This window comes from Macaca thibetana, chromosome 2, assembly GCF_024542745.1.
Source record: "Macaca thibetana thibetana isolate TM-01 chromosome 2, ASM2454274v1, whole genome shotgun sequence".
NCBI lineage: Eukaryota > Metazoa > Chordata > Mammalia > Primates > Cercopithecidae > Macaca > Macaca thibetana.
The window spans coordinates 53,054,192-53,125,372 of NC_065579.1; the positions used below are offsets into that span (position 1 = coordinate 53,054,192).

General features: G+C 39.3%; 2 protein-coding genes across 4 annotated transcripts; one reads left to right on the top strand and one right to left on the bottom strand.

The window, feature by feature from the left end:
* Nucleotides 1-18,634: 18,634 nt before the first annotated feature.
* SERP1 (stress associated endoplasmic reticulum protein 1) lies at nucleotides 18,635-22,611 on the bottom strand. Its single transcript, XM_050779808.1, has 3 exons — nucleotides 22,189-22,611; nucleotides 21,847-21,922; nucleotides 18,635-20,633 (listed from the first exon to the last, which is right to left on the bottom strand). Exons 1-3 carry the CDS (start codon nucleotides 22,270-22,272, stop codon nucleotides 20,593-20,595), a joined length of 201 nt encoding a protein of 66 aa, XP_050635765.1. The 5' UTR covers nucleotides 22,273-22,611; the 3' UTR covers nucleotides 18,635-20,592.
* A 279-nt stretch (nucleotides 22,612-22,890) lies between these two features.
* EIF2A (eukaryotic translation initiation factor 2A) lies at nucleotides 22,891-56,900 on the top strand. Of its 3 annotated transcripts, XM_050779775.1 has the most exons (14): nucleotides 22,891-22,982; nucleotides 28,865-28,934; nucleotides 32,119-32,193; nucleotides 35,953-36,071; nucleotides 36,918-37,017; nucleotides 37,708-37,790; nucleotides 41,085-41,158; nucleotides 41,291-41,435; nucleotides 41,567-41,683; nucleotides 45,672-46,243; nucleotides 49,704-49,817; nucleotides 54,319-54,447; nucleotides 55,860-55,925; nucleotides 56,507-56,900. In XM_050779775.1, exons 1-14 carry the CDS (start codon nucleotides 22,955-22,957, stop codon nucleotides 56,570-56,572), a joined length of 1,758 nt encoding a protein of 585 aa, XP_050635732.1. In that variant the 5' UTR covers nucleotides 22,891-22,954; the 3' UTR covers nucleotides 56,573-56,900. The 3 variants fall into 3 exon arrangements, with proteins under 3 accessions (XP_050635732.1, XP_050635733.1, XP_050635734.1); XM_050779776.1 differs by lacking the exon at nucleotides 35,953-36,071 and having other exon boundaries at nucleotides 22,947-22,982; XM_050779777.1 differs by lacking the exons at nucleotides 22,891-22,982; nucleotides 28,865-28,934 and adding an exon at nucleotides 29,957-30,032.
* Nucleotides 56,901-71,181: the final 14,281 nt, after the last annotated feature.

A 71,181-nucleotide genomic window follows, 5' to 3' on the forward strand; every position in this document is an offset into this window, starting at 1 on the left:
ATATTATTTGAATATATAAATATATATTTGAGTATGTATTGTTCAGTATGTTTGAATGTATACAGTTGCCCTAGGTATCCATAGATTGGTTCCAGGACCCTGGCAAATACAAAAATCTGTGGGCTCAAGTCCTTTATATAAAATGGCACAATATTTGAATATAACCTACTTGCATTCTCTCACATACTTTAAATCATCTTTAGACAACTAATAACATCTAAGACAATGCCTACATATCATTTCATTCGTGTAAATTCAACACAGTACTAGGCATGGCAAGTTCAAGTTTTGCCTTTTGAAACTTTATGGAATTTTGTTCTGAATATTTTCAGTCTTTGGAGGGTTGAATTCACAGATGCACACAGATATGGAAGGCTGACTATGTATTTGAGTATATATATATATGTATATATGTGTGTATACATATACTAGTGTGTGTGTGTATATCTATATACTAAAGATTATATGTAACCATAATATCAAATATAATAGACTGTAAGTGAAAAAGCACTATTAGAGACTTGGATGGATGTTACATAATGAAAAAGAAATCATCTATCAGAGAGATATCTCTAAATTTGAATATACCTAACAGAGCCTCAAAATATTTAAAGAAAAATTTACAGAAATATTGGAAGAAATGTACAAGTCCATAAACCTGTATCAAAAAGTAAAAAACTGGTAAGAATCTAGACGTAAACAATATAATTAACAACTTGAACAAAGGAACAAACATAGAACTGGCACCAAAAACTAGAGAATACACTTTTAAAATTATTATTATTATTATTATTATTTTGAGATGGAGTCTTGCTGTGTCGCCAGGCTGGAGTGCAGTGGCGCGATCTTAGCTCACTGCAATCTCTGCCTCCCGGGTTCAGGCGATTCTCCTGCCTCAGCCTCCCCAGTAGCTGGGGATTACAGGCGCGTGCCAACACACCCGGCTAATTTTTGTATTTTTAGTAGAGACGGGGTTTCACCATGTTGGCCAGGCTGGTCTCGATCTCCTGATCTCGTGATCTGCCCGTCTCGGCCTCCTAAAGTGCTAGGAGTACAGGTGTGAGCCACCGCGCCCGGCCTATTATTTTTAATAATATATAGTACATTTTAAAAAGTAACCATATAGGGAAACCATCACTCTGATACATTGCTGATAGGAACATAGAACAGAATAACCTCAATGGAAGGGAATTTGATAATACCGAACTGCATTTATCCTTTGGCTCAGAAATCTTACTCCAAGAATTTATCCTTAAAACACACTTGCACATATATGAAAAGATATAATACATAAGGTAATTTATTCCAGTTCTATTTGTAATGGCAAGAGACAGTAAAACTAATGTCTATGAATAGTGACTGGTTGAATAAATCATGGCACATCCTGATCATGGAGCTATAAAAAGAAGTGAGGAATATCTCTATACACTTACATGGGCTGATGCCCAGGATATATATTTTTTGCTTTTGGTTTCCAGGATATATTTTAAGTGGAAAAAGTAAGATAAAGAAAAGGGCATCTGTGCAATCCTACCATTTATCTAAGAAAGTGAATATTTATATATCCCTATCTCTATTATCTATCTCTTAATAAAAGCATAAAAGAAAGCCTTTTTTAAAAAGGTTATCTAAAACCCAAGAATTGCTCTCCTAGGTATATACCCAAGAGAAAAAAGAAATCACATATGTCGAACACAAAAACTTGTACGTGAATGTTCATGGCAACATTATTCATAAGAGCCCCCAAATGGAAACAATCCACATGTCCATCAACTGATGAATGGGGAAACAAATCAAAAAGAATGAAGTACTGTTTCATGCTCTAAAATGAATGAGCCTTGAAAACATTATGTTAAGTAAAAGAAGTCAATCACAAAAGGTCGCATACTGTATTATTCCATTTATATGAAAAGTCCAGAGTAGGCAAATCTAGAGAGAAAGTAGACTCTGGTTGCTAGAGGTTAGAGGAAAGGGGAGGGGCAATGAACATCAATAGGTATGGGGAAGGGAGTGACAGATACAAAGTTTATTTCTGGGGAAATGAAGTATTCTGAAATTTGGTAGTAATGATGGTTGCATAGCTTTGTAAAATATACTAAAAACCACTGAAATGTACACTTTAAAAGGGTGAATGTTATGCTATATTAATCTCACAAAATATTGTAGCCTTATCAATAGGAAGAGACAAGAAAGTAGAAAGAACAAAAATAGGAACGGAAGGCAGGCACGGTAGTTCACACCTGTAATCCCAGCAATTTGGGAGGCTGAGGTGGACAGGTTGCTTGAGCCCAGGCGTTCAAGACCAGCCTGGCAATATGGTGAACTCCCCCCATCTCAACACACACACACACACACACACACACACACACACACAATTACAAAAAAATTAGCCAGACATGGTGGCACACATCTATAATCCCAGCTACCCAAGAGACTGAGCTGGGAGAATCACCTGAACCCAAGAGGTAGAAGCTGCCTGCAGTGAGCTGTGATCACACCACTGCACTCCAGCCTGGGCGACAGAGCGAGACTCCGTCTCAAAAAACAAAAACAAAAACAAAAAAAATGTAAAAGCAACCACTGAGATTATCTTTCTGGCATGGCAACCTGAGGACCTCTATGGATCCATTCCACAACGAAACTGGTGAAGATCATTAAAAAACAAAATTTAAGTTCTTTAGAAATTGTCTTAAGGCCATATAGCAAATGAAGAAACATTTATTCAAGAAAACCTACTAAAACTGGTCGGGCATGGTGGCTCATGACTGTAATCCCAGCCCTTTGGGAGGCCGAGGCAGGCAGATCACCTGAGAGGTCAGATGTTCAAGATCAGTCTGGCTAACATGGTGGAAACCCGTTTCTACTAAAAAATACAAAAATTAGCTGGGTGTTGTGATGCATTCCTGTAGTCCCAGCTACTCGGGAGGCTGAGGCAGGAGAATCACTTGAACCCGGGAGGAGGAGGTTGCAGTGAACCAAGATCATGCCACTGCACTCCAGCCTGGGTGACTCCGTGAGACTCCATCTCAAAAAAGAAAAGAAAAGAAAAGAAAACCTAACCTACTAAAACTAGTTAGGAATAGTAAGAGTCTATGGCATTTGAGTCATGACCAATTTCCTTACCATTCCATATTCGGAATGCTGGGAACCCTACTCCAGGTAGACACAGCCAAGAACACAGGGCTCCCTCTGCCCTCACCTCCCAACTAGAGGGCTGCAGTATCTTCCCATCAGGGCAGCATGTCTCCATTTCTCCTCCTTCCCCATCTACCTGTTGCAAATGCTAAGTTCTGGGTAGTGTAGCTGAAAGGTGGGAGCCCCGTTCTTCTACCCAGCCCCCACTCATGGGATACAGAATCTACTGAGAATACTGGGTCCAATCCCCCTCACTCCAGCCCATTCATACAGCAAAGGTTCCATGCCAGCACAGGCAAGCCTAGAATACCAAGGGCTATAGAACAGAAATTAAAGAAATTGAGTACAGAAAAACAATAGAGAGAATTAATAAACCTGAAAGTTGGTTCTTTTAAAAGAACAACAAAGTTGACAAACCTTTAGCTAGATTGACCAAGAAAAAGAGAGAAGGCTCAAATGAAAGAGGAAATATTACTATTAATGTTACAAAATAACAATGATTATAAAGGAATATTGTGAACAACTGTACACCAACCAGATAACAGACAAAACGAACAAATTTCTAAAAAGACATAAACTACTAACACTGAATCAAGAAGAAACAAAAAATCTGAACAGACCTCTAACAAGTAAAGAAATTGGATTTGTGGTGGGCACAGTGGTTCACACCTGTAACCCCAGCACTTTGGGAGTCTGAGGTGGGAGGATCACTTGAGCCCAAGAGTTTGAGACCAGTCCAGGCAACACAGCGAGGCCCCATCTCTACAAAACAAAAAATACATAATTAGCTGGGCATGGTGACATACACTTGTAGTCCCAGGTACTCGGGAGGCTGAGACAGGAGGATTGCTTGAGCCTAGGAGGTCAAGGCTGCAGTGAGTCATGATCGTGCCACTGCACTCCAGCCTAGGTGACAGAGGAAGACCCTGTTTAAAGGGGGGAAGAAAAGAAATTGAATTTGTAACAAAACAATATCCACAAAGAAAAGCCTAGGCCCACATGGCTTTATTGGTGAATTCTACAAAACGTTTAAAGAATTAATGCCAATTCTTCACAAACTCTTCCAGGAAACAGAAGAGAATAACTCCTGATTTATTCTACGAGGCCAGTATTACCCTGATAACAAAACCTACACAACAAGAAATGAAAACTACACCAAGATCTCTTATGAACATAAATGTAAAAATTCTACAGAGATACTAGCAAACCAAAACCTCTATCTGAAAAAGCACATCTGGCCAGGCACGGTGGCTCATGCCTGTAATCCCAGCACTTTGGGAGGCCGAGGTGGGTGGATCACGAGGTCAGGGGTTCGAGACCAGCCTGACCAACATGGTGAAACCCCATCTCTACTAAAAATACAAAAATTAGCTTGGCATGGTAGCGGGCGCCTGTAATCCCAGCTACTCAGGAGGTTGAGGGAGAACAATTGCTTGAACCCGGGAGGCAGAGGTTGCAGTGAGCCGAGATCATGCCACTGCACTCCAGCCTGGGCAAAAGAGTGAGACTCCATCTAAAAAAAAAGAAAAAGAAAAAGAAAAAGACATCTACAAAAAACCCACAACTAACATCATAATTAACAGTAAATGACTGAATGTTTTCTTGTTAAGATCCAGAACAAAACAAAGATGTCCACTGTTGCCTTTTTTTGTTTTTTTTTTTCCTCCCAGGCTGGAGTGCAATGGCTCAATCTTGGGTCACTGCAACCTCTGCCTCCCAGGTACAAGCAATTCTCCCATCGCAGCCTCCCAAATAGCTGGGATTACAGGTGTGCACCACCACGCCCGGCTAATTTTTGTATGTTTAGTGGAGACGGGGTTCACCATGTTGGCCAGGCTGGCCTCGAACTCATGACCTCAGGTGATCCACCCACCTCAACTTCCCAAAGTGCTGGGATTACAGACATGAGCTACCGTGCCCAGCCCACTGTTGCCACTTCTATTCAATATCATACTGGAGGTTAATTCTAACCAGGGTAATTAGACAAGTAAATGAAAAGGCATTCAGACCGGAAAGGAAAGAAGTAAAACTCTCTATTTGCAGATCACATAATCTTGTGTGTGGAAAATCATAAGGAATTCACTAAACAACTATTAGCACTAGTAAATGAGCTCTACAAGGTTGCAGGGTACAAGATCAATATACAAAAGCAACTGAACGTCTACACAGTAGCAGTGAGCAAAAAGAAAATAAAATTAAGGGGAAAATTCCACTTACAATGGAATCAAAAAGAAAAATGTACTTAGAAATAAATTTAACAAGAACAAAATTTATATTCTGAAAACTGCAAAACATTGTTGAAAGACATGAAGGAAAGCTGGGCAAAGTGGCTCTCTCTAATCTCAGCACTTTGGGAGGCCAAGGTGGGAAGATCACTTGAGCCCAGGAGTTTGAGACCAGCCTGGTCAATATAGTGAGACCTTGTCTCTACAACACACTACAAACAATTAGCCAGCCATGGTGGTGAGTACCTGTTATATAGCTATTCAGGAGGCTTATGCGGAAGGATCACTTGAGCCCAGTAGTTTGAGGCTTCAATGAGCTACTCCACTAAACCTGCCTGAGTGACAAAGCAAGACTCTGTCTCTTAAACAAAATTTTTTTAAGGGATACAAACATAAAATTAAAGACATAAGTGAAAACTATAGTCTTACATTTGAATTGGAAATATCAGTATAAATTATACCAGTATAAATAACAGTATAAGTTTCCTCTTAAAAATACATATTTTATAAGCTATGTTCACTAAAAGTCTTAGAAGCAGTGACAACACAGCTGTAATGAGCTCCCCTAGAGTCCAGGTTGCAATCTCTAAATACCATATCCTGATAAAAAGAACCAGAACTCCTGGGGATAAAGGCTGATTCCAAGTTTAGAGAAGGAAATATCTCAGATGAATCCAGGGCATCTTGTTACACCAGTCTCATTTCTATGTGTTTCACATATATAAGCTCATTTAATCTTTATTTTATAGTTGAGAAAACTGAGGCTTAGATTGCCTAAGGTCATATAGATACAAAGTGACAAAAAATAGATACAAATCCAGGCTTCAGAGCCAGCACTTGAAAAGTCACTCAACCTTACTAGTAATCAGAGAATGCATATTAAAACAGGGAGGCAACTTTACCTTCTTATTAGATGGGCAAAAGTTAGTATCTGATAAAACGAAATTTTAGTGAGCACTTGAGGATAGAGGAACTCTTGCACATTGCTAGTGGAAACAATGTTTTGTATACCCTCTTTTGGATAGCAATTTCACCATACCTCATACATTTGAAGATGTACATACCGCATGCCCAGACATTCCAAATTCTAGACTAGAGAAATTCTGTATACAGCTAAACAAGGAGAAAATATATTAATATAAACACCCATATTCATTACAACCCAGATTTCAAACAAGTGGGAACAAGTGGAAGCAACTTCAGTATCCCTCATAAGGAAGTTAGATAAACAAATGTGGCTTATTTATAAATTCTATAAAGCAATTCAAATGAATGAAACAGATCCACTGAAGAAACCTCAAAATGACATTGAGTGTAAAGTTTCATATGACAATGTACAGTTTGATACCACTTATTAAAATCTTAAAAGTATACAAGGGTATGTTTCATTTATAAATGTATGCAAGTATTCTAAAAGTACCAGAAAAATATGTAAATAGCCTACATTGACTTTAGGGGGCAAATAAGGGGTATTTTCATCCTAACTGTAACATTTTGTTTATATTTTTAAAAAGAGATTTGAAGCAAATATGACAAAATTTTAACAACTGTGGTATATTGATAATGACATGTAGACATGTCATGTTATTTTATGTATATTTGAACTTTTTATAATTAAAATATTAAAAAATCTAGTGTACTGAATTTTTATCTGGTATCTGATATGAGGCACAATTTCCTCGTTACTAAAAAACAAACAAACAAAAAAGAGGGCCAGGTGCAGTGGCTCATGCCTGTAATCCCAGCACTTTGGGACACCGAGGCAGGAGGATCACTTGAGGCCAGGAGTTCTAGGCTGCAGTGAGCAATGATCGCACCACTGTACTCCAGCCTAGGTGACAGAAAGAGACACTCTCAAAAAAAATGAAACAAACAAACAAACAAAAAGACTGAAGGCTACATTGAAGTGTGGTAACTTTCACGAGAGCCAGAAACAGAAAAGGGACATTAGTGGAATATTGGTGAAATCCAAATATAGTCCTAAGTTAGTTTAAGTATTCCTGTACTGTTAGTTTCTTGGTTTTGAAAAACGTACCATGGATATAAGATGTTAACGTTAGTGGAAGTGGAGTAAAGGATATACAGGAACTCTCTATGCTATCTTTGCAACCTTTCTGTAAATCTAAGTTTATTTGAAAATGAGGAAGGTATAAAATCAAATTCCATATTGTTTGTTTATTTTGAGACAGAGTCTCACTTTGTGACCCAGGCTGGAGTGCAGTTGTGTGATCTCAGCTCACTGCAGCCTTGACCTCCCAAGCGATCCTTCCACTTCAGCCTCCCAAGTAGCTGGGACTACAAGCATGAGCCACCACATTTGGCTACGTTTTTTATTTTTTGTAGAGATGGGGTCTCACTACATTGCCCAGACTGGTCTCAAACTCCTGGGCTTGAGCAATCCTCCCACCTCAGCTCCCAAAGTGCTGGGATCAAAGGCATAAGCCACCACATCCAGTCCAAATCCATATATTTTCTCTAAACATTTTTCTGTTTTCTTTTAATGGGAATTCAACTTTTCAAGGACAAGTTTTAAGAGCCTATATATTTGCCAAGTGCCTTTTTCATGTCCAGGGTGGCATTACCTGTAGGTACAATCACCGCACTTCCTAGTTATGGCAATTTTGGTGTAAGGTAGTAAAAGGGGTGTCATGGGAGCATCTGAAGCAGAGCTAACTAGTGTGGAAGAGTAATCTTTGAGACCAATATGTTCTCAACCTGCTACGTGCAAAACGTTTTTTAGCGGAAGCTAAATAGCAAAATATGATGCACAGTCGTATAAATTTTGAGAAGCCATTTGGAAGGCAAAACTTTGGAAAGGTAAAAGTATAATTTGAGATCTAAAACTAGCTAGTGATCCTAGGATGGTAGGTGACTTTCAGCCAAGCCAAATATCAATATGAAGGCTATGATTTCTTTTTGTTTTCAGTGAGGAAGGTCCTTCAACCTATCAAAGCTCTATTGGTTTTGCAGCTCACAAAGTCAGTGGTATCTTATTTGCATAGAGTATTTCTAATTTTTCAAAGTGATTTTACCATCATTGGACTTCACTGTATGAGGCAGGTGGGTGTTTTGTTTTCCTCAAGTGAAATGAATGAAGCTCAAGGAGGTTTTGGGATGCAAGACTATGGAACTAGTTAGTGCCAGAGCTGGAACCAGAACTCAGGGCCCTTTTCAATACTTCTCAAAGTTTTGTTTGCAGATAGATCACCTGAGAATCCTTTGAAAATGCAGATTCTGATTCAGTGGGCCTTTGGTGGGGTGTCTGAGACACTGCATTTCTATCAGGCTTCCAGGTTACTGCTGGTCCCCAAACTACACTCTGAGTAATAGATTAGATCAGGCTGAGTTTTTGTTTTTGTTTGAGTTTTGTTGTTGTTGTTGTTGTTTTGTTTTTGACAGGTTCTGGCTCCATTGCCCAGGCTGGAGTGTAGTGGTGTGATCTCAGCTCATTGCAATCTCTGCCTCCAGGGCTCAAGCAATCCTCCCATCTCAGCCTCCTGAGTAGCTGGGACCACAGCACACGCTACCAAGCCCAGCTAATTTTTGTATTTTTTGTAGAGACAGGGTTTCACCATATTGCCCAGGCTAGTCTTGAACGCAATCCTCCCATCTCAGCCTCCTGAGTAGCTGGGACCACAGGCACACGCTACCAAGCCCAGCTAATTTTTGTATTTTTTGTAGAGACAGGGTTTCACCATATTGCCCAGGCTAGTCTTGAACTCCTGAGCTCAAGCAACCCGCCTGCCTTGGCCTCCCCAAGTGCTGGGAGTATAGGCTTGAGCCACCGCGCTTGGACAAAACCAGGCTGAGTATTAAACTCTGCTGGGTCAGCTTTCCCTGTGTATGTTTGGCAACATAGATGAATTTTATTGGGATGTTTACAAAAAGAAAGGAATCTGGCCTCGAAAAACATCTTTATACTATTCTCAAGCAAGAACAAACGACTTTCCGGGTGTTGTTCACTGTCTGTGGTACCTTTCTTCTCCACTTCATCCATGAGTAATTGACAGGCAGATTGTGCACTAGTAACTAGGGCTGGAGCTAGGCAGAAACATGCTTGGACACTCCCACTGTAAAATCGACTTTATGATTTAGGCTTTATCTGCAATTACAATCTATCTCAATCCCAGATGCATTTGTGCTTTGGGATCTGCAGTTGTGCGTTTATTGGTGCTGCACATGTCAAACAGAAAACAAAGTCGCAGCGTCTTGGTGGTTTACCCTGGTCTCATGGGTGCCAGAAGCTAAATGTGCTGTGACTAGGGTGCTTTGTGTGGCTCCATGGATGACTTTGCCCAATGTGAGACTTGGTTTGGCAAACACACCACATCCTAAATGATAGTCAAAATGGTGTGGACTTACTGTGGGGAATTCCTTTGTGAGGAGAACAAGCTGTCTCTACTCAGGGGCTGGATTTGGTTTGGAGTATACTCGCCTGGTTTGCATGGGTCTGGCACAGAGAAGGGTGCACTGGTGTGGTGTCCTTGTACCATCCTATACCCTACGATGGGGCTGGGACAGAGGGCAGCTGACAGCCCACAAGCACCTGCTCTAACAGCAACCATGGCTGTTTGACCCTTTCCTTCTAACTGGACTGACCAGTGTGGTAAAGTGTCAACTTTCTTTGATAAAGTGCTTTTTTGTTTTCTCAATGACACATTATGAACCGTTCTCAAATATGACTGTTTAAGTACTTCCAAATATCAAGCCTATCCTGGAGGAGTTTGTTTAAAGAGTAAAGAAACTGAATTCTGGTGTTGAGCCTAGTCATCAACCAGAAGTGACCAGGCTTGGAAGTAGTTGGGATGACTGTTATACCAGGGTTAGAGGATTTTACAAAAAGACCTGCTTCTTAAAGATTATCCTGATATAAGGCATTCATCCATCTTTTTCACTCTATCACTCAACTAATATGTTGAACTCCCACTATATGTGTAAAGCTCTGTACTAGCCAAGGGAGTGATGGCAGTAGATGAAGAAATAAAGATATGGCCTTTGTCCTTGAGTATTCCATGTCTGAGAAACTAAGAAACACATAATAAACATGTAAACATAATAAATGCTAACTGGTCCAGAGCTGTACGTCCCAAAGAGAGTCATCCTGAATCCCATGGCAAGAGAAAGTTTTACAGGAGAGGTGAAATTAAAGCTGGAAAGGGTAGGTAGTATTTTAATGTAGGAAAAGTGGGCAAAACCACCTAAAGTACAAGGTATCTGCAAAATCAGGGCTAGAACAGTTCTATGGAGGGAAGCTGTGGAGGACAAGGCTGAAATGCAGGTTGTGAAGCCTCCTGAAAACCAAGGCAAAAAGAGTTATTTCTTCCCAATGGCAGTGGGAAGCCATCTGAGGTTAACAAATCTTCAGATTTTATCACCATGGAGAACTCAGATTTTCGTTAGATTAATATATAATCTTCAAAGGTAAAATGAGACATTACATTCTTAATATAAAAGTGTTTTAAATTGCTAAAAATAAAAAAAAAGAGGAGACATGCTTAAAGCATAATTCCTTGGCATTCAACATACTAAGTGCCAATTTCATCATTACAAACCCAGTTTTCTAATCCTTGCTCTGTCATTGCTTTATTGGTGTTAGGAAGGACAGTATCTCTAGGCCATATTGTCCGGAGCTGCACGCCCCGGCCATAGCGAATAATAACGGACGATTAAAAACGCCTGAGCTATATTCATTTCCACCCCACACCTTCTCCCTATCTTTGCCTTTTTTCCCTGTATTAATACCTCATAAAAGATGGTGCTCTTCCTGCTTCTTCTTCACCCATTTTTCCCGTGCCCGCAAAAATTACTACCTGACAGCGCAGGTGCAACATGACGTTCGACCAGAGAAACCAATACCTACTTGGTCACGCCCTTTGCGATGAGATCATCTCCGCCTCTGGCCCAACCCCTTTCCCTCCAAGTGTATATAAGGCACTGCATTACCGCCATTAAACGAGACTTGATCAGAGCACTGTCTTGTCTCCATTTCTCGTATCTCTTGTTCCCCAAATTCCCACCCCCTCCTCCAGGGCCTGCTTCGACTATCCCGCGGGCCGGGATACGTGGCGCCCGAACAGGGACCTGGAAACGAGGGACTCTGTGAGGAAGAGGACGCCAAAGGATGGTCGACCGCTAACAAAGACAAAAGGAATTAAACTGATCACCGCGGGAACCTGCCGCGTCAGGATTGAAGGTAAATGACGCGTCCGAAATGGGACAAGAATTAAGCCAACATCAAATATATGTAGGACAATTAAAAGAGGCTTTAAAGATACGAGGAGTAAAGGTTAAAGGTAATGACTTGTTTAAATTTTTTGATTTTGTAAAAGATACTTGCCCTTGGTTCCCACAGGAAGGAACTATTGATATCAAAATATGGCGTAGAGTAGGGGATTGTCTTCAGGACTATTATAATACTTTTGGGCCAGAAAAAATTCCTGTGACCGTTTTCTCTTATTGGAACCTCATTAGAGATTTAATAGATAGGAAGGAGGTCGATCCGCAAGTCATGGCTGCGGTCGCTCAGACAGAGCATATTTTAAAGGTGAGCTCCCGTTCTAACCTTGCAAAGCCTCCGCAAGATACGGAGGAGGGTCTCATTTCCCTCGAGGGTGATAGTGGGAGTGGATCCCAGTGGATGTGCGGATGGCTGGGCGGGTCTTGCATGTTTGCAGTTTTTGTAAATTTGTCGAGTACCATCTGAAAATAATTATTACTATTCAGTGATTCTCAAGCTTTCTCAATTTTGGCAGTGTATATGAACCACCTGAAGATTGTATTTTAATTGGTTAAAACAATGGTTCTCTTTGAGTTTCAGCCTTCAGTGTGCATGAAACTCACCTGGGAGGCTTGTTCAATCACAGCTTGCAGAGCTCTGCCCTCCAAGTTTCTGATTTGCTGCGTCTGGGGTGCAGACCATTATTTACTTATCTACCATGTACCCAGGTGATGAGGTTTTTGGTCTTGTAGGCATGCTTTGCGTTTACAAGATTTAAGAGCAGTAAATATCACTATGATCCTTATGGGTGCCTTACAACCAGGATTACCTTCACCGGTTGCGATTCCTCAAAAATATTTTAAAATCATTATTGACCTTAAAGATTGCTTTTTTACAATTCCCCTTCATCCTGCTGACCAGAAAAGATTTGCCTTTAGTCTTCCATCTACAAATTTTAAGCAACCAATGAAGCGCTATCAATGGAAAGTCTTACCTCAGGGTATGGCTAATAGTCCTACCTTGTGTCAAAAATATGTAGCTGCTGCTATAGAGCCAGTCAGAAAAACATGGGCACAAATGTATATTATACATTATATGGATGATATTTTAATAGCAGGAGAAATTGGCGAACAAGTCTTACAGTGCTTTGCTCAACTCAAACAAGAGTTAGCAGCAGCTGGACTACAAATAGCCCCAGAAAAAGTACAATTACAAGATCCATACACCTATCTTGGTTTTCAAATTAATGGACCCAAAATCATTAAACAAAAGGCCGTTATACGTCGTGATCATTTAAAAACTTTAAATGATTTCCAAAAATTACTGGGAGACATAAATTGGCTTCGACCGTACTTAAAACTCACTACAGGAGAGTTAAAACCTCTTTTTGATATATTAAAAGGAGACTCTAATCCAAAATCTCCCAGGTCCATTACTAAAGAAGCATTAATGGCACTCCAACAGGTAGAACATGCCATTGCAACACAATTTGTTACCAGTATTGACTATTCTCAGCCATTAATATTCCTTATTTTAAACACAACAATAACCCCTACTGGCCTATTTTGGCAGAACAATCCCATTATGTGGGTACACCTGCCCTCCTCCCCTAAAAAGGTTTTATTGCCTTATTATGATGCCATAGCTGATCTAATTATCTTGGGAAGAGAAAACAGTAGAAAATACTTTGGAATAGAACCCTCTACCATTATACAGCCCTACACTCAATCACACATTCATTGGCTATTACAAAATACGGAAGCCTGGCCAATTGCTTGCGCTTCTTACACTGGCTCAATTGACAACCATTACCCACCTAACAAACTTATTCAATTTTGCAAACTTCATGCGTTTGTGTTTCCCCATATTACCAGCAAAGAACCTCTCAATGACGCATTATTAATTTTCACTGATGGATCTTCCACAGGACTTGCCCTTACACTTACAATAATGTAGTCGTTAAATTCCAGACCACTTATACATCAGCTCAGCTGGTCGAATTGCAAGCTATAATTGCAGCACTATCAGCTTTTCCTTGTCAGCCACTTAACATTTACACAGACAGCACCTACCTGGCTCATTCAATACCCCTCTTAGAGACCGTGTCTCAAATTAAACGTATTTCAGACACAGCTGCCCTATTTTTACAATGTCAACAACTTATTCGAAAAAGGACTACTCCCTTTTTTCTTGGGCATATTAGAGCACATTCAGGATTACCAGGACCTCTAACACAAGGTAACGCAACAGCTGACACGGCAACAAAAATCATAGCCACAGTCACTACAGACAATTTGCAACAAGCGCAAAAAGCACATGCCTTGCATCATTTAAACGCCCAAACCTTAAGACTCATGTTTAAACTTACCAGAGAACAAGCTCGACAAATAGTTAAACAATGCGCCAACTGCATAACGTATTTGCCTGTTCCCTATCTAGGAGTTAACCCCCGAGGACTCATCCCCAACGAAATTTGGCAAATGGACGTTACTCACCACTTAGAATTCGGTCAGCTAAAATATATCCATGTATGCATAGACACCTATAGTGGATTCATTATTGCAACTCTCCAAACAGGAGAGGCCACCAAACATGTCATAGCTCATTTATTGCATTGCTTTTCTATTTTAGGAATACCCAAACAAATCAAAACAGACAATGGCCCTGGTTATATAGCCAAAACCTTTTTACAATTCTGTAATACCCTACAAATTAAACATACCACAGGTATTCCCTACAATCCCCAAGGACAAGGTATAGTAGAAAGAGCTCATCTGTCTTTAAGAACTGTTATCACAAAATTAAAAGGGGGGAGCTGGTACCCCGTGAAGGGTACCCCTAGAAACATAATCATGCCCTGTTTATCCTTAATTTTTTAAATTTGGACAGTCATGGAAAATCGGCTGCCGATCGTTTCTGGCATCCTGAATCTCAAAAACAGTTTGCAATGGTAAAATGGAAAGATCCACTTGATAATTCATGGCATGGCCCCGATCCAGTTTTAATTTGGGGAAGAGGCTCAGTATGCATCTTCTCACAAAAAAATGATGCAGCCAGATGGCTGCCTGAAAGATTGGTAAGACAAATAAATCATAACCATTGTCAGTCCAGGGAAGATAAATCTCCCTGAGAAGTTCTTTCCTTTTTGTTTTTCAGAAAATGAAGCCTAACATGAGATTCCTTTGGAGAATAATCGCTCTATATAACATAGTGACAGTCTATGCAGGTTTTGGTGACCCTCGTAAGGCAAGAGAATTATTACGAAAACAATACGGCCAGCCTTGTGATTGCAGAGGGGGACAGGTATCTGAACCTCCGTCAGACAGAATCACCCAGGTGACTTGCTCGGGCAAGACAGCTTACCTAATGCCAGACCAGTCATGGAAATGAAAAGTGCTGTTTTTACGCCAACAAATCCGGAATCGTCAGAGATAAGATAAAGACTTTACAGGAAGAACTAGAAGAGCGCAGAAAAGGTCTGGTCGCTAATCCCTTGTGGACTGGACTCGATGGACTTCTCCCCTATCTCCTGCCATTTCTTGGTCCTTTACTTACTCTTCTACTCTTTCTCACTCTCGGGCCTATAATCTTTAATAAGCTTATGGCATTCGTCAGACAACAAATCGAGGCCTTCCAGGCCAAACCTATACAGGTCCATTATCATCCCCTTGAGATGACTGAAAATGGTGAGTCTTATTTGCCTTAATAAGACCACCTCTCCTGTGTGCTGAACTGGACAGTCAATGACGGGTAAGAGGACACTATCTCCATCGGAGCCTAAGACAGGAGGGCCGCCTTTGCTGCTGCCTTATCCCATGACGGGCCTAGAAGGTGGGGATGAGTTGACCCAACCTAAGACAGGCGCAGTTCCCGAGGGGTCGTTTTCTCATCATAAAATAATTAAAAGGGGGACCTGTCCGGAGCTGCACGCCCCGGCCATAGCGAATAATAACTGACGATTAAAAACGCCTGAGCTATATTCATTTCCACCCCACACCTTCTCCCTATCTTTGCCTTTTTTCCCTGTATTAATACCTCATAAAAGATGGCGCTCTTCCTGCTGCTTCTTCACCCATTTTTCCCGTGCCCGCAAAAATTACTACCTGACAGCGCAGGTGCAACATGACGTTCGACCAGAGAAACCAATACCTACTTGGTCACGCCCTTTGCGATGAGATCATCTCCGCCTCTGGCCCAACCCCTTTCCCTCCAAGTGTATATAAGGCACTGCATTACCGCCATTAAACGAGACTTGATCAGAGCACTGTCTTGTCTCCATTTCTCGTATCTCTTGTTCCCCAAATTCCCACCCCCTCCTCCAGGGCCTGCTTCGACTATCCCGCGGGCCGGGATACCATATGTCCTCAAATGTAAAATAAAAGGGCCAATCAAGATCATTTCTAAAGCTCCTGAATCAATTATTTCAGTTCAAAATAAATTATTCTCATTCTCCTGTTTGGCAGGCTTTCTCCACAACACAGTGTTAGAAAATAAAAATTTGTTATTAGTCCATGTAATGATACTGTCATCACTTTTAATAAATACACAGATTTGTTCTATCTGCATTGCAAAATAGAAATATGCACACTGGAAAATATTCACTAAACCCTTTGATACAAAAAGTATCTCTGGAGAGCACATTGCTTCATTTTTCGGACTACTGGACTGCCTATTAAAAATTTTTATTTTGGCCAAGGTGCAGTGCCTCTTGCTGGTCTTCTCAGCACTTTGGGAGGCTGAGACAGGAGGATCACTTGAGCCCAGGAGTTTAACAGCAGCCTGGGCAACATAAAGAGACCCCACCTCTTTTTTTTTTTTTTTTTTTTTTTGAGATGGAGTCTCGCTCTGTCACCCAGGCTGGAGTGCAGTGGCCGGGTCTCAGCTCACTGCAAGCTCCTCCTCTCGGGTTCACGCCATTCTCCTGCCTCAGCCTCCCAAGTAGCTGGGACTACAGGCACCCGCCACCACGCCCGGCTAGTTTTTTGTATTTTTTAGTAGAGACGGGGTTTCACTGTGTTAGCCAGGATGGTCTCGATCTCCTGACCTTGTGATCCGCCCATCTCGGCCTCCCAAAGTGCTAGGATTACAGGTGTGAGCCACCGCGCCCGGCCTACCCCACCTCTATTTTCTAAAAAAATAAAGACAAAATAATTTTAGACTTTTCGACATCACAGATGAAAAATATTTTATTTTTTATATTTTAGACGGAGTTTCTGCTCTTGTTGCCCAGGCTGGAGAGCAATGGTGCAATCTTGGCTCACTGCAACCTCCGCCTCCCAGGTTCAAGTGATTCTCCTGCCTCAGCCTCCCAAGTAGCTGGGATCACAGGCATGTGCCATCACAGTCGGCTAATTTTGTATTTTTAGTAGAGATGGGGTTTCGCCATGTTGGCCAGGCTGGTCTCGAACTCCTGACTTCAGGTGATCCATCTGCCTCGGCTTCCCAAAGCACTGGGATTACAGGAGTGAGCCACCGCGCCCGGCCCAGATGAAAACTCATTCAACAAAACTCTAGCAAAATAATTTTTAAAAATGTAACCTTGAATGTATCACAGTGGTAACATTACTGACCCTTGCATGTTTGTGCTGTAGAGGGAGCACCAAAAGTAAATTTGTCACTAATTTTTTTTTTTTAATGCACCCATAAAAGGACGGATTCCTTTTTCCTTCTTTGAATTGGCAATTTTAAAAAAATTAAAGAACTTCTGTGAAAGCAGAAGCAAAGAGCTCGTGAAAACAGAAGTGTTCTAAGTGCAAGTTTTGCAATCATTCCTATTACCATAGGGTATAAGAAACTTTGGTTCGTTTCTGCACTCCCCCAATTAGCTCTGTGATGAAAAAAAACAAAAAACTTTATCTGGTTTTACTTGTCCTTTGAAATACTTATTACGATTGTGGTTATGCTTTCGTTTTATGTCTGTTCCTTCTCTACTGCTCTGAAAGATATTTCAGTGTCAGGACTATGTATTCACAGTTCCATACCTGGCATGTAAGTTACTCACTGACTAAAATGCATGTTTTTGTTAATCTGTGAATTGAAGCAGTTGGATTAAATTTTCCATGTCCCTTCTATCTTTATGTTTCTGTGATACATTTTAATTTACTTTGAATTACCTAAGCCTAGGCAGTTAATTTTTTCCCTTGATTTGTAGCCTTTTATTGCTCATTAATCCTCTTTCTAAATAAGGACATGTGTCCTAATTCAATTTGAAAATAAAGTAGTACAAGTAGCTAGCGTGGTACTAAGTTTAGACAGGAAATGCTTCTCTGAGGGAGGGCCACAGAGTTTGCTGTTGCAGCCAACCAACTCCTACCTCTTGAAGTTAGGGTTTGCATCTAAAAAATAAATTTAAAAACTAAAAAGCCAGGTAAAGGCAAATCAAACTTAAAAACAATTTCGAAACGAAGAATCTGGTGTTCTAAGTTTTACAGATAATAAAGCACAGTAAAGTTTTGTCGGTGAACCTGCTATTGAGCCCAGGAACATAATCCAGCTCTACATGGTCGTCCTTTGTACCAACAGACTCCAGTAACCTCAGTGAGAAGAGTCATGGCCCTGCAGTTGACTATCCACATTTCTTTAATGTAAGTCAAAGCCCATTACAATGCATCCTGTTACAATGGAAATCTCATTTTTGGAAGTCCACTTATAATTTTGAGCAACATTATATACAACCCAACAGATAAACAGATACAATAATGGACAACTTGTTGAAATGTTAGAGCTAAACCACAAAGAGTAACTGAGTAATGCTGTGCTCAACATTAGATGATCTATAAAATTCAACTGGCAAAGGGAGATCAAAGAATTGTGCTTTATCTTGAGCTTGAATTGGATGACAAGGAGATTAGGAAATCCTAAGTGGAAAAATATTCAAATCATTGTGCTTTCTATATATTTTTCTTACTACCTATTTCCAGTTATAAATCTTACATCTGTGCCTCTGCATACCATTTCTTTTAAGTACAATACTAAACATTCTTTAAAATCATTTTCTACTAACTACAAAAGGTACACTCAGATAACTGTAAAAGCATCTGCTTTTAGAAGAAAAGCATCAAATATTCAGGGAACTTTATTTTTAAAGAATAAATCAAATAAGACACAGCTTTCATTTACCCAAACATGCATAATCCGACCTAAATATAAAATGCACTTAATTGGTAAATTACACATGAAATACAAAGGGAACGCAATTTTACATATGTAAAATGATTGCCAGCTATAGCAATTTAACAGTCAAATTTATCAGAACATTGTACATTAAAAAACAAAAACAACTTAAAGCCAATTATCTATAGTAAACCAAGGAAAATTCTGATACGGAATGGTTTGACTCAAAGCAAAGAATAAGGCACCTGCTATGAATTTAGCGCAACCATAAAACAGAATTAGTTAACCAAGATACTTGTTTCAAAAAGGGAAACAAGTACAGAAATTGATAACTGGGTGAGAAAGGCAAGTGACAATTTAGTTAAAAACCTGCTGGCCCAAGGTCAGTTGATTAATTTCTTATTCCAGAATAGTTAAGTTCCTGAAAGTCCTTAACCACTCCACTCCCTTACTGCTCTCCACGTTTGAGGGTATCAGAAGCCCTCTATGAGGTTCACACTGTGTATAGACTAGGTAGCAGATTTCCCTTCTGTTCCTCTTAAAACAGCTTATTTTAAAAGAAATATCCTGAGGCAATTAACAAAGCAAACACAAGCAGCTTTCTTTCCAACGCATTAATACATAGACACTGCTCAGGTTTTTATTCACCAAGTTATGGCTAAGTATACAAACAGCCAGTACTTGCAGTTTTCAACAGTACTAGAAAACCCAAAACCTGCCCTATCACCCTCACCCTTACCATTAGTAAAACGTAAATCTCATCAATCATAACCTATAAAATCATATAACAAAGGGAAGACTAAAGACTGATCATTATCAGTAAATCCATTCAATTCCAGATGCCACTTTAGGCTGATGTGTCTAGGACCCTAACGGCATTTCGATCATTAATCTAGAAAAGCGTTTCCAAACTAAGGATAACTTTGTAGTTGATGTGCCTTTTTTTGCTATTAAAAGTACTATTTAACATGCTAAAATAAAATACCTTATGGCACATTGGACTCAACAGCATGTTCTAATGAGGCATCCATGTTTAGTAGTATTTTTCCCTAGAATTTTGTTTGGCATAGTAAACCCCTTTGATACATTAACATAATTCTGGTGAAATCAATGTAACATAATAAATGTAACATAAACAAACCTTCCCTGATTGACTTCACTCCACCACGGCAGCTTTTAATGAAACCACAGTAACTGATTAGGTCAGAAAATGATCAAGTTTTTTCTATGGCATCTTGGGTTACTATACTCACTCACGCAAAATCCAAGGTAGTGTAATGGAAACAATATTGGTAAAATAGATGTTGTGGCTACAAGCATCTCCCTTTATATTAGACATTTAGAAGCTTTTAAAAAGTTTTAGATGCTAAAGGTTGTGGCAAAACTAGGCTGTGTAGTTGTTCGATTTATAAGCACCTTATTACAGGACAGTTACATGAACCTATAAGGGAGTGTGCTTTCAGTTCAAGAGTAATAAAGTGCCTAGCTATATAAAAACCACAAGACTTCAAATTGTAATTTAAGCTAACTGCATTTATACATTAGGGTTAACAAAATCTAGACCCTGTCTATGCAGACTTAGACTAATTGTTCATAGTGTTTTAATAACCACATAAAAAAACTTACTCTTAATTGACTGAATAAGTAGGGTCCACTACTGTATCTTAACAATCAAATTTTATTGCTTTATTCATGTGGTGTTTTTTGCAAGGCACTGTGGTATGGACTAGAAAACTTGGAATGACTCATGAAGAAACCTTGGAATGATACATGAAGCATGATAGGAAAGTCATTCTGAGGCAGGATGCTTTACTGAATTGTTTTCAACCAGGGTATCAAACATCAGGAATGAGTTCAAGTTAAAATTCACAGGAGAATGGAAACATCTTAAGGTCAGTCACTTCACATGCCCATCCTGATACTTTGAATAATCTGGAAAATTGCTGTAAAAAGAAAGAGCAAATATTAAAATAAGCTTTGAATAAAACAGGTCCAGTGACTAACAAATATTAATTAAGGTAGCTGAAGAATCCAAAGGTACTCTTACATTTGCAAATGGTACATAACTTCATTATAATAAGAAGTGACGATAGGCCTATTTGAACAAATAAAACCATGAAATGTCCCTGAGTTATTTTTTTTAATCTTAGCTTCGCTGAATTTTATGTCTAAGTATTACCAAGAGAACTTCCAGATAAGTAATCATTTTACAAAGAACTTAAAGCACCAAAGCAAACAGGTTTTTCCAGCATAGAATTATTTTGGTTTATCCCTAAATAATTAAGCATCCTTTTAAGGCCTGGCCTATAACACAAGCATGTTTCCTCATTCTCACAAAGCTGAAATTCAATAATCTTCAGGTTATATAAACTGCTTGGCTCTCAGCCATTTATCAGGAAAGTTTCCAATTGGTAAGTGCAAAAGAAAGGCAAAGTGAAACGTTAAACAGAAATCTCAGTAACTTTAGAAAGTGGAAAACCAACATCTACTTCAATATTAACAGCTTGCATATTAAGATGATAAACGAAGAGAGGAAAGACCTTTTTTTTGTAATCTATTTGCAAAGGCAAGTGTCTGTTACTCTGACAGCAGGCTGCCCTGACAATTTTTTTTAAACCATATGCCAAACGTTTCTTTTATTAACCTAAAAACATTTGACTCACATTAAAATGCCAATCAGGTACATTTCCTCTACAGTGAATCAATTCTTTGCACAAGCTTTACTTCATAAAATATACTCAATTTTGACATTAAGATATTAAATTCTGGTATATGTTAAATCAAGTGCTAACATCTGTATGTACATATTTATAAGTTCCTTTGCAAAGGCTGATAATGAAGTTAAAAAACATTCTAAATTATCATTCCGTTAGGTTTTGTCCGGTCGTACATTTATTCCAACTCGATCATTACCAAGACTTGACCTCCTTTCTGATCTCCTGTGAGTACAAATTAAGCTAGCAGAAGTTTCTGGAGCACTACCCTCTGTGCATATGTGGAACAAGTAATTTGGTTCAGATGAAACAGAATTATGTGGAGTCCTCGGCAGGTGGGTTGAGAACTACGCAGGTAGGACTCACTACTGACCGGTCACCACGTCATCCCAAACCCTTTCAACCCAAGACTCTACCTGATGGGAGCCCGCAAGACACTTACCAGAGCCACAGACAACAAAAATGAAGAGAGCCAATAACCAGGGTCCTACAGACGCCTTCTCTTCGGGGGCATTTCTCTGCAAAAGCGAAAATCCACCATTTCCGATGCAGACAAACCACTCGGACCCCAGGCTCCCACAGCCCCGGTGGCCGGTCCCCTCACCCACAGGTCTCCCCTTCGGTTCCCGAGCCCCTACAGTCTGGCGGCTCGCAGACTCGGGCCCCTACCCCTCCACAGCACAGCCCACAGTCGGCCGGATCCGGGAGAAAACGCGACGCGGCCCCAGGGACCCCGACTGTGCCCCGGCTGCGGAACGCAGAGGGGCGACCGCTCTTTCCTTACCGAGGTCTTGGCGACGTTGCCGCGCTGGGTGATGTTCTTGCTGTGCTTCTCGTTGGCCATACGGATCCTCTGCTTGGCGACCATCTTCGCGGCGCCACCACCTGCCCCGGCCACCCCTCGGACTCGCTCGCTCGCCTGCCTCCTCTCGAGCCGCTGCGAGGCTCGGCTCGTGGTGCCCGCGCCGCCGGAGCGCCGAGGTTCTCAGGCCAGGCGCTGGCTACGGCCGCTGGGCCTGGGCGCGGCAAGCGCGGGGACCGAGCACAAGCCGGGCGCCGGTCGCCGACTGACTGGCCAAGCCTGGCGGGTGCGCTGGAGGAAGATAACTGGCCGCCGGGTCGTTCTCGCACCGCAGTCGCCGCCGCTTTGGCCGCCGCCGGGAGCGCGGAGTGAAAGAGGAAGGAAACGCAACGCAACAACGGGAATGTGCAGCCCGCCGCCTCGATCTACTTTGGGTTCGGCTGCCAACGTCAGCACTAGGTGGGCTCCGCCCCGCGGAAGTGCGCGCCCCTCCTGCTAGAGAAGGAGGGCGAAAGCAGGCGCACCCGCCCCAGTCCAGCCCTCCCAAGCTCGGTCAAGCGTCGCCCCAGATCTGTGCTTGCGCGTTCGGGCGCCTCTTCCGCGTCACTCCGCAACCGGAAGTGAATTGGCCCCGAGGCTGATGGCTCCGGAAACACCAGCTCGCTGTTTCCACGCAGGAGGAGACGTGTAGGGGCCGGGTTCGGCCCTCGTGAACTCTCACCCGAGCGGTTTCTTTTTCCGGGACAACATGGCGCCGTCCACGCCGCTCTTGACAGGTGAGTTCTGAAGAAGCAAGGGACTCTCTTTCTTCAGACTAGTTTCTTATTTTTGTCTTTGTCTTTGAGAACTACCCGAGGAGCCCGAAAAGTCTGATCTGCCTTTTCTTGTGGCTTGCGGAAAGGCCAGACTGTCTCTTGGCTTTCTTGATATAGCGTGGCAGTCGGAAGTGAAGTCTCCGCCTCTGGGCTTTCGTATTCCCCCTCCCTTTCACTGATCCATCATTCTTGCCTGCGGATTCATCTTCTACAGGAATAGAAGAAGGGGGAGAAAAACAGAATGTGCTAGTTGAATTTGTGACACCTGGGTCTGCAATACTGGTGTTACACGGGCCCTTGTGAAGTCATTTAGCTCTACAGTAAGGACAAAGACAAACAGAGTTAGTCCACTAGAATGACCACGCACATTAAATACACCTGGACTTAAGTAATTCCAAATTCTGGCCTGCCTTCCTTAAGGGGGTTTGTAGTACTGAATAGGGAGAGTGGAGCTGTAATGCAGATTTCAAATGATGAAGGTGGGGTTGGAAGAGGATATAGCAGTGAGCATGATAGAGATATTCTAGCAACATTTTATTTTGAAATGGTTATGAGCATATTAAAAGTAGAACATTAGAGGACTTTTGAAATTTTGAAGCTGAAGACAGTGTGTAGTGTTGAAGAAGATAATAAACTTAGATTGGACAATGCTGGGGAAGTTGCTTTACTAGGTTGTGGCTAGGAGTATTTGCATGTGAGTATTATGTAAGGGAAAGAATTGGGAAGGAAAAGAAGGCTTTGGTTAAGTTCTGGTAACTATACAGAAGGAAAAAAGTCATTAAGAGAAACGTCTGCATTTGAGGAGGAAGGCTATTTCCTCCCTTTTCCCCCATCCCCTGAAAGGAACCTTAAGGGCCGGGCGCAGTGGCTCACGCCTGTAATCCCAGCACTTTGGGAGGCGGAGGTGGGCAGATCACGAGGTCAGGAGATCGAGACCACCCTCGCTAACATGGTGAAACCCCGTCTCTACTAAAAATACAAAAAAATTTAGCTGGACGTGGTGGCGGGCGCTTGTAATCCCAGCTACTTGGGAGGCTGAGGCAGGAGAATTGCTTGAACCCGGGAGGCGGAGGTTGCAATGAGCCAAGATCGCGCCACTGCATTCCAGCCTGGGCGACAGAGCGAGACTGTCTCAAAAAAAGAAAGAAAGAAAGAAACCTTAAAACATTTTTGCACTTTTTGCCAGTCTACGTTTCTATTTCTACATTTTAAAATCTTTATTATTAAGCACCATGCCCACTGATAGTCTGTCTTATACAGTTTAGTCATCATTTATCAAACGCTGGCTATAATGTGCTAGGTAATATGCTAGGCAGAGACTGTTGGGCAAAGTTACATAATAAATTTTTTTTAGGTTCGTAAAGGTAGCTTGTTATTCACAATTTTTAATACTAAATTCTTATTTGAACTCTAATGAAAACAATACGACATTTAAAAATCTGATAAATAACCTCTCCTTTAAAAATGCCTACAGTAGTTAGTTCCTCACTGCTTACAGGGTAAATTCCATCCCACGTAGCATAGGGTATGTAACCATTTATAATCCTTGAATTGCTCTTGAGACTCATTTATTTCCTTGCTATCCCATCCTATTTTGTACTCCATCAATACTGAACTGCTTGTGAGTACCTTTGAACAACCTGTTTCTTCAGTCTAGTACTATCCTATGCCTCTAGTTGATTTGGCAAACTCTTTATCATCTGTTGAAATTAAAATTCATTTTAGATATCATTGCTCTGTGAAGCCTTTCCTCACGCTACCCAGATAGAGTCAGTCACTTCCTGGGCTATTTTTGTACCTTAAGTATATTTGAAATTTTGTTTCACTTACTAAGTAGGATAATTAGACATTCACTTGCCTTTCTCCCCTGCTAGACTGTGAGTCCTTCAATGTCAGGGACAGGGTCTTATTCATATCTGTCTTCTCAGTACTAGTGCAGTGCCTGGTAGACAATAGATACTCTAAATCAGGGGTCCCCAACCCCCCGGGGCCAGATTGGTACCGGGCGAACATTACCACTTGAGCTCCCCCTCCTGTTGGATCAGTGGGGACATTAGAGCCTCATAAGAGCGCAAACCATATTGTGAACTGTGCATACAAGAGATCTAGGTTAGATTTATCTGTTTAGACTATCCTTCTAAATGAAGGATAGCCACTTTATAGTAAATTAACCAAGGATGACAATTGTCTTACAGTGTTTAAAATGAGGGAATTTGTAAGAGCTTAAATGTTGTCTGTTCAGTGTACTCTTCGTATTCTCATATTCTTAGAGGCCCAGAGAGATTAAGTGGTCAGATTCATGCTGCAGATTGGCAGGATTAGGATCATACTTATTCAGATTGCTCAACTCTGTGGTCCATTTTTCTTTCACTAGAACAAACTGTTTAATCTTTTAAGCATTTTCAATGTACATATTTCATTCAACAGTAGATTATTTTACTTCCAAGATCTTTTGTTAAATTTAGACTCATGGGATTTTAGAGCTATGAATAGCTTGCAGATTAGCCAGTAAATTTTGTTAACCCCAACTCTTAATTGGGAATGACAAGCCAAAGCAGGTGAAAAAGGAATTTTTTCTTAAACTCATATAACCTAAAAGCCTCACTGCTGCTAGATCCAGATACTCACATGCTTCAGAAATCTGTTTTTCTTTCTTTCTTTCTTTCTTTTTTTTTTGAGACAGAGTTTCACTTTTGTTGCCCAGGCTGGAGTGCAATGGCATGATCTTGGCTCACTGCAACCTCCACCTCCCAAGTTCAAGCGATTCTTGTGCCTCAGCCTCCCGAGTAGCTGGGATTACAGGCATGCACCACAACACCCAGCTAATTTTGTATTTTTGGTAGAGATGGGGTTTCACTGTGTTGGTCAGGTTGGTCTTGAACCCCTGCCCTCAGGTAATCCACCGGCCTCTGCCTCCCAAAGTGCTGGGATTACAGGCGTGAGCCACCACGCCCGTCCAGAAATCTGTTTTTCTTCATCTCTAGGCTCTTGCTTTCCTCCAGATTAAATTCATCTTTAAACTGACATTCAACCAAACACCCAGCTCCAAAGGAAAGAACACATTTTTGCCAGTAGTCTCAGCAAAAATCTCAAGGCTAACTGCCTTTGACTTTGCTTGGCTCATCTTTGTATCAGTCAACTTTTAATCATGTAGTCAGGACTAAATTATATTCTCACTCCTGGATACTCCTCAAAAGAAAATGAGAGCCTCCTAAAGAAGAGGAGCTGGGTGCTAGGCACATAAAACAGCAATGTCCATTATATGAAATTCACATTGTCTAATCTGCTTGACCAGTTGAAATCACAGAGATAATTTGTTCAAAATTGAGTCATTTTCCTAAACTAATACATAGTTCAGTGAATGTAAGAGTTGGGAAAAGTATCATATTTTAAAGATGACTACACACCTGCCATAGGATCCTTGTTTATTGAAGCCCTGTGTTTTTCTCTCTCTAACGCAGGCCTAGAGCAATAAATAGTATATGAGTGTCTAAAAAGGCTAGTAAGCTTTGAAAAGATTATGTAGATGTTTAATGTATTTCACACAGCTACTGTGTGAATCTCTGGCGTTTATTTGTTGTTTTAATGAAAAGAACTGCTTGCATTGTAGATTTTTCTTTCTGCTAGAACATATTGCCAATCCCATTTGATTGAAGAGGGAAATCTCTGAAAATGGGGAATCACACAAACTCAGAATACACTATATTGAGCTAACTTCACATCGTATTTAGTTTCACGTTCAGATACTTGTAATTAAAAAGGACTCCTTGTTAGAAAGTTACATGTAGAAAAAAATTGTTTCAGTATTGAAAGGTTTTTTAGTCCATATTTATTTTTGGTTTTATTAGTTATAAAACAGTTTATGTTCTGTTCTGGACCTGATTTTGTGTTTTTTCTAATAAACTTTGTATCACAGCTTATCAAGAGTAAATTAATTAAACTGTGTATCCCTTTATTAAAATTTATATGAAACTACAAAGTAATTAAATCTAGCAAGGCATCTTAGAAATACAAAATGTCAGTTTGGGCGAGGTAGCTCACAGCTGTAATCCCAGCACTTTGGGAGGCTGAGGAAGGCAGATTGGATTGCTTGAGCTAAGGAGTTTGGACCAGCCTAGGCAATATAGCAAAACCTCGTCTCTGCAAGAAATACAAAACTTAACATGGCTTGGTGGTGTGTGACATGATCATGGTTCACTGTGGCCTTGACTTCCCAGGTCCAAGGGATCCTCCTGCCTCAGCCACTCGAGTAGCTGGGACTACAGGCATGTGCCACCATGCCCAGCTACTTTTTGTAGAGACAGCATCTCCCTATGTTGCCCAGGCTGGTCTCGAACTCCTGGTTTCAAGCCATCTTCGTGCCTTGGCCTCCCAAAGTGCTGGGATTACAGGTGTGAGCCACCACGCCTGGCCTGAGCCCTATTTTGTTTTCCAGCTTCATCATCCTCTAGCCACATAGGCCTTCTTCCCATCCCCTTGATGCTCTGTCATTTTTCTTTCCATGGGGTTTTTGCACTTGTTACTGTTCTCTTTGTTTGTTAACTGCCATTGATCCTTTACATCTCAGGATACAAAACACTTTAAAGGATGCTTTCCTTAACCTTCCATTTTTAGGTCAAAACTCTATTATACCCTCAGTGGTACCATATAGCTTTCCTTTGATGCTCTAAACACAGGTATACAGTTCCGTATATTTGGCTAATTATTTGATTACTGTTTGCAAAGTTCAATGAGGTCAGAGACAAGGCTGATTTTCTTTCGTATTATATCGCCAGTGTTCAACGTAGGGGCTAGGAAGTAGTTTTTTCATTTTTTTTCCCGCTAAGCATTTGTTGACTAAATGAATCTATTTATTTGGTTCAGCTTTAGAAGCATTTAGTTCAACCATTTAAAAAAGTATAGTCTAGGCTAGGCGCGGTGGCTCACACCTGTAATCTCAGCACTTTGGGAGGCTGAGGAGGGAGGATTGCCTTAGCCTAGGAGTTCAAGATCAGCCTGGGCAACAGTGAGACTCTGTCTCTATAAAACAAAACAAAACAAAACAAAACAAAAGCCAGGCAGGGTGGCACATACCTGTAGTCCCAGCTACTTGGGAGACTGAGCCAGGAGCATCACTTAAGTCCAGGAGTTTGAGATTGCAGTGAGCCTTGATCGTGCCAGTGTACTCCAGCCTGAGTGACAGCAAGACCCTGTCTCAAAAACATAAATAAAATAAAATAATTTAAACATAGAAATAAGAAGTATGGTCTAGTTCTGTAGATGATTATTTAATCTTGAACTTTGTTTCCACTTCATTTTTTAGGCTATTGCTGTCATTGGGGCCTTAGTAAATGAATATGTCTCATTCCACTTGTTCTCTTAGTTTGAGAAATTGTGAATATATTAATAATGCCTTATGTTTCTAAAAAGTTTAAACATATACTATATTTTTTTATTACTTTATGTAAAGCATACAGCTATCCTGTGTTCTGATATTTCCATTTTACAGATTAGGTCACAGATTCAGAGGTGGTAATGTATCGAATATTCCACAGGCAGTTACAAATTTAGGTCAGCCTCTGAGTTCATGTCCTCTTTACCATAAGACAGCTGCCTTTCTTTCAGTGATGACAAAGTTTCGAGTTTTTATTTAAAAAGTTACGTATTTCTCAGCAATTATATGATTTTATGTAACAGAGTAAGAAAATATGCCCTTTTGTTGCTAATATTCTATAGTTCAATGAAATATTTAAAGATTTCATTAATATTTTTACTAAAGCTATTTTTTTTTAAAAAAAGACATTTGTGTTAACTGAGTCTTTATTAACAAAGTAATTGTTGTTCTTTTTATTTTATTTCTTTAGTCCGAGGATCAGAAGGACTGTACATGGTGAATGGACCACCACATTTTACAGAAAGCACAGTGTTTCCAAGGTACGGTTTATTTTGTTAAGTAATGTTATATGTTACAGGGAACATACAGTACAATCTAAAGTGTTTTGTTGGTGGTGTGTTTTGAACAAGAAAGGAAAAGAAGAGATGAATTCGTTTGTATTGTATAATATTGTATTGTATAATGTTAACCGAAGATGAAGAGAATACATATTCTCTATCAAGGAAAATGATCTTCAGATCTGAAAATAGTAACTTAAGCCTATCTATAAGGTAGGGGGAGCAATACTAAGAAAAAGTGTGGACACTAGTGTGACTGAATACAAGCCTTTAGTTTACAAGAGTTTTAAGGAATGAGAAAAACTTGCAAATTTGATAGCCAGATCGCTGCCAGTAATCTTAGTGAAATCATAATGAAAAAGATATTAAAAAGGGAGGACATATATATACACATAGTATGTAGCTAGCTAGCTGTTTTTTTTTTTCCCAAAAAGACAATGGACAAGTAAACCAAAAACTAGTTAAAAATGCTTATCTATAGGGGGAGAGAGTTACAGGATGCAGGGGACACATCTGTGAAAGAGCTTTGGTATAGTTTTGACTTTGGACCATATAATTGATTTAAATTTAAAAATTAAAGGCTGGGCGCGGCGGCTCACGTCTGTAATCCCAGCACTTTGGGAGGCTGAGGCGGGCCAGATCACCTGAGGTCAGGAGTTTAAGACCAGCCTGGCCAACATGGCGAAACCCCGTCTCTACTAAAAATACAAAAATTAGCCGGGCGTGGTGGTGGGTGCCTGTAGTCCCAGCTACTCTACTCAGGAGGCTGATGCAGGAGAATCGCTTAAAACCCAGAGGTGGAGGTTGCTGAGCCAAAATCGTGCCACTGCACTCCAGCCTAGGCAAAAAGGTGAGACTCTGTCTCAAAACAAAATTAAAAATAAAACAATGGGAAACTAAAATAAGTAATTCTAGGTTTATATCAGGCTGGTGGCATAACCATATGAAAATGTGCAAAATTCTTTTATTTGAGACTGAGTTTCGCTCTTGTTGCCCAGGCTAGAGTAAGGTGGTGCAATCTCAGCTTACTGCGACCTCTGCCTCCCGGGTTCAAGTGATTCTCCTGCCTCAGCCTCCCAAGTAGGTGAGATTACAGTTGCCTGCCACCATACCTGGCTAATTTTTTTGTATCTGTAGTAGTGATGAAGTTTCACCATGTTAGCCAGGCTAGTCTCAAACTCCTGACCTCAGGTGATCCATGGGCCTCGTCCTCCCAAAGTGCTGGGATTACAGGCGTGAGCCACCGTGCCAGCCTAATAGTTTTATTTTAACTAAAAGTTGATATTGTCATTTAAATCTACTATAGGATAGAGTAAATTAATTGTATTAATGTCGTTAGGCACCAAGATTTTTCAGCATTAGAGTGAAAAGATAGACTTGCCTGTATCAATATGAACTCATGATTTCTTTTCATAAAACATTTGCATTTCCTAGTTCTATCCAATGAAAAGGCCTGGAAGCAGCAATAACACAGAAGCAGTGAATACCCCAGCCTCACAGATTGTGATCTCTAAATACAGTTCTTCACTAAAAGGAACCACTTCCTTGGAAAAGTGGTCAACTCGAGGTCTGGGAGAGAAAATGTACAAGTTGCAGTGGGGACTTTTGTGCCAGAAAGCAAAGAAGCTATAAAAGACTTAATGAGATTTTGTTAAAGGGTCGTAAGAATCAACTTGAAGAGATTCACACCAACCTAAGATGGGAACATTAAGAATTATGAATAGAAAGATAAAGCGTGTCAAGTATATAAATGCTTCCCCCAAAAATCCCCCCTCTATTTAAACCTTACTGGTCAGCATTGATGGTTGATGGAGTCCTCACTCATTACTTTGAAAATTGATAAATAAAGGGAAGGAATCAAGCACTTATCTTGCCTTATACAAACTGTTTATCAGAGTAACCAAATGGTTGATGATTTTGAAAAAGAGCTTTGTAGACGAATTCCAGTTAATAAATACAGAATGGATGCTGGATCAGACAATTACCATTTTGTCATCCTCAAGAAATGAATCTAGGCCACTGGTTCTCAAACTTTACCAAGCATGAGAATCATCTGAAAAGCTCATTAAAATCCAGATTACAGCTCTCTTTCCAAATGTTCTGATTCATTAGATCAGCGGTAGGGCCCAATAATTTGCATTTTTAAGAAATTCCCCAGTGATACTGATGCTGCAAATCTGGGGACCCCACTTAAGAACCACTGATCTAGGCAGATGATCATCAAAAGACGCTGAAACCTTTAGCTGAACTGTTTGATGACTGTTAATGGGGAACTTTATAATCAGGCTGTTGTCATCTGACTCTACTGACCAGTGACTCTACCACCACTACGCCTGGCTAATTTTTGTATTTTTAGTAGAGACAGGGTTTTTCCATGTTGCCCAGGCTGGTCTCGAACTCCTGACCTCAGGTGATCTGCCTGCCTTGGCCTCCCAAACTGCTGGAATTACAGATGTGAGCCATTGCACCATGGGAAAGAGATTTTAAAAATGTTTTGATATCTATAAACTGAGTGTAAACTGTCATTATTGTGTGATTGCAGAAGCACAAATGTCATCTTCATTTGTGCCGATGAATTAATGCAAAGATAGTGTAAGGGATGTATTAGTCAATTCTCAATGCATTTGTTGTTATTTTGCAATTCAAATTATTTTTTAGCCAGGAAGTTTTCATCTCATGTTGTGACTACACTAATGTACATCTACATGTGCATAGATACACATTTCTTTTTGGGTATTCATTATCACTGGGTGATGTATTCATAATAAACCTCTTCAGTTCAGAGATACAGTACTTAGAGTTTTGATTACTTGATAGAATATTCCCAAGTAGTTAAGTGAGGAGCCTTTTATTATTGTTATACTTTCTATTTCTACACATGAGAAATTGATGGAAGGCCTACCACACAAACTTGTTCACCCAAAAGGCTCTATTTTTTTTTAATCCATCTGTTAGTATGAAATCATTTTCCAGCTTACTTTACAATGTTTATTAGCATTGCATTTTAAAGTATTTTGGCAGATGAAAGCATTTGGGAATTTTCTTAAATTTGTGCAAGTTCTGAGTTATTAAATTGATAGTGAAATGGTTGACTTTATAATCAGATTTTTTTGAAAAGTATTAATGCTTATTCATTTAAACTTTTTTTTTTTTTTGTCATTTTCAGGGAATCTGGGAAGAATTGCAAAGTCTATACCTTTAGTAAGGATGGGACCTTGTTTGCCTGGGGCAATGGAGAAAAGTTAGTGTTCATTTACATAACATATTTTGTGTATCATGAATATAAACACTGGCATTATTTGAATAACAGATATTTGAGTGTCATTAATAAAATCCATCTTTTAATGTCATGATGTAGTGAGATATTACCTCTCATTACACAGAATACCTTCAAAGTTGTTCGTTTCTATATATATGCCATGACTTGCTTTAGTTATCTAGTTACCTAGAATTAAAAATTAATGTATGAAAAACATAATTTAATGCTAAAGAAACTGAGAAGTTGTTTTAAATAGTGGTCTAAGTTATTGGTTGGAGTTTCTTAAATCTGCACTAACACTGAGAGAATAATTCTCTTTACTCATTTAATCCTAGATGTAGATACTCTTTATCTTTGCTGTTAAATTGCTAACAACTGCCTGCAGTTATTATTATTAATCTTACGTATATAAAAGTGTATGTTATTCAAAAGAATGTTTAGTATAATATATGTTACATAAAATACCAGTTTACAAAATTGGTCTTGCACAAAAAATTATGTTGATTAAATGCTTATATTTTGTTAAGAAAACCAGTCCTTTTTAATTTTTCAAGAGTTACTACAACATTTTATTTCACAGACCATGCAAATGCCCAAATACTTGATTGGCTTAAAGTTATTTACATTGTTTTAAACCACATATAATACTGTTAGGTTTTTCAAAAGGGAGAAAATACATGCATTAGTTTGAAAAGCAAATTTTAAACGTTGTTCTTTACAATGGTAATGTATTCAGAAGTCTTTCAACTACCAGGTGAGATTGGATTAATAGTTGCTTTTTAAAAATTGACTACTAAAGAGAACATGTTGAATTAGTTGATTCACCTTTTTTAAGTAGCTGGCAGAATTAGCTTTTATAATTTAAAAAAATTGGTCTTTTATTCTTTTTTTTTTTTTTTTTTTTAATTTTAATAGAAACAGGGTCTTGTTATGTTGACCAGGTTAGGCTCAAACTCCTGGGCCCAAGCAGTCCTCCTGCCTCGGCCTCCCGAAGTGTTGGGATTATAGGTGTTAGCCACTGTGCCCAGCCCTTTTTTTTTTTAAGTTATTGAATCTACTACTCTCTCTCTCTCTCTTTTTTTTTTTTTTTTGGAGACAGGGTCTCACTGTGTCACCCAGGCTGGAGTGGTACAGTGGCACCATCTCAGCTCACGGCAACCTCCACCTCCCAGGTTCAAGCGATTCTCCTGCCGCAGCCTCCCCAGTAGCTGAGACTACAAGCTGAGCCCACACCACCACGTCTGGCTAATTTTTGTATTTTTAGTAGAGATGGTGTTTCACCCTGTTGGTCAGGCTGGTCTCTAACTCCTGACCTCAAGTGATCCACCATTCAGCCTCCCAAATCATTAGGATTACAGGCGTGAACCACCTCACCCAGCCTGAATCTACTACTCTCAAATCATTAATAATATAATTATAATGAGTCTTATCTACAATGTTAACAGTTTTAATCTCAGCCTCAAAAAATAAGATGTGATCTCAAAATTTCTTATTTTGTGTAACCTATTGTGGGTACTTAAATTTTATTTTTTAATCCATATTTTAATTTGTATTATTTGAGTAATGAGTCAATCGAAATTTACTACCTAATGGGCTATACTATACTTCTTTTCATTGTCTTTTTTGTTTTGTTTTTGAGGTATTCCTTGTTCTTCTAGCTTAGAGTTTGTTGAATAAGTCTATTTTTACCTTGGCAGTTATTGTTAATAGTTCACTCGTATCTGCACTTAACCTTCTGTTGGATTCAACTCTGAATCCTTTTAGTATGTCCCCGTATGTCATGTCCATGATTTTAATAGATTTCATCTATATTACGTTCTAGCATTTATTTCATTAAAGTGCTGTGACCACAATGGTACTTATTGTTCTGGGCCAAGAGAACTAGATTTCATGTATTGATTGTGGTCTTTGTTCAGTTTCTGGTTAACTAAGTCAGAAACCATTATGATTCTTCCTTAAATATGTTTTTTCTTAATTAAAATAAACATCCGTCATTAAACTAAGAATAACTATTAAAGACCATCAATTCTGAGGAGGCTGTGGTTGAAAAGCAAAGAAAAAAATGAAGGTTAACAACAGCAACAACAAGAAAACAAGAAAGCGTCTCGTAATTCTAAAATAGGTTATTTGCAGCAAGTTGTAAAGACTTCCATGTAGGTGTCTGTGTTTAAATAATATGTGGTAGTTTTTCATTCTTTTCAGTGACTGCTTATCTTAAACTCAGTTATCTTCCTCAAACCTGAGTAGAACAAAGTTACTTACAGCAACTTCTGAAATAAGATGGAGTGTCTTTTTTTTTTTTTTTTTTTTTTTTTTTTAAACACCCCAGAGTGTTTAGTACATAAAAGCAAGCCAGGCCAAACTGATTTCAAAGCTTGGCTGTGGCATTTATCAATAGTATGATCTTGAGCAAATTATCAAATCATTTTTCTAAGCCTAAATTTAAGCACATGTAAAACAGAAATGATGATGTTTATAAGATTGTTCTAAGGATTAAATGAGAAAATGTACGTAAAGTGGTTAGGTACATAGAAAACATCCCAAAATGGAACTGCTTTTATCATACAATTATTGTCATTTTTGTCTTTGTACTATAATAATTCTTAGAATCATATCTTTTAAAGATTGCTCTTGAGATTGTAGTAGACGTCAAATGTCTCCTTACTGATTTCCCTAGCTGCTATAGCTTCCATTTACTAAAAAAAAAAAAAATTTTAATTGAAATGAGATCTTGCTATGTTGCCCAGGCTGGTTTTGAACTCCTGGGCTCAAGTGGTCCTCCCACCTCAGCCTCCCAACGTGCTGGGTTTACAGGCATGAGCCACTGCACCTGGCCCATTTATTCAAATTTAAAAGTATACTTTTGTGGGCCAGACACAGTGGCTCATGCCTGTAATCCCAGCACTTTGGAAGGCCAAGGTGGGTGGATCACCTGAGGTCGGGTGTTCGAGACCAGCCTGGCCAACATGGTGAAACCTCGTCTCCACCAAAAATACAAAAAATTAGCCAGGTGTGGTGGCATGCGCCGGTAGTCCCAGCTACTCGGGAGGCTTAGGCAGGAGAATCACTTAAACCCAGGTTGCAATGAGTCAGGATTGTGCCACTATACTCCAGCCTGGGTGACAGAGTGAGACTCCATCTCAAATAAAAAATAAAACCAAAGTATGCTTTTGCCATTTTCTCTAGCACCTTTGCCTTTCCTTTGATTTGATAGACCTCAACTTCTCTGTAGATTAGTTTTGTGTTCACTTAAAGGCGTTTTTTTCCTTTTCAGCTGAAAGTGGAATCATCCATGTGTCTTCTATTTTATATCGTTTCCCAACACTAGCCTTATATAGGAGGCTTTTGGTAAAATATATACTTTTTTTTTTTTTGAGACAGAGTCTCACTCTGTTGCCCAGGCTGGAGTGCAGTGGCACGATCTCAGCTCAGTGCAGCCTCTACCTCCCGAGTAGCTGGGATTATAGGTGCCCACCACCGCGCCTGGCTAATTTTTGTAATGTTAGTAGAGACAGAGGTTGTGCTGGAATCACAGATGTGAGCCACTGCACCTGGCTTTTTTTTTTTTTTTTTAAGTTAAGGTATTTCCTGGATATTTTCTAGAACCAACTTGAAGTTGCTTTTTATGAAAAATGAACATTTTGGAGTGATCTGTGTTTGAAAAGAGCTATGAATGTTTTGGTTAGTGTTGACTACTATAAAACAGTATTTCATTGTTGAAATAATTTCTTTTGAAACCAGAGTAAATATTATCAGTGTCATTAACAAGGGGCTACTGCACTCCTTCGACCTCCCAAAGGCAGTTTGCCTTGAATTCTCGCCCAAAAATACTGTCCTGGCAACGTGGCAGCCTTATACTAGTAAGTATTTTCTCAGTGTAAAAATACTGTGACAGGATCAATTACGTTTAGTCGGGGGAAAAAGTTATAAAGTTTATAACCTCATAAGAAAGTAATTTGTCTTTACGATACTTTTGTGTTTGTGAATATTTATGATCAACAGTGAATCTTGTACTCTCCAAATAAACAATGTATTGAAAGTAATTTCAAGGTCTATGGTAAGTTAATGTAAAGAGCCCTTATGAGCTAAAGGAAAAGAAAAAGCTCAAGGGAAAATTCAGAAAGTAAATAACTGCTGGATAGAGATTTCTGAAGATTAAGAATAATAATGACTTTTAAAATCAAGACATTTTAAATAATTATTACATGAAAGGAAGTACAGTAGACAGAACATCTAAGGGATGTGTATGGTATAACAGTAGAAAATGTTGTGCCATTTTCCAATATATTTAAAGGGATACCTAATGATAATATATTATATGAACATTTTATATAGCTGTGTTTCATGTAATAAAATAGTTATAAGGGCTTATTTTAAGAAACATTTTCTAATAATGTTGATATGGTTGAATAAGTAAATGATAATAGGTCATTGGGTTACAAACATCCTGAGTTTTTGTTCTTTCAAAAGGCATGAACTCTAATGAATCTTATTTTTCCAAGTGAATGAAAGAGATACTGAGAATCAGTGTAGAATCATGAATGGTTTATGTAACCTTTTTTTTTTTTTTTTTTGGTAACACAGAGGCAAGCTTTCATGATTTAACCCATTTGATAGTAATCCATGTCAAACTTAATAAATAAGAAAAATAATCTTTTTACAAATGTTACAAGGCAATTACTGAAAAAAAAAAAAATTTATTGCAGCTTCTAAAGATGGCACAGCTGGGATACCCAACCTACAACTTTATGATGTGAAAACTGGGACATGTTTGAAATCTTTCATCCAGAAAAAAACGCAAAATTGGTAAATAAATGGTTTAAAATACTAATTTTTTACATAGTGTTTTTAATGTCATCACTGTATAATATTTGTTTTCCTGATATTGATTTAAAAAAATAACTTATCAGACAAAAATCTGCATTTTTAAGGATTTTGTATGTAGGAATGTAATAGAGCAAAAACTTGATCTTTCTTTCCTTTAGTATTAAGTGGAAAGGAACAATATTTCTTTTCTTTTTTTTTTTTTTTTTTTTTTGAGACGGAGGCTCGCTCTGTCGCCCAGTCTGGAGTGCAGTGACGTGATCTTGGCTCACTGCAAACTCCACCTCCTAGGTTCAAGCGATTTCACCGGCCTCAGCCTCCCAAGTAGCTGGGACTACAGGCGCGTGCCACCATGCCAGGCTAATTTTTGTATTTTTAGTAGAAACGGGGTTTCACCATTTGTCCAGGCTGGTCTTGGAACTCCTGACCTTAGGTGATCCACCCGCCTAGGCCTCCCAAAGTGCTGGGATTACAGGTATGAGCCACTGTGCCCAGACTTTTCTATTAACATATATTGACTAAAACTATTAGTAACTGACTTGATATCATATTTATAAGTGTTTATAAGTGTTTTTCCTTAAATAGTAACCAGTATCATAAATTACTTTAACATGTTAATGTGATGTTACATTCCGTCTGAATGTTTTTTATACTTTTTTTTTTTTGACATAGGTGTCCATCCTGGTCAGAAGATGAAACTCTTTGTGCCCGCAATGTTAACAATGAAGTTCACTTCTTTGAAAACAACAATTTTAGTATGGAAAGATATATGACATAATTTTATTACTTACTGTAATCGTATACAGTTTTCATTAACTTTTATGACACCATAGGGTTTTCCTAAATACTGTTAATTTATTAATCAATAATTGCTATTACATTCATTTTCATAATTTTTTATAAGTCTGAATTCAGTGAAAATCTATAACACAAAGGTTTTCTTTTACAATAACTTTTTATTATCTGATAATTGCTATTAAGACATTTGAATATCTTTTCCTGAAAGTAATTGCTATTGAAATTCTGTGACACAAATTTTTTAGATATTTTATACTGTAGAATTTTAAACATAAAACTTCAGACACCTAGTCCTAACATCAGCTTATGGCCAGTCTTATCCATGCATCTCTCCAGCTACCATCTCTCTTACTAAGTGAAAGCAAATCCCAGACATGGTATAATTTTATATACTTGTTAAATATATAATTGTAAATATTTCAGGGTAGATTTCTGAAGATTGGGGCCTTTCATTTTTTAAACTTAGCCACAAAACCATTATCACAAATTATTAAATATGTGTTCAAATTTCTACTACTTGCAAATGTTACAATTTTTTTTAAACTCAGGATCCAAATAAGGTACTGCACATTGTGGTTGGTTGATATATCTTTTATGTTTCTTTTGGTCCTATAAGTTCCCACACCATCTTTTTTTTTTTTTTTTTAATTCATAATTTATTGTTTAAGAAACAAGGTTATTTGTCTTGCGTATTTTCCCACAGTTTGAATTTTGCTTTTGTATCCCATGGTATAATTTAACATGTTCGTCTGTCCCCTATAAATTGCCAGTTAACTCTAGAATTGGTCAGCTTCAGGTTCTTTTTTAAATGAGTAAGGGTAAGACTACATTATAAGGTGATGTTCACTTCTTTTATCAAGAAGCACATAATGTCTGGTTGTCTTTAATTTTGTAGGGTTAGCTGACAATGTTTCATGCCTAGATGCATTATTTCATCAGTGGTTGCAAATTGTTGATATTCTGGTGTTTTCTCCCTCCCTTATTTTTCAGCTGTACTGCCTCTATAAAGAAAAATTTCCCCTTCTACTATTTGGTTACCTAGTGCTGCATTTATATAGAAAAGGCAGGATCAATATTCTTGCTTTTATCAGTTTTAATATAATGTATTCTATCTCTAGCAACCTTCATTGTAACCAATTAGCTTTTTCCCCATTCTTATTTTTTGAGAGTGGGCCTCATTCTTTTGTCCAAGCTGAGCGCAATGATGGCTTGCTGCAACCTCGACTTCCTGGGCTCAAGCAATTCTCCTGCCTCAGCCTCCCAAGTAGCTGGGACTACAGGCTTGCACCACCACGCCCGGCTAATTTTTGATTATTTGTAGAAACAGGATCTCACTGTGTTGCCCAGGCTGTTTTTTAGTTCCATTCTTTTTTTGTTTTGTTTTGTTTTGTTTGAGAAGGAGTTTCACTCTTGTTGCCCAGGCTAGAGTGCAAAGGTGCGATCTTGGCTCACTGCAACCTCTGCCTCCCAGGTTCAAGCGATTCTCCTACCTCAGCCTTCTGAATAGCTGTGATTACAGGCATGTGCCACCACGCCCAGCTAATTTTATATTTTTAGTAGAGATGGGATTTCGCCATGTTGGTCAGACTGGTCTCGAACTCCCGATCTCAGGCGATCCACCTGCCTGAACCTCCCAAAGTACTGGGATTACATGCATGAGCCACCGTGCCTGGACTTTTTAGTCCCATTCTTAATGTGGATTGAAAATATATGTGTTTCAGTCCATTGTAGTTATTTTTCTTATGGATGCTCAAATTGTCTCATCATTGACCAATTAGTCTTTAGTGACTTCTTTGCTATATGGTAAGAAAAGTCATTCTAGGATTAATTTGTACATTTCTAACCATTACACCTAGAACTGGCTAATTTTTCAGGAAACCCTATCTCCTTTTTGGTGTGCTACTTTTGAATAGCTATTGATCTCTGAAATTGAACAAATAAAAGTATTAGCTCTTGATCTCAGTAAAGGAAACATTAAAAGGAAATGGGGTTTCTTGAAAAATTGGCTGAGTCTAGCAAAAAAAGTTGTATTTAGGTTCTAGGGATTCTTATTAGCTGTTGCATTGGTCATTGTTTCTAGGCATTTTTTTCTATTTAAAAAATGTAACAATCATAGTTTTTTTAAAATTAAAGTTTTATGCTTATAGTTTTATTTAAATTAAAGACTACAAGGTTTTTATTTAATTTCTTCTATCTTATTTGTATTGCCTTTTGTTACCACCAAGAATCTTGTTTCTCTGGAATACCAGGGATGATAATTTGAGAATATCACATTCACATAAGCGTTCATTTGGTTTGTTCCACATTATCCACAGGGTATTCTTAGAATCTTAATACCAAAAAGTGACACTATTGCTGAAAATAATTTTTTAAAAAGGGTTTGCAGTTATTTTTGTCTTTAGAGCATCCCATTACTGATTGTACAGTTTTGAGTATATCATAGTTAGAATAGGAATTGGTAACTTTGTTCACACATACCAAAGATGGCATGTAGGCTGATTTTGAGCAATATCCAATGAGTATAATTATGCCTTTCATTTTCCTGTGTTTGAGGCGCACTGTCACCTCGCTGTTTCAGGGTTAACTTGCTTTCTTGTCTGATTCGCCTCTTTGTGAGCATGCCAAATGAAGAGGGATCACCACTTTGACAGTTTGGTGCGCTGCATTTGAAAAGCCATTGATCTCTGAAATCAAACAAAGAAAGTATAGTAGCTCTTGATCTAATTAACTAGGGTAGCAGTTTTATTAATAGCAGCATGGTTTGGACTGTAAATATCAGCCATTGTTACTATGGTTGTGATCATGGTTATCATGCATCTGTTTATCACATTAAGTTATAGAATTTCCATATCCACATTCTGCAGTAGCAGGCCAAGGTTGATCTTTTCCTTCTAATAGGCTCTAAGACCACTTTATTTCAGCGATTGAAGAGAGGATAACTGACATTTATCAAATACCTACCATGTGCCTGGCACTGTTCTCTTAAAACCAATTACTGAGAGTTGGGTGGTATAATCGCATTACTTGCCTGAGCTCACACTGCAAGTAAATGACTGAGTAGAAATTGAAGCCTACATTTGTCTTGCTCCTACCCCATGCTTTTTCCACTGTGTTACTGTGTGTCACCAGCAGGAGACTACAGTGAGTACTATTAGTGTGTAGTTATAGTAATCCTTTATAATGTATTCAGAGTCTAACATGTTCCTTTTAGCCTCTCTCATCAATCTGGTTTAATTTACTCTTTTTTTTAGACACAATTGCAAATAAATTGCATTTGCAAAAAATTAATGATTTTGTATTATCACCTGGACCCCAACCATACAAGGTAATTGCTGTTTTTGTTTAAGTGGAATATTATGTGTTTAAACCTTTTCCTAGTTTTTTGTGACTGTAAAAACATGTCCATCTCAGTTTTTATTCTCAAAAAATTAAGTAATGATTTATGTGTGTATCTTAGGTGGCTGTCTATGTTCCAGGAAGTAAAGGTGCACCTTCATTTGTTAGATTATATCAGTACCCCAACTTTGCTGGACCTCATGCAGCTTTAGCTAATAAAAGTTTCTTTAAGGCAGATAAAGTTACAATGCTGTGGAATAAAAAAGGTATGCTAAGTATATTTTATCCCTCTTGTTTACCAGTTGTTAATTTAGGCTATATTCCTGTGCATATAACAGAAGAATCAATGCCCATGTAATTTGTGTTTTAAATCTAATTAAAGTTTTTACTGTTATAGCTACTGCTGTGTTGGTAATAGCTAGCACAGATGTTGACAAGACAGGAGCTTCCTACTATGGAGAGCAAACTCTGCACTATATTGCAACAAATGGCGAAAGTGCTGTAGTGCAATTACGTGAGTATTCCAGCAGTCTTCCTTTGATTAGAAACAATGGTAGTAAAAAATACTATGCCATAAAGATGATATAATCTAAATTCTTGATCAAAAGATAGAATTCAAATACCTTAATAACCTTTAAGATAAAATTCTTCTTTTTTTTTTTTTTTTTTTTTGAGACGGAGTCTCGCTGTGTCTCCCAGGCTGGAGTGCAGTGGCGTGATCTCGGCTCACTGCAAGCTCCGCCTCCCGGGTTCACGCCATTCTCCCGCCTCAGCCTCCCAAGTAGCTGAGACTACAGGCGCCTGCCACCACGCCCGACTAGTTTTTTGTATTTTTAGTAGAGACGGGGTTTCACCATGTTAGCCAGGATAGGATAGTCTCGATCTCCTGACCTCGTGATCCACCCGCCTCGGCCTCCCAAAGTGCTGGGATTACAGGCTTGAGCCACCGCGCCCGGCCAAGATAAAATTCTTCTTAATTAAGAAACTTAAAATCATCCTCAAACATACCTTATTTTGGCAGAATACAATTAGTAATTTGAGTTATGCCAGCGTTTTAGAAGTAAACTTCCTGAGTGAGGTAATTCCGTTGTAGTAGCTCTTTTGGAGCTTACTTAGCTAATTATGACAGCAATTTGCTTAATACTATCTTTAGAATTGTTAGTAATATCCAAGAGGCCAGGCATGGTGGCTCATGCCTATAATTCCAACACATTTTGGGAGGCTGAGATGGGAAGATCATTTGAGCCCAGGAGTTCAAGACCAGCCTGATCAACATAGTGAGACCCCGCCTCTACAAAAAATAAAAAAACTTAGCCAGGCATGGTGGCATATGGCTGTAGTCCCAGCTCCTCAGGAGACTGAGGCAGGAGGATCACTTGAGCCCAGAAGTTCAAGGCTGCAGTGAGCTATGATCATGTCACTGTACTTAAGCCTGGGTGAAAACCCGTCTCAAAATAATAATATCCAAGAATGTTACCACTTCATCTGTTGTTTTAATGAACTAAAACTTTAAAATAATAGTTTTAAAATACTGACAGCTTCCTAATTTTCTCGTTTTGAATTGAACTTATGTAAGTAGGGTAATCTACCTTTTAAAAAACTGTATTTCCATTGAAGTCAAAGAAAAAACAAGGATGGCTCCCCTTTTCACTTTATTTTAATAACATTCTGAAATACCTAGTCACTCTAACTAATCAGCAGAAGTAGAATATATACAGTTTTGAAAGAAAACAAAATCATCTCTGCTCATGTAGTCGAAGTCACACTATAACCAACAGCTACTTTAAAAAAATAAAAGATTCCATATATAGCAAAAAAATAATAAGAACAAATATATAGGGCCAATGGGAAGAAAACTTTAAAACTCTTCAGAGAGACAAACTATGGCCTTTACTAAGAAGAATTATTTTTATAAAGATGTCATTTCTCTGCTATCAATCTAAAACTAAATTTAAATGCTGACTGATTTTTTTTTTTTTAACTAAATAAACTGGCTCTAAGGTTGGTGTTGAAAAATGAACACACAAGAGTATTTTGGAAACTTGTGTAAAAGAAGAGCAGGGCAGGGGAAGTTATCTGGAGTTCTGACACTACCAGATATTAAAATGTACCCAGCACTTTGGGAGGCTGAGGTGGGCGGATCATGAGGTCAGGAGATCAAGACCATCCTGGCTAACATGGTGAAACCCCGTTTCTACTAAAAAGACAAAATTTAGTTGGGTGTGGTGGTATGTGCCTGTAATCCTAGCTACTCAGGAGGCTGAGGCATGAGAATTGCTTGAACCCAGGAGTCAGAAGTTGCAGTGTGCCAAGATCGCGCCACTGCACTCCAGCCTGGTGACAAAGCGAGACTCCGTCACAAAAAAGAAAAGTAAGGCAATTGTAATTAAGACAGTTTGGTTGTGGTATATGGATATACTGGTAAAACTGATAAATCAGTGGAAGAGAACAGAGTCCAGAAATAGATCCATACTTTTGTAGACATTAATATATGATAAAGTCAGCATTTGAATCAATGAATCAATGGAGGAGAAAATATTGATCATTTAATATATGGTTTGGGACAACTGGCTAGTCATTTGAAACAAAAGGTTATTATCTTCTTCACCAAGATAAATTCTGGTTGGGTCAAAAACTTATACATAAGACTGCAGAGGAACTAGAAGAATATATGGGAGAATTTTTTTTCCTAATCTTAAGAGTGGAAAAAGACTTTTTAAACAAGACAGAAGTACTAAGGGGGAAAATGATGAATTTGACCATAGAAGAATAATGGGTTATTGCAGTAAGAAAAGAAAAGCATCCATAAATTAAACAAAATGAACAAGAATTTGGGGAAAATATATTTTTTAAATAGTCAAGTGATGTGTTATGAGAAAGGGTAAATGTTCTTAATATATCAAGTAAGCCAAGTAAAAGACCAATAATTGGAGAAAAATAAAATAGGCGTAGGATAGTAAAAATTAGTCCTCAGAGCCAGTGTGGTGGCTCATGCATATAATCCCAACTATCTAGGAGCCTGAGGTGGGAGGATTGTGTGAGCCCAGAAATTTGAGGCTGCAGCGAGCTAAGATCCCACATCTGTACTCCAGCCTTGGTGACAGAATGCGACCATCTCTTTAAAAAAAAGAAAAAAAAATCAGCCCTTAGAAAAAGAAATAAAATTACTTATATTAAAAGATGCTTAACTTATAATTAAAAAAATAGAAATGAAAACAAGATAGATATTTTCACTTAATAGGCTGATGAAGATAAAAATATGAAACTACACAGTATGGTTGAAGTATAGTGAGGGGGAAGCCTGCATCATCAAAAACTGCTGATAGAGGCTAGGCACAGTGGCTCTTGCCTATAATCCCAGCACTTTGGGAGGCTGAGGCAGGTAGATCACCTGAAGTCGGGAGTTCATAACCAGCCTGACCAACATGGTAAAACCCCATCTCTGCTAAAAATACAAAATTAGCCCTGCGTGGTAGCTCATGCCTATAATCCCAGCTACTCAGGAGGCTGAGGCAGGAGAATCGTTTGAACCCGGGAGGCAGAGGTTGTGTTGAGCCCAGACCGTGCCACTGCACTCCAGCCTGGGTGACGAGAGTGAAACTGCATCTCAAAAACAAAAAAAAAATTCTGAAAGGATATCCAAGAAATATAACATAGGGTTGCCTTTGTGTAAAGTGACCTGTGTTTGTGGCTTTTTTTTTTTTTTTTTTTTTTTTTTTTGAGATGGAGTCTCGCTCTGTCGCCGAGGCTGGAGTGCAGTGGCGCGATCTTGGCTCACTGCAACCTCTGCCTCCCAGGTTCAAGTGCTTCTCCTGCCTCAGCCTCCCGAGTAGCTGGGATTACAGGTGCATGCCACCATGCCCCACTAATTTTTCTACTTTTAGTAATGATGGGGTTTCACCATGTTGGCAAGGCTGGTCTCAAACTCTTGACCTCAGGTAATCTGCCCACCTCGGCCTCCCAAAGTCCTGGGATTATAGGCGTGAGCCACTGCACCTGGCCTTTTGTGCCTTTTTAAAAAATATAGGGCACAGTGGCTCATGCCTATAATCCTAGCACTTTGGAATGCCAAGGCAGGAGGATCCCTTGAGCCCAGGAAGTCGAGGCAGCAGTGAGCTTTGATCATGCCACTGCACTCCAGCCTGGGCCACAAAGTAAGATCCCATTTCTATAAATAAATAAATAAATAAAATAGTTTGTATTTTGATTACCGTCTGCACGTATTACCCTTTCCAAAAAAAATGTTTATTAATAGTAACTATTACTATAAGGCCATATTACCAAAATGTTTAAAAGACATTAAGATTCAGTAGGGGTTCTTAAATATAAATTTATGATTATACATTAATCGCCCTAGTATATAAGAGTATTTTAATGTTAACATTCCTTGAAATTTTTTTATCTGTTTGATGTGTTCGTGAGTACTATATGATGGTAACTTTTGCTAACAAATATTTATATAGTTCTTTATTGCTAATTTGGGCTTTATATTCTTTTTCTAGCAAAAAATGGCCCCATTTATGATGTAGTTTGGAATTCTAGTTCTACTGAGTTTTGTGCTGTATATGGTTTTATGCCTGCCAAAGCGACAATTTTCAACTTGAGATGTGATCCTGTATTTGACTTTGGAACTGGTCCTCGTAATGCAGCCTACTATAGCCCTCATGGACATATATTAGTATTAGCTGGATTTGGAAATCTGAGAGGACAAATGGAAGTGTGGGATGTGAAAAACTACAAACTTATTTCTAAACCAGTGGCTTCTGATTCTACATATTTTGCTTGGTGCCCAGATGGTGAGCATATTTTAACAGCTACCTGTGCTCCCAGGTTACGGGTTAATAATGGATACAAAATTTGGCATTATACTGGCTCTATCTTGCACAAGTATGATGTGCCATCAAATGCAGAATTATGGCAGGTTTCTTGGCAGCCATTTTTGGATGGAGTATTTCCAGCAAAAACAATAACTTACCAAGCAGTTCCAAGTGAGGTACCCAGTGAGGAACCTAAAGTTGCAACAGCTTATAGACCCCCAGCTTTAAGAAATAAACCAATCACCAATTCCAAATTGGTAAGTAAAGTTTTACTACTTTTATAGAAAAAAGTTTTATTTTGGGCTAGGAGTGGTGGTTCACATCTGTAATGCCTGCACTTTGGGAGGCCGAGGTGGGAGGATCACTTGAGGTCAGGAGTTTAAGACCAGACTGGCCAACATGTTGAAACCCCGTCTCTACTAAAAATAACAAAAATTAGCTGGGCATAGTGGCGCATGCCTGTACTCCCAGCTCCTCAGGAAGCTGAGGCAAGAGAATCGCTTGAACCCTGGAGGCGGAGGTTGTGAACCGAGATCACACCACTGCACTCCATCCAGCCTGAGCAACAGAGCGAGACTCCGTCTCACAAACAACCACCACCACCTTTCTCTTGGACTGGACAAAATGTATCAGTGGTCTGAAACTTCTTAATTTCCATCGAAATGTTTACTATTTCGGCCGGGCTCGGTGGCTCAAGCCTGTAATCCCAGCACTTTGGGAGGCCGAGACAGGCGGATCACGAGGTCAGGAGATCGAGACCATCCTGGCTAACACAGTGAAACCCCGTCTCTACTAAAAAATACAAAAAAAAAAAAAACTAGCCAGGCGATGTGTCGGGCGCCTGTAGTCCCAGCTACTCGGGAGGCTGAGGCAGGAGAATGGCGTAAACCCAGGAGGCGGAGCTTGCAGTGAGCTGAGATCTGGCCACTGCACTCCAGCCTGGGTGACAGAGCCAGACTCCGTCTCAAAAAAAAAAAAAAAAAAAAAAAAGTTTACTGTTTAAACAGTATTGTTTTATTTATGTAAAATTATATAAAAACAACACATGGTATTTGTATTTATCATATTTATTTAGATTTAAAAAGAAAATATATAGTAGACTTTGGATTTGTCCTATTTCTGTATTGGAATTTTCCTTACCTCAGATAAAAACAAAAGTAACTCCAACCCATCCTGCTTTCTTTATCTGTGCATGATGGCACAATTCTTTGATCCATAAAACTAGTAGGTTTATTTTGGTGAGGGGGAGAAATTGATACAGAAAATAATACTTTGGAAATGGTGATGAAATTAGGTAAGAACTTAAAATCAGGATTTTTGTTTGTTTGTTTTGTTTTTGAGACAGAGTCTCACTCTGTCACCTAGGCTGGAGTGCGGTGGCACTATCTCTGCTCACTGCAACCTCTGCTTCCCGGGTTCAAGCAATTCCCCTGCCACAGCCTTTTGAGTAGCTGGGATTACAGGTGCCTGCCACCATGTCCAGCTAATTTTATTTTTAGTAGAGACGGGGTTTTGCCCTGTTGGCCAGGCTGGTCTGGAACTCCCAACCTTAGGTGATCCACCCACGTTGGCCTCCCAAAGTGCTGGAATTACAGGCATGAGCCACTGTACCCGGCCGGGATTTTTTTTTAACATTCAAGATTTCTACTAAATTGTTGCTTTTTTATGTGGCACGATGATTGTGTGGTCCTGTCAAATCATTTTAGTTGAAGTAGCTATATGCCCAGTAATTAGACATTTTTACATGTATCTAATTCCAGAAATGAGCTAAATTACAAAGAAAATACTGTCAAGAAATTACTAGAAACAAAGACAGCATGGTAGATAACTTTACAAAGGAGGAGGGTTACACAGCAGTGGAAAAAAGGTGTTGGGTTATTCCCCCGCAGAAAAAAAAATTTTATAAGTACAAATTTATATATAAATTATACTTAAAGAATATTTATTAGCTTTCCAAAAAACCTTCACCTTTTAAAGTGTGTTTGTTGGTCTGGCGCAGGGGTTTCCATCTGTAATCTCAGCACTTTGGGAGACTGAGGCGGATGGATCACCTAAGCTTAGGAGTTTGAGACCAGCCAGGGCAACATGGCGAGGCCCCATCACTACTAAAAATTTTTTAAAAATAGTTGGGCATGGTGGTGTCTGCCTGTGGTCCCAGCAACTCGGGGAGGTTGAGGTGGGAAAATCACTTGAGCTCTGGAGGAGGAGGTTGCATTGAGCTGAGAAATTAAAATGTGTTCATCAAAAACAGTCCCATAATAACTGATATAACTGAATAAACAAAGTTTATTAATAAGAATGAAATTATGCATAATGAGCACATAGTACCAAAACCAGAAAAAACTCATGATTTATAGTAGTTGTGTGGACTTTTTCGTCTCAAGTGAAAGGCTCTCAGTGGCTTACATGATGCTCGTAAGTGTGGAAGAGACTTGTAACTTACCTTTTCTTCTTGCATCATTTTTAATCAAAGTTCTCCTGAGCAGAAACTTTTTAGCCAAAGCAAACTACTACAGAAGAGCCCGCTATTGAAAGGATTTTCATATTATGTATAAAACAAATGTTCAGCAAATATTATATAACTTAAGTAGCATTTTATGCAACATGGGTAAACATGAAATGAAAAAGCCTTGCACTCTAAATGTGTCTGCTGTTCTACAAATGTGGGTTCTCATAATATTCAGTTTGTTTCAAGTAGAATATGAACATGCCCAGAACTTTGATGACCTGAAATAGTTGATGGAATTGCTAAGATAAGGTCACTCTATGGTTTCTTATTTATTATTCGGCATCTTAAGTGTTTGAGCTCTGCTCATTTCCACATAGGACTTATAAATAAAATGCAGATCTGAGACCTAGTACTCATGAAACTTCATGGAGAGCTGATACTTTTGATGTGCTGAGTTATGATAGAGTCTAAGAGTTAACATTAAAATAATAGCAACACAGATAGAAATCAGTAAGTACATGAATCTGATAGGGAGTTGTAGTGCCATCACTTGTACTGTATGTTGTCTAAAACTATTCTGGAGATACATTGAACCTATAATTCACTATATTTTCTATTGTGGAATATAGTTGTTACATGGTTACATAAATATCTGATGTTGGAAATTATTATCTTCATTGTGTAATCTGACAAACCATGTACTTTTTTTTTTTTTTGGCCTCTTCATTATGTCAGTCCCAGATTTATAATTATCTAGTTAATTATTCCTTTCTATTTCACTTATTTTCTTATAATCTATTCTTGGTTTTCCATTTGCTTTTATTTTTAATCTTCTAATCTCTGATTTTACAAGTAAAGATCTAGCAAGTAATTCTTTGTGTGAAGAAAATAAGCGAGGCAACTAGATTTCTGTTGACAGTAGTTAGAACCAAAAAGGCCTCAGAAGAAGCTGTTGTTGGTATCTAGTTTTCATAAGACTCATGTGTCTGTAGTAGTGCTAAGAAAAATTCTGTTGTTTGAACAAAACTAAAGTGAATTTTGCAAGCTCTGATATGACTGAAAGATATAGCAACTAATACGAAGATCCTGATTAAATCCATCCTGACAGTTGGAGTGTGCCACTACCAATGAGTTTTGAAATAATCTTTGCTAATGATCCTAAATTTGATAAAATAAGTTTATCCTATATTAGCAGAAGTGTGTAATTTGTTGTTGTAGGTGTTTTACAACATGGACTCCATTTCAAAATTATTTTATATTTTCCATAGCATGAAGAGGAACCACCTCAGAATATGAAATCACAATCAGGAAATGATAAGCCATTATCAAAAACAGCTCTTAAAAATCAAAGGAAGCATGAAGCTAAGAAAGCCGCAAAGCAGGTATTTGGGGCACTAATTTCCTCATAACAAAACAAACAAATAGTTATGGCCTGGAGCAGTCGCTCACGCTTGTAATCCCAGCACTTTGGGAGGCTGAGGCGGGTGGATCATTTGAGGTTAGGAGTTCAAGACCAGACTGGCCAACATGGTGAAACCCTGTCTCTACTAAAAATTCAAAAATTAGTTTGGCATGGCTTATAATCTCAGCTACTCAGGAGGCTGAGGCAGGAGAATTGCTTGAACCTGGGAGGTGGAGGTTGCAGTGACCAGTGATCGTGTCACTACAATCTAGCCTTCCAGCCTGGGCGACAGAGCAAGACTCCATCTCCAAAAAAAAAAAAAAAGGCAGTTAAGTTAGCGCTAAGCCTTAAAATTTAAAGAATTGTGGTCCTAAATACTTGACTGTGGCCAAGTGTGGTGGCTCATGCCTGTAACCCAGCATTTTGGGAGGCCAACGTGGGAGAATTGCTTGAGCCCAGGAGTTCAAGACCAGCCTGGGCAACATAGTGAGACCCCTGTCTCTACGAAAAATTTTTTGCTGGGCATGATGGCATGTACCCCATAGTCCCAGCTACTTGGGAAGCTGAGATGGTAGGATCACTTGAGCTTGGGAGGTTGAGGCTGCAGTGAGCTGTGATTGTACCACTCCAGCCTGAATAACAGAGCAAGACCATGACTCGAAAAAAGAAAACACAAAAAACCTTGGCTCTTACATTATAAAATGTAGTTGTAGTTAGACTTAAATAGGCAGAATATCTTTTGTTTGTGTTTCCCTATGAATTTCTAAGTAATCCGGTCTATATTATGGGTAACAAAAGAAATGGAACCTGACATCATAACCTCGGACACTAATAGTATTATGTAGCATGTTATTTGCTGTAGACCCTTTTGGTGGCACTTGTGTAAAGTGGTGTAGTTTGTTTTCCTTGAAGCATATATTTACTAAGAGAAGCTGGAAATTACATGACTAGAAAGCCATTTGGGCACTCAGTATTATAGTACTATATGAAATTATTTAACTGGGAATCAAAATACCAGAAGTACCCAAATAATGGGATATTTCCAGAATATTTTTTATTTAATGTAGTTGAAAAGCCACACCAGTATAAATAATTGCAAATTGTGATATTGTATAGCTCATGGTGACAATGTGATCAGCTGGGCTGGGGATGTCTGGTTAGTGAAGTTATGGTGATCACATTTTTGCAATTCAGGCAGAGTACATATCTCAATCCATTCAGGCTGCTACCTTAGACTGGGTAATTTATAAACAAATTTATTGCTCACAGTTCTAGAAGCTGGGGTGTTGGCAGATTTGGTATCTGGTGAGAACCCGTTCCTCATAGATGGCACCTTCTTTCTGTGTGTCCTCCCATGGTGGAAGGGGCAGTGGAGCTCTCGCTGGTCTCTTTTATAAAGCTACTCCTCATGACTTAATCATTTTCCAAATGCCCCACCTTTTAATACTATCATATTGGGTATTAGGTCCCAAACTATGAATTTTGGGGAAACACCAATATGTCAGACGGTAGCAGTGGGGTAGGGTTTTTGGTTTTTTTGTTTTTGTTTTTTTTCAAGACACTCTCTGTCTCACTTTGTTATCCAGGCTGGAATGCAGAGGCATGATCACGGCTCACTGCAACCCCAAACCCTTAGCTCAAGTAATCCTGCCTCAGCTTCCCAAGTAACTAGGACTATACATGTACACCACCATTCCCAACTAATTTTTTCATTTTTGTAAAGACAGGTTTTCGCTATGTTTTTCAGGCTGGAAATGGGGGTAGGTTTTTTTGGTTTTGTTTTGTTTTGGGGTTTTTTTTGAGACCGAGTTTTGCCATGTTGCTGTAGTCTCAAACTCCTGAGCTCAAGCGGTCCATCCACCTCGGCCTCCCGAAGTGCTTGGATTACAGGCGTGAGCCACTGTGGCCATCCTAGAAAGAGCAGATTTTTAACAGCTGATTGCTATATCACCAGTACAGTCTTGCTGATAATTCTTGAATTTTGACAGGTCTAGGCTAGTTATGTGTTTTGGGAGGCAGTTACTATTTTAAGGTGTAGAATTGTCTTATGCAACCATATTCTGCTAAAATCTGGACTTTTAGAAAAACCATTCTGCTCATTTGTAGTTAATATATTTCATCCCCAGAAGTATCTTAATTGGTCAGCTTTAGGTTATTCCAAGTAAAAACGATCTGTTTCATGCATTTGATATTAGATTTGTATAAAAGCAAGTCTTGTCCCTTCATCAGTACAAGTAGGGACCTCTACTGGCCCTGGATATTACAACACAGTAGTAGTATCCTTACAACTTGATAACTAAGATGCCCTTTGAGTTTTAGGGCCTCTCTGAAACCCACTCAACTTAGAATTCTATTTTTATAAGCAAAGTTTCTTCCACTTTATCAAAAGATATTTTTAATATGACCACTGGTGATACTGAACAAAGATTCCTTTATAATTATTATATAAATAATTACATAATGACATGATTATAATTATTAATAATTATAACAACCATTAATATACTGAATTATATTAATTATATAAATAATATATACAAATTATATTTATATGTTTTATAATATAAATTAATATTTCACATTAATATAATGAAATTATGATTATTAAAAATAATGGTTATAACTCTCAGTTATAAATGTGTAACTCTTTATAGCTCATGATAATAGTGTGATCACCGTCGGGCATGGTGGCTCACGCCTGTAATCCCAGCACTTTGGGAGGCCGAGGCGGGTGGATCACCTGAGGTCAGAAGTTCAAGACCAGCCTGCTCAACATGGTGTATATTTTGTATACTAAATATACAAAAATTAGCTGGGTGTGGTGGCGGACGCCTGTAATCCCAGCTACTCAGGAAGCTGGGGCAGGAGAATTGCTTGAACCCGGGAGGCAGAGGTTGCAGTGAGCCGAGATTGTGCCACTGCACTCCAGCCTGGCAACAAGAGCGAAACTTCGTTCCAAAAAAAACAAAAATAGTATGATCACCTGGGCTGATCAGTTATAAATTTATAACTCTCAGTTACAAGTTTATACAAACTGTCAGTTTTTTTTTTAAAAGAGCCAATACAGTCATCAAGCACCTACACACGTTTTTTTACTAAAGATGATACCAAAGGGGATACCGGTAATCCCTCATTGCAGAGTTGCTTTTTGAGTTGTTTTTCCAGTAATAGCAAAGGTTTTCAACTTGCAAGATAAACTATTCAGTATGTATTTTGGGGACGACTGGCTGAAGTTAGTAAAAGTTATGGCTGTGTGATGGAACAAAGCTAAATGGCCCCTGACAGAATCTCACCTTATCCAGGCCTTCTTAGTCCTGACTCTGAAGTAAGTAGCCAAAGATAGAGAAAGAGAAGATAGAGAAGATAGAGAAAGAGAAGATAGAGAAGATAGAGAGTTCAAGGTGCAACTGCAAAACTAGCACTAATTTCTTTTTTCTTCTTCCCAAGTTCATGGATAGGTTTATTCTTACTGTAAATCTTAGCAAATCAGCATACAATATTTTTTATTCCTTATTAAGAACTTTCACCTTTTCACTTAAAGGAGCACTTTACAGCTTCTCTTTGGCGTATCCGAATTGCCGGCATCACTACCCTGCACTTTGGGACCATTATTAAGTAAAGTAAGGGTTACTTAAACACAAGTACTGTTGATACTGTGACAGTCAATCTGATAACAAAGACAGCTACTAGTGAAAAATAGGTGGGGGGCGAATACACTGTGGATACACTGGATAAAAGAATGATTCTTGTCCTAGGCTGGATGCTAAGAGATTTCATCACACAGCTTAAAACTGATGAATGGTTTATTCCTGGCATTTTCCATGTAATATTTTTGGGCTGCAGTTGACCCTTAGTTACTGAAACCATGGTTAAGGGAGACGTACACAAAGGCCAGGGGCAAGAGTATAGAGCATCTTAGCAGAAATAAAAGTGATTCAGAATCAGTAAGGAGGGACAAGAAAAGTTATCAGAGGTTTGATCATATTGGAAGCAATATAGCATCCCTTTAAGGGGAAAAAAGTTTTGTGGTACTTTGTTGCAGAGCTGAATTGATCTGATTATGAATTAACATCTGTAGGATTCTTATTGTTGTAGCATAATCCATTACATATACTTGATCATACATATTCTTTATAGTTTTGGAGAGAGCCTTGTAAGAGTGAAACTTGAAACACGTTAAATAGAAAAGCCCTCTCATATATTCAGACCATCTATCTGCTGGCACATCTCAGAATATCCAAAAGTTTGGAATGCTTGTTTGCTGGTATAGAAACCCCCTAGTTTACTCTGATAAGGTCATTTTATTTCTAATATGGGAGTATGTAGCATACTTCATGAGACCTTTAATTCAGATTTTTTATATAAAATGTGGATAAAATCACATATTTAGTTTCTGTATTTCATATACCAAAGCTATGTTGATTTAAATACTGTAATGTTTTTGGTTTTTTTAAATTGAATTTTAAAAATATTTCCTGCAGGAAGCAAGAAGTGACAAGAGTCCAGATTTGGCACCTACTCCTGCCCCACAGAGCACACCACGAAACACTATCTCTCAGTCAATTTCTGGGGACCCTGAGATAGACAAAAAAATCAAGAACCTAAAGAAGGTGAGAGACTTAAATGAAAAATAGACATGCGTATTGAAAGGTATACATGAAAATTATATAAATAAGGTAGTACTTAGATGTCTAAAGACAGGTATCTAAGAAGTTGGTATTAGCAGTTCTCATTGTTGTTTTCTCACTAGAAGCACTGTCACTTAGAAATAGTATTGATTTTAGTTCTATTCACAAATGTCTGAAGACTCTTAATACTTTGATTTTTGGAGTAATAAAATTCAGTGTGCATTAGCATAGAAATATACTGAACAATTTTTTTTTTTTTTTTAATTGAGACGGAGTCTTGCCCTGTCACCCAGGCTGGAGTGCAGTGGTACAACCTCGGCTTACTGCAAGCTCTGCCTCCCAGGTTCAAGTGATTCTCCTGCCTCAGTCTCCCGAGTAGCTGGGACTACAGGTGTGCGCCACCACGCCCGGCTAATTTTTGTATTTTTAATAGAGACAGGGTTTCACCATGTTGGCCAGGCTGACCTCGAACTCCTGACCTTACGTAATCCATGTGCCTTGGCCTCCCAAAGTGCTGGGATTACAGGCGTGAGCCTCCATGCCTGGCCACTGAACACTTTTATACTCAGTGTTTCATTAGAAACCTTGTGATAAGTAGGGGCAGATATTCTAGTTTTGAAGATCAAGAGACAGAGATGAAAAAGAAGTGTATTGACTTGTGATATTGCAGCCAGTGTGCTGGGGTGGCCCTGGGGATAAAACAAGCTGCTTCACAGCTGCATTATGAGGTTTCTCTTTCATTCTTTTTAATTGGGTAGGACTTTGGACCAACAGTCTTTCAGAATGCTCTCAGTGAGATTTCTCTCAAAGCCAGAAACATCACCCAGGTCCAATGGGGCATTGAAATGTGCCATTACTGATACATTTACATATACACATACATACATGATAACATTAATTAAAAGCCTGAGAAAAATATTTTTCAAAATTTCATGTTTTTAACATTTACAATTTTGTATTTAACTTATCATTATTATTATTATTATTATTATTATTATTATTTGAGACGGAGTCTCGCACTGTCACCCAGGTTGGAGTGCAGTGGCGTGATCTCGGCTCACTGCAAGCTCCGCCTCCCAGGTTCATGCCATTCTCCTGCCTCAGCCTCCCGAGTAGCTGGGACTACAGGCGGCCACCACCATGCCTGGCTAATTTTTTGTATTTTTAGTAGAGATGGGGTTTCACCATGGTCTCGATCTCCTGACCTCGTGATCTGCCCGCCTTGGCCTCCCAAAGCATTTAACTTTAAAAATAGTGTATCCTAGCATTTTAACAGACCATTCTTGATACAAATGTAAGATTATTAATCTCCTTATTTGAGTTTCACATTCTTAATAAGGAAATTTGCATTTGAAGTGACTTCCTTCCACTTGACTCATATTTGATGTTTGCAGAAACTGAAAGCAATTGAACAACTGAAAGAACAAGCAGCAACTGGAAAACAGCTAGAAAAAAATCAGGTACTTTCTGCATTTTCCATTTAGGCTTGTGGTGACCACCAGCCTTCCCCCTTTTATTATAAACAAGTATTTAGTCAGGTAAAAGAGCACATAGATTTTAAAAACTTATTTTGAAAACCATATGCCATATTCTTTTTAATGTTTTTACTTTTAAATAGCTTTACTCTTAAATAGAGGAGATATGGTTCATGTGAATGAAAAAGTCAATATTCCTAAGAGGCATACTATGCTATTACTGTTGAAAATAATAGCAATTTGTTGTATTAGACAAATATAAGATTATTATCTCAAGTTGTACTGCCCTGTTTGCCTTTTCCCTCCTCCTTTCAACAATTTTAATCCCAAATATAGAATTGAAAATGTTTTGGGCCCAAAGGGATGCAATAAAACAGTGTCTGTTCTTTTCACTCTTGATTCATACCAGATAACAAATCAGAATTTGTTTCTAACCTGTGTTTTAAAATCTGTGTTTACTAGTGAACATAATAAATTGTCAGAAATATCATGTTTTTTTCTGTATTATTTTGGTTACATATCCACTAACTATTTCATAATAACTTCATTGTTTTAAACTTTTCTAGTTGGAGAAAATTCAGAAAGAAACAGCCCTTCTCCAGGAACTGGAAGATTTGGAATTGGGTATTTAAAGATTCACAGAAAGCAAGTTGATGACCAGAAATCAGTGCAAACACATCTTCTGTTAAACCCATTGGTATACACAGAATATTCCTGTTCCCACACTTAATGTCAATCTATAATTTTAACCACTTATCTAAGATTCTACATAAGTAAAATTATTTAATAATGTCTATTGAATTGATATTTATATCTTGCATCCTATATCATGTCAATATGTGATATAGAAAAGAGATACATGAATTTTTTAGCTAAGCTTGACAGATTGAAAGACAAGTGTCATTTTTTTGTGGAGTGTGATATATACCATATAAATGAATAAAGACATTTTAAATTTAATCACTTTGTTTTTATTATAAGTTCCTTAGTTCAGATATCCTTTATTAATTTATAAGACATGTAAAACTACTTAATTCTCACAAGACTCTATGAAGTAATTATTATAATCTCTATTTTATAAATGAAAAAACTAAGGCCATAAAATTAAGAAATTTGCCAGTGTCTCAAAGCTAGGAAATGGTCCTCTAATCCCAGAGCCTATGCTTTAGGTTACTATGATATACTACTCCTATATCCCCAGGTAATGCATCATTTAGTAACACTAAGCACCCTGCTTAGTTTTCATGGATACTGCCAAATTGCCCTATCTCAAGCTTTGTACTTGCGCCATTTAAAGTTTTCCACACTGTTGTCAATATCAGAAGTGATAAGGCTTTCAAATGTTTCCTACATTGATAAAGGAGAAATGATAGTTCGTTACTGTTATATACATTTATTTTTGTTAGAGATGGATTATGTACTTTTCCATGTTTGATACTTGGTTGTATTTCTTTAGTGTATTTATTTTTCTTTTCCTTTGCCCATTTCTCTGTTTGGATGTTTGACACTCTTCTTAATTTGTAAGAGTATCCTATGTAGTAACATAAAATCCTTTTTTTCTTTTCTTTTCTTTTTTTGAGATGGAGTCTCACTTTGTTACCCAGGCTGGAGTGCAGTGGCATGATCTTGGCTCACCACAACCTCCGCCTCCTGGGATCAAGTGATTCTCCTGCCTCAGCCTCCCCAGTAGCTGGAACTACAGGCGTGTGCCACCATGCCCAGCTAATTTTTTGTATTTTTAGTAGAGACGGGGTTTTACCATGTTGGCCAGGCTGGTCTCGAACTCCTGACCTCGTGATCCACCTGCCTCAGCCTCATAAAGTGCTGGGATTACAGGCGTGAGCCACCGTGCCTGGCCCATAAAGTCCTTTATTTAAAAAAAATTTTTTTTTAAGTATACATGCGGGATTTTTTTTTTTTTTTTTTTTTTTGGATTCAAACAATACAAAGGCATGCAATGAAAATTAAGTCTGTTCCACTACCACATTTTCCAGTTTTTTGTGTATCTTTCTAATGATAGATACCATATGGGTATTCAAGTATACATATACATACACTTAAAAAAAATATGATGGCATATACTCACTGTTCTGTTTGGGGTTTTTTGGTGGTGGTGGTTGTTTTTAGAGACAGGGTCTCACTCTGTCTCCCAGGCTGTAGTGCACCTTGAACTCCTGGACTCAAGTGATCCTTCACCTCAGCCTCCCAATTATCTGACACTACAGGCTTGCATCACCATGCCCAGCTTATACTCAACATAGTGGTTCTGTACTCCCTTAAAATATTTTGGAGGCCAGGTTTGGTGGTTCACATTTGTAATCCCAGCACTGTGGGAGGCCAAGGTGGGTGGATCACCTGAGGTCAGGAGTTCACCAGCTGACAAACATGGTGAAACCCCATCTCTACTAAAAATACAAAATTAGCCGGGCATGGTGGCACATGCCTATAATCCCACTACTTGGGAGGCTGAGGTAGGAGAATTGCTTGAACCTGGCAGGCAGAGGTTGCAGTGAGCCGAGATTGCGCCATTGCACTCCAGCCTGGGCAACAAGAGTGAAACTCCTGCTCAAAAAAATATATATATACACACACACACACACACACACACACACTATAGTATATAGATATTTACACTGTACTATATATAAATATATATACACTGTATGTATACTATATAATTTATACAAATATATATATACACACACACACACTAGCTTCACAGTGATGCACATTAATGTTAACAAAAGTCACTGAAGTGGCCAGGTATAGTGGCTCATGTCTGTAATTCCAGCACTTTGGGAGGCTGAGGCAGGCAGATCGCTTGAGCCCAGTTCGAGACCAGCCTGGGCAACATGGTGAAACTGTGTCTCTACTAAAAATAGAAAAATTAGCTGGGCATGATGGCAGGCCCCTGTAATCCCAGCTACTCAGGAGGCTGAGGGGGGAGAATCGCTTGAGCCCAGGAGGCGGAGGTTGCAGTGAGCCCAGACCACGCGGCTGCACTCCAGCCTAGGCAACAAAGCAGGACTCTGTCTCAAAAAAAAAAAAAAAATCAAATTATTTGTAGATATACTTACTTGTAGACTTATAAGTTGGTTTTTGAAATGAAATAAAAGACAATTTAAGATTCAAGACCTGGTACCAAAAGATGTGGCATGGGGAAATTATAAAAACAATCATTAGCTGGGTGTGGTGGCTCACACCTGTAATCCCAGCACTTTAGGAGGCTGAGGTGGGCAGATCACGAGGTCAGGAGTTGGAGATCAACCTGGCCAATATGATGAAACCCTGTATCTACTAAAAATACAAAAATTAGCCAGGTGTGGCACGCACCTGTAGTTCCAGCTACTCGGGAGGCTGAGGCCAAAGAATCACTTGAAGCCAGGAGGCGGAGGTTGCAGTGGGCCAAGATCGCACCACTGCACTCCAGCCTGGGTGACAGAGCGAGACTCTGTCTCAAAGAAAAAAAAAAAAGCATTGATATAAAACTATGGGATATAGGGCTGGATGCGTTGGCTCACACGTGTAATCCCAGCACTTTACAGGGCCAAGGCAGGCAGATTGCTTGAGCTCAGGAGTTCGAGACCAGCCTGGGCAACATGGCAAAACCTTATCTCTACCAAAAATAAAAAATAGGTCAGGCATGGTGGCACATGCCTGTGGTCCCATCTACTGGGGATGCTGAGGTAGGAGGATCACCCGGAAGGCAGAGGTTGCAGTGAGCCCACACCACTGCACTCCAGGCTGGCTGACAGAGTGAGACCCCATCTCAAAAAAAGGGAGAGGTGGGGTGGAGACATTACTGTCCTCAACAATGTTTCTAGTTGTTCTTATCTCCTGATCATGTGGGAGAATTACACTTCCCATCTCCTTGAAATTAGGCATGACTAAGTAACTTGCTTCAGCTAATGAAATGTTAGGGACAAGTGAGGTGAATTGTTTCTGCATAAAATCATTTACAAGCCAGTACATGATTCTTCATTCCTTCTCGCCTGGTGTGATGGACCCTGAGGCCTGGGTTGAGATGGCAAAGAAGGAGGATAAGCAAAATCCCCCTTCTGACTCAGTTTGAACTTGTAGCATGAGTGAGAAATAGACTTGTTTTTTAAACCATTGAGATTTTGGAGATGCTTTTCATCCTCAGGATAACTTACGCCAGTGATTCCCAAATTCTGTTGCACATTAAAATCACTTGGGGAACTTTTACAATTCAAATGCCTAAGTTCCCCTTCATTCCAATTAAATAAGAATATTGGGCCGGGTGCAGTGACTCACGCCTGTAATCCCAGCACTTTGGGAGGCTGAGGCAGGCGGATCATGAGGTCAGGAGATCGAGACCATCCTGGCTAACATGGTGAAACCCCGTCTCTACTAAAAATACAAAAAGCCGGGTGTGGTGGCGGGCGCCTGTAATCCCAGCTACTTGGGAGGCTGAAGCAAAATGGCATGGACTTGGGAGGTGGAGCTTGCAGTGAGCCAAGACCACACCATTGCACTTCAGCCTGGGCAACAGAGCAAGACTCCATCTCAAAAAAAAAAAAAAAAAATCTAGTGATAGAAATCAGGTATCAGTATTTTTCAAAGATTTCCCAGGCTGTTCCAATATGTTAGCAAAGTTTGAGAAACAGACCTAGCCTATGCTATTCAGTTTCCTACAGTATTAATACATTCCTGAAAATGTGTAAGAGTAAAGTGATCTTTTTTCTTCTGTAGAATATGTTCATCACTAGAAAGCTTAAAATATAAATATTTTACAGCTTGCTTTATGGACATATTATTCAGTATATTGATAATATTTCATACAATTTTATTCTTTGTTTACATTTGAACAAAATCCTGTGGGTATGTGGTAGTAATATTCTCTTTTGGCACAATTAATTCCATCTGTTCTCAGAATTAAGTTTGTAAGGCCGGGCGCGGTGGCTCACGCCTGTAATCCTAGCACTTTGGGAGGCCGAGGCGGGCGGATCACAAGGTCAGGAGATCGAGACCACGGTGAAACCCCATCTCTACTAAAAATACAAAAAATTAGCCGGGCGCGGTTGTGGGCGCCTGTAGTCCCAGCTACTCGGGAGGCTGAGGCAGGAGAAATGGCGTGAACCCGGGAGTGGAGCTTGCAGTGAGCCGAGATCGCGCCACTGCACTCCAGCCTGGGCTGGGCGACAGAGCGAGACTCCGTCTCAAAAAAAAAAAAAAAAAAAAAAAAAAAAAAAAAAAAAAAAAGAATTAAGTTTGTAAGACTAAAGGTTTTTATTCTAAGTATTACCACTTTTTTTCATTGTTGATTCATGTGGTTAAAATAATGAGATATTAGATATAAATAGATTATTGCACACATACCGATGAGGAGACCAAGAAGGCAACATATGTTGGTGGTCAGGAAGCACCATGTGATTGCTTAAAATGTTCGTTTATCCATCAGGGTACTTAAGTCTGAAACTGGCATTACAAAGGTGAGTTGGGGGCCAGGTGCAGTGACTCACACCTGTTAACTCAGCACTTTGGGAGGCTGAGGCAAAAGGATCACTAGATCCCAGGAGTTGCAGACCAGACTGGACAACATAGTGAGACCCTGTCTCTAAAAAAAAAAAAAATTAAAAATAAATAGGTGAGTTGGGTGTGTTATGGACTGAATGTTTGTATCCTCCCAAAATTCGTGTTAAAGCCCAACCCCCCACTATGATGATATTTGGAGGTGGGTCCTTTGGGAGGTAATTAGGGTTAGATGAGGTCATGATCCCTCTGTCTGTCTCTCTCTCTCTCTCTCTCTCTCGGGGGGGGGTGTGTGTGTGTGTGTGTGTTTCTCTGGAAAACGCTGACTAATACAGATTGGTTATGCATTAGGTAATACATAATACCTAATACATAACTAATATATGGACAGGAAGTTATAGACTGAATGTGCCACCTTAAAACTCATATGTTGAAGCCCTAACCTCCAATGTGATGGTATTGGGAGATGGGCCTTTTGGAAGGTAAGTGTGTTTAAATGAGGTGAAGAGTTTGGGGCCTTCATGATTGGGATTAGTGTCCTTACAAGAAAAGACACCAGACAGCTTGTTCTGTCTCTTTCTGCCATGTGAAGACATGGTGAGAAAGCAGCTGACTATAAGCCAGAGAGTCCTCACCAGAACCTAACCATGCTGTTGATATCCTCATCTCAGACTTCTAACCTCCAGAACTGTGAGAAAATAAACTTACTTTGTTTAAACCACCTAGTCTGGTATTTAGTTATGGCAACCTGAGGAGACCAATATAGAGTATAAATTTCAGTTTGTTTAAAAGTAAAGGGGCCGGGCGCGGTGGCTCAAGCCTGTAATCCCAGCACTTTGGGAGGCCGAGGCGGGCGGTTCACAAGGTCAGGAGATCGAGACCACAGTGAAACCCCGTCTCTACTAAAAATACAAAAAATTAGCCGGGCGCGGTGGCGGGCGCCTGTGGTCCCAGCTACTCAGGAGGCTGAGGCAGGAGAATGGCGGGAACCCGGGAGGCGGAGCTTGCAGTGAGCCGAGATCGCGCCACTGCACTCCAGCCTGGGCAACAGCGTGAGACTCCGTCTCAAAAAAAAAAAAAAAATAAAATAAAAAAAATAAATAAAAGTAAAGGACAACTAATGAATCAAGGAAGACGTTATGGGAAAAACTAAGATTTAACATGCTCTAAATAGGAAAATGGTTTGTTTGTTTTTTTAAGGTTTAAAGTGTTTATCATGGTTGGCAGCTGAATAGAGGAAGAGCCAAGTCCAGAATCTAACATTTGGACTTCCCCCCATTTAAACAGCGGCGTTTTGCCATGTTGCCCAGACTAGTTTCAAACTCCTCAGCTCAAACAATCTGCCCACCTCAGCCTCCCAAAATGCTGGGATTATAGTCATGAGCCACTGCAGCTGGCCTACATTTTTAAATGGTTGGAAAATCAAAAGATTATTTGATGACATGTGAAAATGGTATAAAACTATGTGAAATCTATTGTCCATAAGTAAAGTTTTCTTTGAACATAGCCATGCTCACTCATTAACTTGTTTTCCATGGCTGCTTTCATGCTGCAACTGCAGAGTTGAATATTTACAACAAGTCATGTTTTTGCAATGTCTAAAACATTCACTCTCTGGCATTTTACAGAAAAATATTACTGATTCCTTCTGTAGAAGAATACAAAATAACACGGAAATAACCATGTAATTATGTTGCTTCTTGTATTCTTGACTGTGTAAACTCCTGGAAGTGGAATTCTTGAGTCACGTCCGTCACATTAGAAAATTTAGGCCAGGCACTAATTTAGGCTCATGCCTGTAATCCCAGTACTTTATAAGACTGAGGCTGAAGGATCACTTGAGCCCAGAAGACTGAGGCTGCAGTGAGCCATGATCACGCCACTGCACTCCAGCTTGGGTGACAGAGAAAGACCCTGCCTCCAAAACAAACAACAACAAAATGTAAATACTTTTTGTTATTACTATTATCATCATCTTTATTTTACTTGCTGATTTTCTCCTTCACTATGTTTGGGGTTTTTTTACTCAATTTATTTTCACATTTGGTACTGTTATTACTCTGAGACTGTTGTTTTCATTTAGTGGAAGCATGATCAAGTTACTTAAGTGAATCAGATGTGACTCCGCAATTGGCATTTTAACATCTAATTTTGAGACAGAGTCTTGCTTTGTTACCCAGGCTGGAGTGCAATGGCTTGATCTCAGCTCACTGCAACCTCTGCCTCCTGGGCTCAAGCAATTCTTGCGCCTCAGCCTCCGAGTAGCTGAGATTTTTACAGGCACGTACCACTATGCCTGGCTAATTTTTATATTTTTAGTAGTAGAGATGGGATTTCGCCATGTTGGCCAGACTGGTCTCCAACTCCTGGCCTCAAGTTATCCACCTGCCTCGGTCTCCCAAGCTTTGGGATTACAGGCATGAGCCACTGCTCCTGGCCTTAAACTTTGTTTAAAAAAAGAAATAAAGCAATGGGCCAGATTGGTTTTGACACAGATTGAACAATTTAAACATTTATTGCCCAAAAGATTAATGAAGATCATGGGCCACTAATCCGCTTCAGACAAACTGTTAAACCAGATTTTAAAAAACTAAATTGAACCTTTCCTAAATTTATACCCCTTGCCAAGTAAAAAAGAATACAACATACATTCCAAAATAAAGTTAATGTCAGAAATTCTGTGATGTTTTTGTTGCAATCCAAAAAGGCGAAAAGGTAAGATGTTGAGTTTTCCAAAAGTAAATTGTAAGGTGAGCATTTTATTCTTGGCTCTTCAGCTCTCTGTGGAAAGACACAGTCCATTAACAGCCATAGACCTGCTAACTGTCTGTAACCCCTGCATCAGATCAATGGTCAGTCGTAGGCCCAGCCATAAGATTACACCTCTTCAGGGACAGTTCAGCCCTGCAGAGTCAATGAAGTTAAGTGGTAGGCGTGGACACGGTGGCGGTTGTAAAGAGCTGCTTACACCAAAGGCTTGCCCTGAATGCGGGGCTGAGTGCCTGCTCACAGTTGGTCTTGTGACTGGCAAGTGTCCTGTTAGTGTGGTTGTAGGATGACAGGGGCCTCACAATTTCCAAAAAAAAAAATTATTCTGTAGGGGAGGAGCATTTTCTACTCTTTAGGACTTTGAGGAGGTCTACATCATCTGAGGCTCAGTACTGTCTTTGGTGAGCAGTTTGCAGGACTACGACCAGAGGAAATGCTGCAACCATTTGTTCTCTGCACCTGGGGGAAGAAAGTCTTTGCCCTGAAGTGTAGTAGCTAGTGATCTAATCAGCTACAGTTATGTGTCACATAAAGATGTTTTTGTCACTGACAAACTGCAACTATGATAGTGGTCCCATAAGCTTATAATGGAGCTGAAAAATTCCTATTGCCCAGTGGCATGATAGCCTTGTAACATCCTAGCACAACACATTACTCACTTGTTTGTAGTGATGCTGTTTGTAAACAAACCTACTGTGCTGCCAGTCCTATAAAAGTCTAGCACAAAAGGCCAGGCGCACTGACTCACGCCTGTAATCCCAGCACTTTGGGAGGCCACGGTGGGCGGATCACAAGGTCAGGAGATCGAGACCATCCTGGCTAACACGGCAAAACCCCATCTCTACTAAAAATACAAAAAATTAGCCGGGCGTGGTGGTGGGTGCCTGTAGTCCCAGCTACTCAGGAGGCTGAGGCAGGAGAATGGTGTGAACCCGGGAGGCGGAGCTTGCAGTGAGCCAAGATCGCGCCACTGGACTCCAGCCTGGGCGACAGAGCGAGACTCTGTCTTAAAAAAAAAAAAAAAGTCTAGCACATACAATTATGTATAGTACATAATACTGGATAATTATAAATGACTGTTACTGGTTTATGTATTTACTATACTATACTTGTTATTTTGGAGTGTATCCCTACTTTAGAAAGTTAACTGTAAAACAGCCTCAGGCATGCCCTTCAGGAGGAGTTCCAGAAGGCACTGTTACTGTAGGAGATGGCAGCTCCACGTGTGTTATTGCCCCTGAACACCTTCCAGTGAGACAAGAAATGGAAGTGAAGACAGTGATATTGATGATCCTGATCCTGTGTAGGCTGGGGCTAATGTGTGGGTTTGTGTCTTTAAAAGTTAAAAAAAAAATTAAATAGAGGAAAGCTTTTAAAGCAAGGATATAAAGAAAAAATATTTTTGTACAGCTGTACAATGTGTGTGAATGTGTTTTTTGTGTGTTGTTTTGAGACAGGGTCTCATTCTGTCACCCAGACTGGAGTGCAGTGGCACAATCTTGGCTCACTGCAACCTCTGCCTCCCAAGCTCAAGTGATCCTCCCACCTCAGCCTCCCAAGTACCTGGGACTACAGGCATGCACCACTGCACTCAGCTAATTTTTTTTTTACTTTTTGTAGAGACGGGGTCTCACTATGTTGCTCAGGTCTTGAACTCCTGGGCTCAAGGGATCATCCCACCTCAACCTCCCAAAATGTTAGGGTTATAGGCTTGTTCCTGGCCAAATGTGTATTTTAAGCTAAGTGTTACTGTGAGTCAAAAAGTTATATAAAATTAAAAGTTTATAAATTTAAAAAGTTACAGTAAACTAAGGTTAATTGATTATTAAAACAAGAAAAATATTTTTAGCACAGCCTAAGTGTAAAGTCCATAGTAGTGTATACTAATGCCCCTGGCCTTCATGTTCACTCATCACTCACTCATTGACTTGCCCAGAGCAACTTCCAGTCCTACAAACTCCATTCAAGTTAAGTATCCTATATGGGTGTACCATTTTTTATCTTTTATGCCATATTTTTACTGTACCTTTTTTATGTTACATATGTTTAGATAGACAAATACTTACCATTGCTTAGAGTATCAATACAGTAACATACTGTACAGGTTTGTAGCTTAGGAGCAATAGGCTATACCATCTAAGTTTGTGTAAGTACACTCTATGTTCACACAGTGAGGAAATCATCTAGTGATACATTTCTCAGAACTTATCCCTGTTATGTGACACATGGCTGTTCTTGAGCTGCTGCTTTATAGGCCACTCCTTCCCTCTATAATGCTCCATTTTGTTCTTGGAACCTCTCTAGTACTTCGCCAGCCCCAAACTTCATTTTACCGCTGGTATGTTGTGGAAATGATAAGTAAACCAGTTATTATGAATCCATCTTTCTGTTTTCTAGAGTTTTTAATACAGTTTCTGAACCACTGGTCCTTCCTTCTTTCCCGGAGGATTGCAGTTTCTGGACCACTGGTCCTTCTTTCTTTTCAATGTTGCTACAAAATTATTGCTTATACCACTTTCCTGTCATGTCACTCAGATCCTAAGAAGAGGGAGGCAGATGCATGTGCTTAGTCTGTTATCTTAAATTGGAAGTTAGACAAGCACACTTCTAAAGGTTTTTTGTATTTTATAATATATGTATACATTTTGAGACAGGGTCTTGCCTTGTTGCCTAGGCTGGAGTGCAATGACATGATCACTGCCCAAGTGATCCCTGACCTCAGCCTCCCCAGTAGCTGGGACTATAGGCATGCACCACTATGCCCAGCTAATTTTTGTATTTTTTGTAGAGACAGGATTTTGCCATGTTGCCCAAGCTGGTCTCAAACTCCTGGGCTCAAGCAATCCACCTATCTCAGCCTCCTGAAGTGCTGGGACTACAGGCATGAGTCACTGCATCCAGCATATGTATGTGTATATATATATATATAACATGAATGTACAAATTAAAAGCATTTTACTTGGTTCACCTAAACCAGTTCCTCACATGGACACTAGAGGGTTCTAAAGATCTGGAGTATAGGGAAATTAATGAGGAATTCAAAATTTTAGAACATAACTGGAAAATATGTTCACTCATTTAAAACTTGCCATTTTAATAGCCTAGATTACTGCTATTTATTTATTTATTTAGTGACAGGATCTTACACTGTTGTCCAGTCTGTCTTTTCTCATTGTCAAACTTAACCCTCTTTAGCCTTTTTCCATTAGACTTACTGCCACCGTCCTCCTAAACTTGTTCTGTGATAGTGATCTCTTATTGGTGCAAATGAATCACGTTCCAACAGTTTGTTTATAAGTCAACTATTTGCAAAGAGGACTGTGTTTTCCCATTGAAAGAATATTGTAAATTGTCATTGGTGTTGAGGTGAGCCTGTGAAACCCTTAAATGCAAAAACTGAGTATAGGCTCATTAAAAAAAAAAAAAAGTTTAACTTAAATTTTCAAGAGACTGAGAAGCCACAGAAAATGTTTGCAAAAGATGTATCTGATAAAGAGGGATTATCGAAAATATACAAAGAAATCTTAAAACTCCACAGTAAGCAAACAACTTTATATATTAAAGTTGAAAATTCATTTAAAAATATGTAAAAGTTGTTTAATATATGAAGTTAAGTTTGATTAAAAAATGGGCCAAAGACCTTAACAGACATCTCACCAAAGATGATATACAGATGGAAAATAACCACATGAAAAGATGCTCCGCATCATACATCATCAGGGAAATGCAAATTAAAACGATAGTCAAATACCTCTTTACACCTATTAGAATGGCCAAAACCAAAAACACTGACAACATTAAATGCTAATGAGGATTGGGAGCAACAGGAACTCTCATTTATTGCTGGTGGGAATGCAAAATGGTACAGCCACTTTGGAAGACAGTTTGGCAGTTTCTTACTAAACTAAGTATAGTTTATTACTATACTTTTAACATACAATCCAGCATGTCACTCCTTGGTATTTACCTAAAGGAGTGGAAAACTTAAGTCTACACAAAAACCTGCATACATTGATAGCAAACTTATTTATAATTGCCAAAACTTGGAAGCAACTAAGATGTCCTTTAATGAGTGAATAAACTGTGATACATCCAGACAATGGAATATATTTAGGATTTTAAAAACTGCGCCAACAAGCCATGAAAAGACAGAAAAAACTTAAATACATATTACTAATGGAAAGAAGCCAATCTGAAAAGGCTTCATACTGTATGGTTTCAACTACATAATATTCTGAAAAAGACAAAACTATGGAGACAATGAAAAGATCAGTAGCTGCCAGGTATTAGTGGGGAGCATAAATATTTTAGGACAGGGAAAATATTCTGTATGATGCTGTAATGATGGATATGTGTCATTAAGCATGTTTCCAAATCCATAGACTATACAACACCAAGGGTGAACCCTAATGTAACCTATGGACTTTGATTATGATGTGTCAAGGCAGGTTCATCCTTTATAACAAATGTCACATTCTGGTGGGGGATGTTGATAGTAAGGGAGGCTATACATGCAGGGGGTATGTGTGAAATGTGTACTTTCTGCTCAATTTTGCTGTGAACCTACAACTCCCAAAAATTGTCTTTAAAAAACTATGTAGTATTTAAAAATTAATGCCAGAATAAGAAATAAGAAAATAGAATGAAAGTTCTTGTTGAAAGTTTGAATACTTTTTTTATTTTAGAAAAACCAGATTAAAATGAAGGAAAAAGTATGGGAAAATAATTTTTAGGAGATTCCCAAGGATGCTTTTTGTGCTTTAGATACTGATTCTTTATATAAGCTTATCTTCTCTTTTCCCTGGTATAAAATTCACCATTCTCAAGCTTAACCATGACTGAAGTAATCCAGCGTTTACAAACAAAATGATGGAAGGGAAAGAAAGAAAACAGATTTTTCTAAGATCATTAAGCAAAAACTGGAGATGAGGAGTGAAAGAGAGAAAGGCATTATGGAGAAAGAGATATACGTAAGAGGGACAGAGAAAGAGAGAAGGAAAGGGGGCAGTGAGGGAGAGACCTTGCAATTAAGTGGGAGCCATCATCCAGGACACCACCTCAGTTTCTTTTTTGAGGACTGAGTGGGAGAGTTGGGAATAAGTACTCTTGAAGTGAGAGGAACGGATAACCAGGAATGGGTAACCCAGGGATTTACCCCAGAAGTAGTTGCAAATCAGGCACTATATGATTGGGAATACATCCACAAACCTTTTAGGACTTAAATTCTTTTTTAAAGTAAAGTCAGCTGTATTTTTTAGAGTCTCAGGCCTGGCAAAGCAGAGGTTTTTGCCTTTACACTATTGGGCAAAATTACTTCCAGGCACAGTTTTGTTTGACTATGTTCATTGAAGCTAAAGAGCAAATCCTAGAATTGTGATTTCACTGGAGAGAATCTTTGTGCCCACTCGGTTTTGTTTTTGCATCTTCTTCCCTCTTCCCAGCAGGGACATCTGGTCCCCATTTAGGGAAACTGAAGTCCCTAGCTTGTGGCTCTTCTCCCACTCCCCCAGTCATATCTGAGACAATACATTCACACCTTTTTTTTTTTGCAACAGGGTCTTAGTTTGTCATCCAGGCTAGAGTGCAGTGGCATGATCATGGCTTAGTACAGCCTCAACCTCCTGGGTTCAAGCGATTCTCCCACCTCAGCCCCCTGAGTAGCTGGAACTACAGGTACATGCCACCATGCCTGATTAAATTTAAAAAAAAGTTATACACCAGGTGTGGTGGCTCATGCCTGTAATCCCAGCATTCTGGGAGGCCGGGGGAGGTGGATCACTTGAGGCTAGCTGTTGGAGACCAGCTCGGCCAACATGGCGAAACTCTCTCTCTCCTACGAAGCACAAAAAAAATTAGCTGGGCATGGTGGTGCGGATCTGTAATTCCAGCTATTTGGGAGGCTGAGGCAAGAAAATCACTTCAGCCTAAGAAACGGAGGTTGCAGTGAGCCGAGATCGTGCCATTGCACTCCAGCCTGGGCAACGAGCAAGACTGTCTCAAAAAATAACTTTTTTTTTTTTTTTTTAAGACACAGGGTCTCATCATGTTGCTCAGGCTGCTCTTAAACTCCTTGGTTCAAGTGATCCTCCCTTCTCTGGCTCCCAAAGTGCTGTGATTACAGGTGTGAGCCACCATGCCTGGCTCATAGTTTATTGATTGAAATAACACATTTAGATCACAAAGTTCAGGCAGAATTTGGATTTTAAACACTGCAGTGAAAAACTTTTTCAAGGAATTTCAAATGGACAGTTTGGTAATATTAATGGTGGTAGACTAGCGATCAGCCTTGGGCATAGAAGTAGGACCAGCTTCATAATTTGCAGCGCCCAATGCAAAATGAAAATGTGAAGTTCTTTGTTCAAAATTATTAAGAATGTCAAAGCTGTGACAACAGAGCATTAAACCAACTACAGGGTCCTGTGTGACTGCATAGGTCACATACCCATAATGCCACCCCTGCATAGAAGGTACTAAAATTCCACCTCCCTCTGACCTATAAGCAGCTCTTTAGTTTGTTTCTGGACATCCCCCTGTTCCCTAGAAGAGGAAGAGGTAGTGGCCAATCACACCAAGACTGCTGGCTCTGGGTTAGGAGCCACCAAGAACTGAGGAGATTTTTGTTTTCCACTTCTCTATTTTTCCTTTGTAAATTTTTCTTATTTAATTTTTTTTTTTTTTTTTTTTTTGAGATGGAGTCTCGCTCTGTTGCCCAGGCAGGAGTGCAGTGGTGCGATCTCCACTCACTGCAAGCTCCGCCTCCCGGGTTCACGCCATTCTCCTACCTCAGCCTCCCGTGTCGCTGGGACTACAGGCGCCCGCCACCTTGCCCGGCTAATTTTTGTATTTTTAGTAGAGACGGGGTTTCACCATGTTAGCCACGGTGGTCTTGATCTCCTGACCTCGTGATCCGCCCGTCTCGGCCTCCCAAAGTGCTGGGATTACAAGCATGAGCCACCGCACCTGGCCTTTTTTTTTTTTT

Bases quoted from the DNA above. Each gene is read 5' to 3' on its own strand.
- EIF2A (XM_050779775.1), top strand. From the start codon at position 22,955: ATGGCGCCGTCCACGCCGCTCTTGACAG. The intron at 41,159-41,290 runs GTAATTGCTGTT...TGTGTATCTTAG, and splicing joins CTGGACCCCAACCATACAAG to GTGGCTGTCTATGTTCCAGG. The intron at 41,436-41,566 runs GTATGCTAAGTA...TTACTGTTATAG, and splicing joins AATGCTGTGGAATAAAAAAG to CTACTGCTGTGTTGGTAATA.
- SERP1 (XM_050779808.1), bottom strand. From the start codon at position 22,272: ATGGTCGCCAAGCAGAGGATCCGTATGGCCAACGAGAAGCACAGCAAG. The intron at 21,923-22,188 runs GTAAGGAAAGAG...TCGCTTTTGCAG, and splicing joins GCAACGTCGCCAAGACCTCG to AGAAATGCCCCCGAAGAGAA. The intron at 20,634-21,846 runs GTAAGTGTCTTG...TTCTTTTTACAG, and splicing joins TTTTGTTGTCTGTGGCTCTG to CAATTTTCCAGATTATTCAA.